A 72,089-nucleotide genomic window follows, 5' to 3' on the forward strand; every position below is an offset into this window, starting at 1 on the left:
TTTCAGTTTGGTTTCTTCATTCATTTTGTTTTGCTTGTTTTTATATGCCACATATGAGTTAAATCATATGGTATTGGTCTTTCTCCATCTGGTTTATTTCACTTAACATAATACCCACAAGGTCCATCCATGTTGTCCCAAATGCCAAGATTTCATCTTTTTATGGCTATTCTTCCATTGTAAGTGTGTGTGTATCTTCTTTATCCATTCATCCATCAGTGGACACTTAGGTTGTCTCCAAATCTTGTCTATTCTAAATAATGCTGTGATGAACACAGGGGTGCATATATCTTTTCAGATTAGTGTTTTTGTATTCCTTGGGTAAACACCCACAAGTGGAATAGCTACATCACATGATAGTTCTATTCTTAATTTTTTGAGGAATCTCCATGTGATTTACCATAGTGGCTGCACTAATTTACATTCCCACCAAAAGTGCACAAGGGTTCCCTTTTCTTCACTTCCTCTCCAGCACTTATTTCTTGTCTTTTTGATAATAGCCATTCTAATGGGTGTGAAGTGATATCTCCCTGTGGTTTTGATTTACATTTCCCTGATAATTAGTGATGTTGAACATTTTTCACATGCTTGTTGGCCACCTATATACCTTCTTTGGAAAAATATCTATTCAGTTTCTCTGCTCATTTTTTAATTGGATTATTAGCTTTTTTGTTGTTGAGTTGCATGAATTCTTTATCTATTTTGGATATTAGATACATGATTGGCAAATATCTTCTCCCATTTGGTAGGTTTGCAATTTGTTGATGTTTCCTTTGTTGTACAGAAGCTTTTTAGTTTGATAATAGTCCCATTTGTTTAGTTACGCTTTTGTCTCCTTGCCTGAGGAGGCATATGCAGAAAGATATTGCTAAAACCAAAGTCAAAGTGAATACTGCCTATGTTTTCTTCTAGGAGTTTTATTGTTTCAGATCTTACATTGGAGTCTCTAATCCATTTTGAGTTGATATCTATGTATGGTATAAGATAGTGGTCTAGTCTCATTCTTTTGCACGTGGCTATCCAGAAAAACTAAATTTCGATGCTCTCCATCCTTTCATCAAATTTTAAACCCATTCAGATTAATCTGCAAAACTTCATCAAGAGGTTTGAAGGTAGAGAACTTTTTACTGTCTAGCTGATTTTTAAGAGTGATTAGGGCAGAGTTATATATCAAATTACTGCAAAAAACGTTCTGGCTAGTTCATGTCAGTCACTTTCCTAAATTTCAAGGTTATTGATTGCTCAACTTATCTTATGACTTTAAATTTGAAAGCCTCAAATTAGCAACAAGTTTTCATAGGATTCAAAGCAGTAGGGGTTTTACAGAATGATTCTGTTAAATTAATCTTTTCCTCATTTGAAACACAGATGATTAAGATACATATGAATTTATTCAGAAAAGTCATACATTTTTTCAATGGAAAAAGTCTTCCCTTCTGTGCTCCCTAGGGCTATTTGTGTGCAAAATTTAACAAATATTGGTTCAACTCTTTTTTTTTTCTCTGATTCAAAACTTCAGCATGAGTGAGGATTAGTTGGATGGCTAACGAGACAGTAATGTCCTCAAACATCTTTTAACCCACTTGTACATTCTACATGAAGCAGCAGCTCAGTAACTGTTGAATGAACGGGTGGACAGATCCCACTTACCCAGAAGACTGAATTCTTCTTTAAGAATCTGAGGTTTAATTTTGTGGTCAAATGTTTAGAAATGGAAATAGAACTCAAAGTTCCACTTGACTTATGACGTGACTTCTGTCCTCAGCAGATGGTTAAAAAGGTTAGTTCTACCAGTGGCTTCAGAAAACATACAAAAGGTGTTAGCAGAACCATGATATTTATGGTATAATTGTTTCAAGAACTGAGCGAACAGGTATTACTTATAAGGGCAATCAGGTGCCAGTTTCAATGATAAGGCCTGAACTGCAGGGGTTTCACACTCAGCCCTGCTACTTGTTAATTCTGGCTTAACTCATTATGCTTCCTGATGCTGCCACACAGCTCCTTATTTTGAGGTAATAGGTGATTTGACTATGCTTTTTTATTTGTTTGTTTTTCTAACGTTACACAGAAAGCTAGAGTCAAAAATTTGTGTGTAGTCTGAGAATGATACTTTGGATATATTGCTATTTATGATAAGCCCAGACTTACATGTTTACCTCGAACTGGAAAAAAATTGCTAACTAGAATTTCCCCCATAAAAGTAATTACTGACAATGTCTTCCTCCTTAACCACATGGACCTATATCAAGGCTGCTTATCTGTGCAAGATACCAAAGTTATTACCACAGGACTATGCTATCAGAAGCAGATTTTCTGCCAGTGGGCTGGGCCAGCTTTTGCAAACTACAGGAAACCTGGGTTCATAAAATAACCTAAGGGACACTCCTGATCTAAACTCAAACAGAATGGGGTTAATACATAAATCCTTGCAGGAAGTTTGGACACTGAAATGATCTGTCACTGAGGATGGCGATTCAGCTTAACAAATGAGGCAATGAGACTGATGGAATACGCCCTTTCCAAGGAAGAAGTTACAACGATTTCCGTTGATACTATCAGTATTTCCCCAGTCCTGTTTCCAGGAGGTTATATATAGTATCACAGAAGAACCCTGAGAACAGATAATCAAGCCTTTATAAAGAATCAGAGAAATATATGAAATGTCTCTTAACAAGGAGAATTGAACTTTTTTTACTTATAATAACCATTATTATCATTATAGAATTATTATATTGTTCTTAATATTTTATTATTAAATAAATAATTATTATCTGCAGGGAAGGCAGATTGGCATCACATAAGTGTTACGTCACTGAAAACTAATCAATACACACACACAAAAATGTGCTAAGGCTACACTAGGGAGTCTCACTTCTGATCTCAAGGTTATGGCAGTTTATCCCAATTTCTCAACAAAACTCTTTAACAAACTTATTGTATCTTATCCCTCACTATATCGGAACTGTTTTAAAAGGGATCTTGTTAGTCATTTTCCTTAAAAAAAAAAAGAGAAATCCAAGTCATGCCTTTTCTATGAAATCTTTGGAGGTTGCTATGACAATGTTATTTGTAGCTCAGCCCACAATTCATATTCTTCAGCTTTTACCCAAAGTAACCTGGTTCTGCTTGCTAGGTATCATCTTCTAAGACTCCAAGACATATTGCCAAGGTTTTCTCCAGAGACTGGGATTGGAAAAGTGACGGCATTATTAAATGCTGAACTTTACAAAAATCATTTCTATTTTGAGCACCCTAACATAGTTACCTTCATTTTGCATAATCCTTTTTTTTAAAAACAAAGATGTACATTTTTACATGGTTGCAATTACAGCAAACACAGGGTTTTGTGTTATTCCTTCACTATTTCCAATAATGAAAGCATTTTTCATATATTACATTTGGGGGATTATTTTAATGTTAAAGAATACATGATATTTAATGGATACAATCTATTTAATTTAATCAGATTCCTATTACTAGCTATTTGTCTTCATTTTTTTCCTTATTACAGATAGATTCACAAATAACATTATTATGAATATTTTTTTCCTCTACAGAATTGTTTCTTTGAATGAGACAGCGGTTATGGTTTGTTTGGCTTGTATCGACAGTATTTATAAAAGTGTAAATCTGAATGCGTTTAGGTGAGGCAAGTACAGTAACCTGTATTCCCATTGCCTTCCCCCAGGCCAACATGGCACATTTAGATTACTTGCTTGACCCTGAAAGCATTTGAATTTTTGACTCCTGGATTACTGGGTCAAAGGCGTAAGTATCTTTATGACTTTCAATAACAATGATCATTTAACTCTTCTAAACCAGTTATACATGTATTTCAATGTCACCAACTTTCATTTATTTGAGTACTTTCCAAACGTTAGGTGCCATATAGGCATTGGGGACACAATAAGCAAGTAAGACAATGAACAGGGAGTTACAATGCAGTGTGAATTAATAGAACTTAGAATCGGGTACTAAGGGAACCCATAAGAGGGGCAGAAACAAGTCTTCTCCAAATCGGGTCATTACATGGGGAAGTGGTGGCAAGTAGAAGAACGGAGGAAGGAGAGAACTCCAGGCAAAGAGAGCACCACATGCAATGGCCTGGAAAACATAAGGCAAGCATATTTTAAGTATTATGAGAATGTAGAGGGTGAGGTTAGTGTTGAAAGACATGAATATATATGAAAAGGCATATATATATATATGATTTTATAATGTAGTCATCATTAGGTATCATTTAATAATTTTTTGTCAAATTTATTAACTATATAAACATGTTATACACGTAAAGTAGTTTTAATATGCATCACATCTAAGAAAATCCAATTCCTGACATAATCAGCAGAATGAAAAGTGACACAGAGATTAGAAAACTCCCCAGCACTTGAGAGAAGAGAGGTTTGTGCAGTTTGATGGCAGCACAGGCCCATGTGTAGGAGAAGGGGAGGTGATGGAGCAGCAGGGATAGGTTAGAACAGTTGGAGTGCCTGGCCAAGGAGTTCACTTTGTATTAACTCAATGGTCAATGAAATTACGTAGCAATTTTAGAGGAAACAAAATTATAATTAAAACTGTAGAGGAAACACTAATTCCTTTCACTAAAGCAAATTCAGAACATCCTGGTGTCAGCACTGGAAAACAATCTCCACGTAATTGAAGCAGGAAAACCACATCCATTTAGGGGTTCTCTCATTTTCATTATGACTGCTACCACCATAGCAGCCTCTAGGCTTCCATTCTAACACTTTTGTCCAGGAACGGAGCAATCAAAAACATCTCGCTTTGTTTCACTTTAGTACAAATGATATAGAAAAGACATCAAAAGAATTTATTAAGTGATAAGAGAGAATAACTGGGAAACAGAGTGTGTATGAAATATATAAACAGTCTAGTTTACAAAGAACTACTTTATTCTTTATAGAACATCGTTAGCCCATAGTCCATGTTATTCTACATTGGACACCAAGTATCTCTTAAACCTATGAAATAATATGTAAGACATTATGTGCATTTATATAGTCTTTGTATAAAGGATGTCATGGAAGAGGACCTCTACCAATAGATAGAAAAGAAATCCTTGCAATTGTCTGTTATGCAAGCCAAAAGCGGATGGGGTAATTTGCCAGAAATAATACTATAAGGGATATAAGTAATTTGGTCCAAGTACACCACTCTCTGGGTTGCATTATTCAAGAGTAAATTTTAGAATGTCTGGAAGCAGAGGTCTTACCCAGTGTTCGAGACATATGAGGTCTCAAGAATTTCTCTGAAATCACACTGAACATCTTGTGTACATGTATGTGTGTGTGTATATCTCCTGGGAAGTCCTTAAAAGGCTCCTAAGCTCTTTTATGGCACTTCTTCATTTCACTTCTGTGCTGGGCCTCCGCATTTATGAAAGCAGAAGTTTCAGCCTCGGAGACTTTGGGCACAAGTCAGCAGGTGGTGACAGCTTTCTCTTCCAACACTGCATCTTTTAAGCATTCTTAAGAAAGCAAGCAGCCATCAGTTATGAACATCATTCAGGTGACGTTCTGTATGTATGAACTGCATTTGAGATTAAAAGACAGGGAAGAGATGGGAAGTGAGTAGACATGAGACTATTATAGGGCTCAGGAGAAAAGTGGCAGAATCTAATTACGATGGGATGAGTGGGAATACAGAAATGAGGATGGGCAGAGGATGCACATCTTGGTATTTGGTATACGCCGCAGGGTTTTTTTCACCAAGTTGTCATTCTGTGTTTGGAAAACAAAATTGGGGGAAAATGAAATCAAAGAGTAAGTCAGTGCTTGGCATATAATAGGAATGTAATAAATTTTGGAAAGACTCACACGACCATGGTGAAACTTTTAGTATTAAACATATATTTAGTATTAAACATATCTTCATTTGCAGAACAGACAGTAGTTGGACTTTTATATTAGTAATGCTTACAATACTTCAACTTCTGGTCATCTTATACAAGTTCATTAGACCACTGATCGTTGTTGCAGTAGAGTTCTGAAAGTTTAATTTTGAGACGTGAATGAGAAATGAGGTCATGGCATAGATGAAGAGAGGCAATGAAACTATTAAATTGGTAAGCTTGGGCCTCCCTGGTGGCACAGTGGTTGAGAGTCCACCTGCCGATGCAGGGGATATGGGTTCGTGCCCGGGTCCGGGAGGATCCCACATGCTGTGGAGTGGCTGGGCCCGTGAGCCATGGCTGCTGGGCCTGTGCGTCCGGAGCCTGTGCTCCACAGCGGGAGAGGCCACACAGTGAGAGGCCCAAGTACCGCAAAAAAATAAATAAATAAATAAAAATAAAATAAAATTGGTAAGCTTGGTCTATGAGAACCTATATGAGCAAAGAATCTGAAAAAGAATAGATATATGTATATGTATAACTGAATCACTTTGCTGTACACCTAAAACTAACACACTGTAAATCAACTATACTTCAATAAAATTAATTTTTTAAAAATTAATTAATTAAAATTAAAAAATGGGTAGCTTGGTGAAGTGTAGTTGACCTTGTTCAGGAAAGTAGAAGTGGGCACTGGTTCTGGAGGATACAGGAGTGGTTTGCATAGAGAGAGGGCCAACTTTACTTCCTAACAGTAAGTTAAAATTAGGGGAATGCAGAGATCACAGAATAATAATCAGAAAGTGGCATAAATGTAAGAAGCAGTCTGGCTCTTCTTATACTAGAGAAAGAGAAAGCTAAATTTGTGGTGGAGATGGTAGGGGAATCATTTGAAACAATCCAGATTTCAATTGAAGTGAAGAGGTCAGAAAATATTAAGGATAAATAAAGCTTAGTTTATTCATTAGGAACATGGAAATTAGGAACATGGAAGTTAGAGTTAGTAAAAACCAGTCTCAAAACAATAATTCTCTAATTTGATAATTCTGAACTAATCAGAAAAAAATATGAACTATAGTGCACATTAAGTCAATGTTGAGGAAAATGATGTATTTGAGTACAATTCAGTTGTTATTTTACAATGCTTTAACAAAAGTACACATTAAATACATCGAATTTTATATAGACTGTAAGTATACTTTTTAGCATAGAAAATTACAAAATTATCTAATCACTTAAAAGAAAATAGCATTATCCTTCTCACAAAGTTCTGAAATTAAAGAAAAAAATTATGAAGATATCAACTATTCACTGAAGTTTCTGAAATAATCAGAAAGCTTGAATCAAAGAGAGACTACATTTAAGGAGGATGTGTTATTGTTTAATTCAGTGGTTAAAGAAATAGAAAAATTAAATGGGAGCACTTTTCTGTTAAACTTTCCCCTCTGGCGGCTGGTATAAATAAGGGAGCTAGTATGGACCCTCCATTTCCCTTGAAGAGGTGTTAACTTCTTCCTGTTTAGAGGGTTTAACTTCATGGTTAAGAGCATGGCCTCTGGGCTTAAATCTTTTGTGCCTGAATCCTAGACATGTCACTTGTTAAGTTTGCAACTTTTGGCAAGTTTCTTACTTTCTCTAAGTCTCAATATTTAACTGTGTAATGTAGATAATATTTGTGAGGGTTAAATGCCACTGACAAACGGTAATTGGTATACATTTGAGCGCTCAATAAATTTGTCTATCAGGAGGAGTTTGGACATAGAGGGAGATGGTAGATAGATTCAGAAGGGAAATGTGAGAATTCGTTTAGAATGAACAGTTTCGAGGAAGATAACAACTGAAAGGGAGGGGGTCCATCCTTCCCATTCAGCTGCTAGAAAAAGAGGTGTGTTTAACAGAACAGAGAAAACAGGCTGAAAACGGGTGGCCCTGTGGGCACTGGAGTAGGGGAAGCATGTTAGAAGTGTTTCACACACAGACCGAAGAAGCTAAATACTACACGTGCAACAGAGCTGCGGATATGTATTTCAGTATGTCTGTGGGTCTATCTGTACAATGTTTCTCTTGAAAAGTCAGCAAGCGCTGTGAAGACAGAGCTCCAATCCTCTCTGACACTTGTTTAGGGGAGGGGCAGCAGCAGAGAAATCTCAGAGTGGAAGACAACCTACAAACACCTGCAGGGACATACATGACTACTTTCCACTCTCCTCCTGGTATCAGAAGGCAAACATGCTAGCACCTCAGTCTTGGACTTCCCAGCCTCCAGAACTGTAGCAATAATTGCTGTTGTTATAATCTACCCAGTTCGTGGAATTTTGTTATAGCAACACGATTGGAGTAAGATCGCATCTTTCTACCCTAGAGGAATAATTCCTAGACTAATTACCTAGTAAAATTTGTGCATTACCTTAACATACACCAAGTGATGCTGGATGAGGTAAAATCCAGAAACAAGGTTGCTGAAGAGTTCTGTCATGATCTACTCTCACATACTATCACATACCTCAGAGACACTACATATTTACTCGTGTTAGGAGCTTCACGTGGCAGTGGTCTTCTTCACGGCAGTGTGAACACCAGCATCACTGCTACTTGCTACTCCTAAAGGAGCTTGAATGCCTCACTCCTTTTCCTTGTTTGAGAGCTATTCCACTTTTCACTTGGCTGACCTTCAAGCTACTTATCATAAGTGCCCATTCTCTTGATTTTCAGGAACACTCATTACTATTATATCCCTCAGGGCAATTTTAGAAGTTTAAAGCAACGAAGAGTAGCTTCTTATGATAAGAAAAAAGAATAAGCTGGATTGTTGTCCATTTATTGATCATTTATGAGTAGCTGTCATATGCCAGGCATTGGGGCATTGTGCTTTTGATGTCAGAAGCAGTCCCTGCTTTCAAGTGGTCTCTGGTAAAGCTGGGAGGAGTTTCAACTGGACAGAATAGTATAACATAATGAGTAGATAAAGTGCCAGGACACGGTGCCAGGGTGGGAAGGAGGACACAGAGAAAGAACAAGTTTATCATGAAATATTTTTGAAGAACAGGACACCTGATTTGTGTTTTGAAGGAAATGTAGAAGTGTGAAAGACAACAAAAACGTTTCAGAAATGAACGTTCTAGGCAGAGGCTACAGCAAGATTTAAAAAGCAAGAGGGCACAAACCACAGAGCTGATCTCCCTATGCTATGTGGCTGCTTCCCACTAGCTATCTATTTCACATTTGGTAGTGAGTGTATATATGTCCTGTGACCACCTAGAGGGGTAGGATAGGGAGGGTGGGAGGGAGACACAAGAGGGAAGAGATACGGTGATATATGTATATGAATAGCTGATTCACTTTGTTATAAAGCAGCAAGTAATGCACCATTGTAAAGCAATTATACTCCAATAAAGATGTTAAAAAAATAAAATTTAAATTTAAAAAAGACACGAGGGCATACAGAGCAATGGTGGTTCTAAAGAACTGCCAATAGGTACGTATGACTGGAGTACAAGATCATTTGAGCAAGTAATGCAAAAGATACCAAAATTTGCAGTGGATAATCTAAGGTAAGGATAGATCACCTTTCTTTTTTTCACTCTAGAAATATTTACTGAGTGACTCTTATGTGCCAATGATTGTTGTAGGTTCTGCAGTGAAAAAACCATGACTCTACCTGCACGGAATTTGCATTCTACCTAGGGAAGAGACAGAAAATAAACCAATACCAAAATATTGATATATTGTTTGGCAGACGGGAACAAACATATGGAGAAAACTATATCAGAGATGGAATGGAGCATGTGTAGGTTAATGTGTGCACCTGCATGGGGATGCACAACAGCTATTTTTTATAGGATGATCAAGGTCTCACTGATGTGGTGACATTTGACCAAAGACTTGAAGGTGGTCATATCCTATCTATTATCATAACCCCTAGTATCATATTCTATTTATATGTGTATGGATTACTTTTCTAGAACATTTCCAGAAGATGAAATCGTAAATGCAAGGGCCTTTGGATGGGAGAACGTTGAGTGTTGAAAGTACAAACTAAGAGGCTGGTGTTCCTGGTGTGGAAAGAGTGAGAAGAGCAGTGGATAAACTGGAGAGCTGGTGGTGGCGAAGGGGGTGCAGAAAAGATAGGGCTTTTTAGAGTCTCTTTAAGTACTTGTTCCCTTGTGGCTCCCCACCTCTTAGACAGAATCCAGGAAATGTCTAGCCCCAGGCAGTGGAGAATAGGCATTTGGTAGTTTTTGCTAAAGAGTTAAGCTTAAAAGCCTAAAATCTTTATGGACAGAGAGAAACTTTGCTAAATTTCTTCTTTACTACATCAGAGTAATAGATGGATAAATCCAAATAATTTTCCACAAAGGGAAAGCACCATCAGGATTTGCGTATTTTTTGTTTTGTCTTGTTTTTTAACAAGAGGGAAGGGAAATTACCGTTACTACTTTGAATCTGAGAAAGACTGGGGTAAAGAGAGGTTAAATGGCTCATTCACTGCAAACCTGGGCTTAAGAGTAGGACAGTCAAGAGTATTCTACATGATGCCCTCGGCCAATCACTTACTCAGAGGGGGGCCAATTCCTTTTTTTAAAAATTTAATTAAATTAATTAATTAATTTATACAGCAAGTTCTTATTAGTTATCTATTTTATACATATTAGTGTATACATGTCAATCCCAATCTCCCCATTCATCCCACCACCACCACCCTTGCCCTGCTTTCCCCCCTGTGGTGTCCATACGTCTCTTCTCTACATCTATGTCTCTATTTCTGCCTTGCAAACCGGTTCATCTGTACCATTTTTCTAGGTTCTATATATATGTGTTAATATACGATATTTGTTTTTCTCTTTCTGACCTATTCACTCTGTATGACAGTCTCTAGGTCCATCCACGTGTCTACAAATGACCCAAGTCCATTCCATTTTATGTATGTACTACGTCTTTTTTATCCATTCATCTGTCAATAGGCATTTAGGTTGCTTCCATGACCTGGCTATTGTAAATAGTGCTGCAATGAACATTGGGGTGCATGTGTCTTTTTGAATTATGGTTTTCTCTGGGTATGTGCCAGTAGTGGGATTGCTGGGTCATACGGTAATTCTATTTTTAGTTTTCTAAGGAACCTCCATACTGTTCTCCATAGTGGTTGTATCAATTTACATTCCCACCAACAGTGCAAGAGGATTCCCTTTTCTCCACACCCTCTCCAGCATTTGTTGCTTGTAGATTTTCTGATGATGCCCATTCTAATCGGTGTGACTTTCAATACACTTCCCTGAGACAGTAGTGATTATCTTCCCAATAGCTTGGGCAGCTTGGTGAAGAAGATCAGAAGCTGACTTCAGCTTTTCATAGCTCTAGATCTTTCTACTTCCTAAATTCCCATTCCTTTTACTTGAGCAGTGGTTCATCAAATATGTAACAGCAGCACAAGTTTCTCCTAGAAACTTGTTAGAAATGCAAATTCCCAGCTGAGGCTCCGGAAATCATTGTTTTGACAAGCCTTCTGATTCTCCCTAAAGCTTGAGACCCATTGCTCTCCTGATCTGAGAGAGAGGGAGAGGGGGAAAGAGAGAGAAAGCCCAGGAAAGAATGCTGGCAAGTAAATTCAGAGAGCTTTTTATAGGGGGTTTTCACTGTGGTAACTCACAAATGGTTGAAAAAAGCCCACAAATTGAAACATGTAGCTACTTTAAGGACTTTTCAGCAGAACTCAATCTCATTCCTGATCTGTTACTTACTAGGTCATTTCCTCATAGGGATGACTAACAGCAATTCAACAGACAATGCTTTTTATATTTAAATAACACTTTCTGTTCCAAGATGTCAAAATGTTTGACAAGTGGTCAAAATGCAGCTCACTAATATTCTCAACCCCATGGTAGTAAATAACCCACATCTACCATCACTGCTGTTTACTGGTGATTGCTTGTCTGGGAAAGTTGAAGCGCCTTTGCTATCTCTGTAGAAAGTCAATCACTAAAGGAGAAAACGTCCTTCATCTTGGTTCCCATAGGAAACCAAATTGATAAATTACTCACTGACTTCTATTATTGTATCTCAAGGATAGTTAACAATGCTCATCAAGGAAAAATCCCAAAGAACACTGTTGCCCTACCTCTGATTAAACCTGATTTGGGAAAATCATCTGGCTCAATCTACATTGAATTACAATATGAATGCTACTTAATTCCCTATTACTTCTGATTACACAGGATCAATGCCACTTGAAGAGTAAGAAGCAAAGGTTCACTACATTGGGGTCTCCTTGACAGCCAAGCCTGTGCCTTAGTCATTTTGACTCCCTAGTGACCAGCCTGGTATGTGGAATAGTATATGCGATCAGTAATTATTTCTTGAATGTATGATGCATGAATGAATCAAGATATTTTTAGAGTTGGAGTCATGGGTCAAGAGGAGAAAACGTGGGCTTCCCTGGTGGCGCAGTGGTTGAGAGTCCGCCTGCCGATGCAGGGGATGCGGGTTCGTGCCCCGGTCTGGGAGGGTCCCGCATGCCGCGGAGCGGCTGGGTCCGTGCGCCATGGCCGCTGAGCCTGCGCGTCCAGGAGCCTGTGCTCCGCAGTGGGAGAGGCCACAGCAGTGAGAAGCCCGCGTAACGCAAAAAAAAAAAAAAAAAAAAAAAAAAAAAAAAAAAAAGAGGAGAAAACGTGGTTTTAAAAAAACTACTACATTCTCAGAAGCCGGTGCTGCAATGAATGCTAATAACAACTTGACAATGTCCTCTGTCATTGCAAATACTGTGATACCAACATCTACTAATCAATCAAAAAAAAACTTTCAGAATTCAAATTTGGATAGGATTTTGAGCTGGGGATTCCTCTCACCCACCTCTTCTTAGGATAAAACTTGGAACTGTAGTGTCAACAAATAATATGCCAGTTTTTCACTTAAAATTGGAAAATTTAATCTAATTTCGGAGGCATGAAATAAAACTGATGGGCAAATATTAGAATTTCCGTCAATGAAAAAGCTTAATTTCTAAAATGCTGAAGGTTAGTTAATCAAAAGACTGAAATTGCCTCATATCATAAGTCAAAGCACCCTCTCTTTACTAAATAAGGAGCTATAAAGTTGCACAATTACTGTCAATAATTTTTTTTACTTGGTTTGAAAAAAAGTTGCTTGTTTTAAATAAAACAAAGTTCAACTGAAGTGACTATAATATCATCAGTCTTGTAAAACTCCTTGTGTTAGAGTTCTTCTATCCCCAAGATGCCAACCATGCATATTAAACTGACTCTTGTTTTTTGTGTATGATTTCTGTACATCTTTCCTATTTGAATTTTCATGTTAAGTACCCTTTCTTAGAGTGTGGATTGTAACCACTCTGTTTAACACTCTATCACCAGTACCTAGAACAGTGCCTGCCACATAAGAAACACTTAATAAAATTTCTAAATTATCTTGATTAAAATCCATACTCATCCTAGCTTTAAGCACATGAAGACAGAAATAGGTTCCAACTGCGTAAGAACACGTGAATAATCCAGAGTAAATGTTAACTATAAGTACAAATTATCTGTTGATTAAAATACAGAACATGTCTGAGATTTGGAATTACTTCCTAATAACCCTGAGTCAGAGCTGTGGTAAAGGCTTACTGGGGGCATGTTACCATTTTCTGAGTACATACTCAGAAAAGGAAGAAGTTGATGAGACAGCATGCAAGATTTTCCAGGCTCAAAATGGAACTTGACTCATCTGCATGGAAACATCCAGCGAAACACAGAAGAGCTCACTCTTCTGCTGGATTAAGCTCACGCTGGTGAAAGGAATGGAACAGAAACAAGAGACTGAGGTCTAGGTTTTGAGGATCTTCACTGCACTTACCTGCTTTCACAGGACCAGGCAACGGACAAGAAGAAATGTGGAACTGTTGCTGTGTACCTCTAAACAAATACAGTCACCCTATGTGATAGAATGTGTCCTAAATCTGACCAATTAGAATAATTCCTCCTTTCTTGGTGGAGTAGCTCTGATAGAAATGGACAGAGCTGGGCTCGGGGTGGGAAGGGGGTGGTTTCCTTCTGTTACAAGCTCTAAACTTTCTTCAATTTTCCTATGATTTAAGCCTAACTAAAAGTTATGGACTTTTGAAAAAGAGTAGGTACTAAAATTAAATAAGCTGAGAGCATTGAGGGTGAAAAAAATGATAATAAATTTAAGAAAATATAGAATTATTACTATGAGAATTACCAGAACTGTGTTTGTTCCAAATACGAGCCTGCTATAGCATTTTAATTATGAATAGAATTAAACAGAAATTCACTTGCTGTCTCCATCTGATAATATTACCAGAGACTTCCCTTAAGGAAATTTAAAATTATTTATTCTATGTAAATCTCTACAAGTCCTTAATTTCAACCTTATTATAAGAAATAACACACAGTATCAACAAACTGGCAGAATTTTGACAATTCTCCTGCCTCCCTCCATTCCGCCTGCTTTTCCTCTTTCCCTCCCTCCCTTTCCCTCCTCTTCCCTCACTCCCTTTCTTTCCACAAAGCAAGTAAATGGGTATATAGCAAATAGTAGGGGTCACACGCTTTCATTACAGGGGTTGGGAATGTGGACTCTCACAAAAACAGACTTGATTTTATATACTGTATCTGTGCCTTACTAGCTGTGTGACCATGAATAATTTAATCATTCTGTGCCTCAGTTTGTCCGGCTGTAAAATAGGTGCAAAGAGTACCTACCTCTTAGGATTGTTGTGAGGGGGGATTCCAACTGGTTTTAAAACAGTATTTAGCACAGAGGAAGCATAATAATTATTATTTTTCACTTCTCTGAATATATAAAACATTTAGTATTGGAATTCATAGTCTCAAAATCTAACACTCACTGATGTGAATATCTGATTAGCTAAATGGAGAAAAACATTGTTATAGTAATTATTTCTTTAGTTTCTCATTTTGTTTTTTTTTAACTGAAAACCAGAATCACAATTTCTTGGTATTATCTGTTATCGATGAACAGTATAAGACTGTAATATTATTTTTGACAAGGCACTGAATATTTGAAATGAAGAAAATTAAGAAATAGTAGTAAATAAAACTTTTCTTGTGCTAATCCCAAGTGAGAGATGAAATTAATGATGATATATATGTGGAAACTCTGGAGAAGTCATATAGAAAGAACCTCAAGTACTTGAGGCACACTTGAAATTCAAATGACACTAAATGACTAATTCTTAAATCAAGAACCCTTCACTAAAATTAAAAACACAAATGCTTTCTTTTTCTTGATTTCCTGTAGGAAGTGAAAGAGTACTCGGTAGGTGTCAGACTATTTTAAAAAGCAGGTTATAGAGATGATATTTCAGGAGCGTAAAAATACTAAGGCGGATCTCATAAATGATTGGTATATTATTTAATTCAGGTTAGCATCAGAATTGTCAATGTTTGTTTATTAAGCAATGCAATCCTTTAGGTAGGAAGCAAGGTTCTTTGGAGAAGTTGATAGACACAAGATACACAAACTGGAATATGGTGAAAAAACAGACAGTATAGATTTTTTTAACTTAAACCTAGGAATTATTTAACATGGCCATTTCTTTGGGTTGAAGAAAGAAATTCATATAGATTTTCCTGGTTCAGGCTCCAGTGAGGTCTATAGGCAAGTTTGTAACTAGAGCAAAATTCAGACCTATTTCCATTTTTGTGCTTACCTCTTAAATATGTCCAGTTCCTACAGCTTAGAGGAAAGCACTAGATTGGCCATGGAATGAAACAGGTTAGAATTCCGGCCCTGCCACTTAATAACTGTGTACTGCTTAAATGGGCAATTTGCTAAACTTCATGAATTTCAATTCCCACCCTCCAACCCCCACCCTGGGCAAAATGAGTATAATCCTTTTTCTACCAACTCTAGAGAGTCAGGATGGTCTGAGGAGAAAATGTATATAAAAATGCTTTGAAAATTATTTAATGCTTTAAAAATATTATTTATCATTATTATTTCAAGATGAGGGAAAACTCCCCCTCCGCTAATATATTCAGTTTTTTATGGCCAGCTAGACCTTCCAGAAAGCTACATAAAAACTGAACATTTTAACAACACTCGGCAATATTTAGATGTTAAAAAAAAATTATCCAAACTGGCACATTTCTTCTTAAACAGTTCTAAAAGTAATACATACATATTGCAATGAATTTGGAAATACAGAATGAGAACGGGAGGAAGTAAAGGTCACCCTGACTCTCTTATTTCTTGAGTTAACCATTGATAAATCATTTTTAAATTTTCTTTGGGTCTTTTTTCTCTATATGTGTGATATTCAAAACCAAGTTGTGAATATGCTGTATTTATTATTTAACATTCTTATTTCTCACTTGACATTTTACAAAAAACAATTTTAATTTGTTAGTTTCTGTATTGTTTCCGATTCTAAGCATCATAAAATACTTAATAGTGAAGGTTACCTATGAGCTATTATGTAAAAAAAAGTTCAGCATATATAACCTAAATAAATATATTAGAAATTCATATGCTTTAAAGCAGTGATCCCCAACTGTTTTGGAGTTAGGGACCGGTTTCGTGGAAGACAATTTTTCCACCAACAGGGTGGGCGGGGGAGGATAGTTGGTTCAGGCTGTAATGCCAGCGATGGCGAGCCATGGGGAGCAGCAGATGGAACTTCGCTCGCTCGCCCGCCGCCCACCTCCTGCTGTGCGGCCCGGTTCCTAACACAGCCGGGGGTTGGGGACCCCTGCTTTAAAGGATATCCCTATGTTTTTATGTGATTGACCATTTCCAAAGTTTCATAGATAATTCCAATATTTATATTTAATTAAAGACCATGAAACTTTTTTTAGTATTTTTAAATAAAAGATAGTTAAAGATTACTTCATTTTAAAAGCTGATAACAAACCTCTAGAACACTTCCTTCTACTTAAGTGAGGTGTTAGATTAAAAAAAGCACTATAGGGCTTCCCTGGTGGCGCAATGGTTGGGAGTCCGCCTGCCGATGCAGGGGACACGGGTTCGTGCCCCAGTCCGGGAGGATCCCACGTGCTGCTGAGCGGCTGGGCCCATGAGCCATGGCCGCTGAGCCTGCGCGTCTGGAGCCTGTGCTCCGCAACGGGAGAGGCCACAACAGTGAGAGGCCCGCGTACCGCAAAAAAAAAAAAAAAAAGCACTATAGAAATATAGATTATACTTGACTTTAAATAAAAATCTGACTAAATACAATAGAATTGTTATCTCCCCTTTATTCTGTTAATAATTTCTAATAGGAATATTATGGAGAATGATTGAAGCTTAATACTCATATGTCAATTACCAAGATCACATTTGTGTGGTACAATGAATTTGCAAAGGTAGACTATCAAATATATTTTATTGTCAAAGGTGGTCTGCCAACCGGCAAGGCATTTCATAAGTTATGCTCTAAAATATATCATTTACTGATACCCAAGAGACATCTCCGTATGTCATTAATAGTGCAGAAACTCGAAGCCAGGGATATTTTTGTCTTTATAATTAATTTGAGACAGCAGCTAATAAAAACCAGAATAATAACACTAATAACTTTCAAATTAATTTTGACCCTAAGCTATAGCAATTTCAACAGAAGTTAGTATATTTACATACCAAATTAAAATTCTTAAACTAGTATTACAATTGATGCAATGTTTTTATGAAATACTACCTGTATAATATTTCATTAAAATAATAAAATGAGAACAATATAGAACTGTCATAAATGTTTGTGTCCTAGAAAGGATTTAGAGGGAATTTCTGGTAGTATAAATTAATACATGATTAATCATATTACTTTTATTTATAAAGCATCCAAACATACACATCTGTAATCTTATATGTCTTTACCATCAAGAGAAATATATTCCAGAATTAATTTTAAAAACACTGCTTTTACTGTGCTTATGTTTTCTAGTTGAGAAGTCTGGACTTTAAGCATTTTTAAATTATAGAACTAATCAGAAAGCAGGAGGAAACCAACAATGCAACTGATGGCATTTGTTAATATAAACCTTTGTGTAAAAATGTTATGAAACTAAGAATGGAAAAAGAATAGAATTATTAATCAACAAATGGCTATTTAAAAAAATCTAGTTAATAGTATACTACCTGGGTTATTCTCTTACTTGAAAAAATTACAGTACATTAGGTTGTCCTAATTTGGAACTATGTAACTGCCACTCTCATGTTTCTAGTTTTACTAGAAGAGTGCATTTTTTTTGGTATAAGTGTAAGAAAAAAAAAAAAACTGGAAAGTTCCATAGTGCAGTTTCCTTCCTCCCTTTCCTCAACAGAAAAAATAAGAAATACTGTACCTAACCAACAGATCTGATGATTCCAAAAGGGACAAGTCTCTATTCTGAAACACTATTCAAGTCAGAACATTCCAAATTAGGATTTGTGAGACACTGGAAAATTATGGCATGAAAAATAGAAGAATATTTCTAATGCACTATAAAATGTATTCCTCAAAGCAAAAGAGCTAATGGAAGGCCAGAGCACTTAATGGATAAAATATAATCAAATGAAACAGAAGCATGTTCCAAGCTGAAAGGCAACAATATCACTATTCTCACATAATTGGATAGTAGTTATAACCCAGTAAGATCAGGTTTAAAAACATTTAAATATGTATAAATACACATATGTATAAATAACATATATAGCGCCTGAAGTAAATACATATTCGTATTCATATATTGAAGGATCACTTTGAAATTTTAAAAATATTTTTTAACTATTGAAAAATAAATAGCTAGTGAAAAAATAAGTTTTCTTTGCAAAACTTGACTCTGGAAACAAAGGTTCTTCAAATGTTTCTCCAAGAACTTGTCTGTTTATTTTAAATATAATCAAATTAAAAAATAAAAATAAAAAATAAATAATTATAATCAGATATTTGAAATAGAAGGCAATGTTCATGAAAACAGACATATATACATGCATATATATGCATATATATATTTATACACATAATTGGCTAAATATAATTAATATATATAATACACATAAAATACAGATCTTCCTTAACTTACTATGGCATTGCATCCTGATAAACCCATCATCAATTGAAAATATCATAAACTGTAAAAGCTTATACTACACCCAATCTACTAACCGTCATAGTTTAGCCTAGTCTACCTTAAATGTGCTCAGAACACTCACATTAGCCTAAAGTTGGGCAAAATCATCTAACACAAAGCCTATTTTATAATAATCTGTTGAATATCTCATTTGTTTTATTGAATACTGTACTGAAGGTGAAAACCAGAACGGTTGTTAAGTGTGTCAGTTGCGATCGAGTCGCTGAGTGGGAGGAGTGGCTTGCTGCTGCTGCCCAGCATCACAAGAGAACATCATGCTGCATATCAGTAGTCTGGGAAAAGTATAGTTTCTACTCTAAATTCAAAGTATACTTTGAAAAAATTCAAACTTTGGTTTCTACTAAACGAGTATCACTTTTGCACCATGGTAAAGTTGAAAAATTGGTAAGTCGAACCACTGTAATTCGGGGAATGTCTGTATATAAATTTTTGTATAATATATGTGTATACGTGTATGCACATGTATATTTAAAATAGGAATTTAGACTGTTTGCTACATCTCATCTTAGAAGCAGACTATGCCCAAAATCTATGCCTCAAGCTTTTGGTGAATAGCTAATGAATTTAGTATTCAAACAGGGATTAAAAATATTGATTTGGAAATTCAGGACAAACTTACTACTAAAAATGTTTTACACTTTTTACTTAAAAGAACATAGTTAGGTACACATGATTAGACTCTACCAACTGAAATAAATTATTGCCGATTTGGCTAGAGTTGTTGATCACCACAAAATTCTCTCTTGTGGACAACTATGGCTTACATATTAAATGGAAGGCTTTAGGCAGTTTTTGTACTTGTTTCCTTAGGCCTAAATGGTCCACATAATGATAAAAAGTCAAATAAGAAAAAAATGTAAAAGTATGTGCTTTTTAAGCCCAACAAAATTGTTATCATTCTAAAGCTCGTCTGTGTACCAACAGTGCAGTTTTTATAGGCAGGTGTTTCTGGTACTAAAGTTTTCACGTTAATTGAGGCTCTATTTTTGATTTCAGTTTAAAGGTGTTGCTAGTGATTGAATCTACAGCAGTGCACATTTATGAATAAAGACTCTGAATATTAAAATTCTTACATGTACTCTCTAAATTCATTGAGATTCAGTAAAATAGAAAGATATCATATACCAAGAAGATTCCTTTGTATATGATGTACAATGGAGTAACAGATTAATTTTCCTTTCTGGACAACTTAATGATACTGATTAACATTAAAAAACTTCAACAGTTACATATTTAAAAAAAAAGACTGGGGTACACGGCAGATAATTAGTAGTATTACCTTTAAAGGCTTTCGTTAGAGGAAGTGAATGTTAACAACTCTTTACAAATTAAAGTTGCCCTCTCCCAGGAACTTCAACACTATCAGAAAAAAAATAAAATTGTCAACTATTGCTTTTAAGAAAGGGAACAATTCCCATTTTCTATAACATTACTTCTGGAATCAACACCCTTATTCAACAACCTTGATATCATTTCTGATAATGAGTCAGTGAAAAGAGTGATTAGACAAATGGTACAATTCAGAAAGAAAATAAGATGCAGAAAGAAATTCAGAAAGAAAATAAGATGCCACGTGAGTTCTCCCAGGTCATCCAATCAACTCCTTGCAGAGTTAAAAATAGAAGCTAAGACTAATTCCCACAGCTACTGCCAGATCAGAGCCTGACAACTTCGCATTGTGGAAGCTTCAACCTCTCCTGCTACTGGGATTACCTGCATTGAGACATCTTCCTATGAGGTTCAGTCATTTCAAGGTTTGCTTTAAAATGGAGAGGGGTGGGAAAAGGTGCATAATTTTAGGGAAAATCTGTGGTAATGAGATCTCATTGTAAACTGCTCACGAGAATTAGAAAGATAAAAACTGGAAATGTTTACTAACCCTTACTATGTCTCAAACACTGCAATAAGTTCCCTTTTATGTTATCTTCTTTAATCTTCGCAACAACCCTGTGATTTTCCTGTTTTAAATATCCAGGAACAATTCACAGTGGTTAAGTAACTTACCCTAAGTCATAGAGATACAAAACAGTGGAGGTAGGATTCAAATTAGGTGAGGTTCAAAGTTCAAATTCACTTCCTGAAAAACATGATTAGAACATAAATGGTAGCCAAAACGCCCCAAAATAAATTAAAAAATTAAAAGAAAGAGAGAAAGGAGGGGAGGAGGGCCTAGTGATCTGCATTCCTTAAAAATAATGTTTAGAACGTTTTGATTGATCTTAAAAATGACCAAAAGCTAGCTGCCTGAGAGCTCTAAGAATAAAAGTATTAACAAACTAAACAAAAAACATTGATTTTTATACTCACTCACTTTGAGATCAACCCAATTGATTTCCTTTCGTAACACTGTACTGCTATTTTATTTCATTTTCTATTATACTTATTAAGAGATAATTTAAAGACAAGTATTTTGCCTAACAGGTTAATGATTTTTTTTTTCTTCTAAACGATGACCAAGATGCCAATCCTCCTCCCCTTATACAATGGACTAATTAGTGTCAGATCATTTTAGTGTCATATTTAATTTTTGTGGTGAAATAGTGATTTCACAAACCCTGTGAAGATGTTACACATCCACTATAGCATGCATGCAGGTGGAAAAAATTTTCAACTGATGTAGATTTTGCTTTCTCTATGATTGTATTCTTCACAATCAATAAGATAGAAAAAGACATAGAGATAAGAGAACTGTTGACTAATATTTTCTTAACAAAATCTGTATCTTGGGCTTCCCTGGTGGCACAGTGGTTGAGAATCTGCCTGCCAATGCAGGAGACACGGGTTCGAACCCTGGTCTGGGAAGATCCCACATGCCGCAAAGCAACTAAGCCCATGCGCCACAACTACTGACCCTGTGCTCTACAGCCCACGAGCCACAACTACTGAGCCCGTGCACTGCAACTAATGAAGCCAGTGTGCCCTAGAGCCCATGCTCTGCAACAAGAGAAGCCACTGCAATGAGAAGCCCGCGCGCCACAACGAAGAGTAGTCCCCGCTCCCCACAACTAGACAAAGCCCATGCACAGCAACGAAGAACCAACACCGCCAGTAATAAATAAATAAATAACTTAATAAATAAATAAAATCTGTATCTTGCATTTTCAATTTTCTAAAAGTTCAAATCCATTGTGGTTGAAAAAAGAAGAGTAATATCATATGTTTTCTTGTCCTGGGTAAATGGACTGTGCTTGGTTGAGTGTCTTTTTTTTTTTATTGCCAAAATTTCTTTTTTATTATTTTTATATGTACTGGTACTTATTTGAATTCTACTCACTGTTTTTTATTTTTTTCATCTTTATTGGAATACAATTGCTTTACAATGGTGTGTTAGTTTCTGCTTTATAACAAAATGAATCAGTTATACATATACATATGTTCCCATATATCTTCCCTCTTGCGTTCCCTCCCTCCCACCCTCCTTTTCCCACCCCTCTAGGTGGTCACAAAGCACCAAGCTGATCTCCCTGTGCTATGCGGCTGCTTCCCACTAGCTATCTATTTTACGTTTGCTAGTGTATATATGTCCATGCCACTCTCTCACTTTGTCACAGCTTACCCTTCCCCCTCCCCATATCCTCAAGTCCATTCTCTAGTAGGTCTGTGTCTTTATTCCCATCTGACCCCTAAGTTCTTCATGACATTTTTTTTCTTAGATTCCATATATATGTGTTAGCATATGGTATTTGTCTTGCTCTTTCTGACTTACTGGTTGAGTGTCTTGAACTGCTCAAACTTTAAGGTCCATCACCTCTAATTTCCACCTTACCAAAACCTCACACAAGAAACAGGAGAAAGGGTAGTGCCATCCATAATTCATTCCCACCACACCTACAAAAATAATCACAAGGAACTTGTGCAGAATACCAATTCTTTTGTATTAGGAAGGAAGTTTTCAAAATTAAATGGTATTGGTTCATTTCGTTGTTTAATAAATATCTTGCAAATGCCTATAATAAAGCCAAATACCAAACTGACCATTTAAGTTGCAGAAATTTTTACGTTCTTGATATTTTACTATTTTAAAGTAACAGTTTACATTTGAGTGCTTACCATAATATATAATACCAATAAGCTCCCTAGAAATCTAAACATTTATAAAATACACCAAATTCTACTGTCTCATGCCTTGCTTTGCAATCCTGGACTGTTTTCTACTATGGAGATGATGTAAGAAATATAAGCGAGATATCTCTTCTAAGGGATCACCAGCCATGTCTCAACTAACTTTTATCAGTGGACACTCTCAGTACATACATATTTATTTATTATAAAACTCTTCGTACTGATCATTAGGTAATTCTGGTAAATGTGGGTGAGTAATAATAGTTAAGGATGTCAGCCCCGTTTCATCTCAGCTTGATCCACTGCAGGAAAGCACAGATTAGATGGAAGCAGTTTCCCCGAGAACAACTCACTTCCCTGAGATGAGAGATAGATAAACTTGGATGAACAATGATTTGTCACAATTTATTTTTGAGGGTAGTGGTTTAAAAAAAGTGCTAATGTAATGTTTTCAGAATGAATTCTTTTAAAAATGCATTAATTCTCCAGTGAATATAGCTTATAATGAAAAACCTATACATATAATTTTACTTTTCTAAATTTTTACATATGACCATATATAACAAATCTTGAAATCTTAAAATCTTCATTATCTTTAAAATTTGATGGCCTTTAAATCTGAATTTGGATTTGGTGAGTCTGACGGATTATTCTTAGTGACTCTATTGGGTACCACCAATTCAGATTCAACATTATTTCTGCAAGTGTCAGAAGCATGAAGTTTTGTGATTGGATAGAGGGTATTAGCATCCTGGTTGTTTTTCACTACACTGAGATGACCAGAGAACCTGAGTGTGAAAGATCATGGAGAGGAGTGTAAGAAATGGCACTAAAGGTATCACTGACTTCTCTCTAGTTACTCAGATTCTGCAGTATACAACAGAAGGAACAAAGCAGGTTGTGTTGCTGCTACTGTTGCAATGACCAAGGATCCTCAGTCTCATAGCCATTGCAGTCCAATGTTTAAGATGTGAGCTTATTGTTGCTTATTCAGGCAAAAGTCAGAATGCTTATTTGTTTTATGTCTGTTTTTTAATGAGGGTTTGATTAGACAGCAATAAAGACAAAAGTAAATAGGAGAAATGTTTATTAATAGGTCCCTCCATCCCTATCAACCAAAGAAAAGGCATACCTTAAAATATTGTTGTGAAATGTCTAGGGTGTGTCTGTCTGTGTTCTTGCAACCCTTCACCTTTAAGTAGCTTTTCAAAAATATGTTATAAACGTGTTGCTTCATCCTTGCCCTTTTAGCCTGTTAATGTCTAATTTAAGTAAAGCAGGATGCAATCCCCAGCAAGTTATCTGTTTCTCCTTTCTTGGACCATGCAAATCAAAACAGTCTTCTTCTAAGGAGGGTAGTGAAAAGTTTTGCCAATTGTGTTCCTACTTCAGCTATTCCAACATTCTTTAGTTTAGCTTAAATGAGACATTCTCATCTTTGGGCTTTAATTATTCAGTTTAAAAATAAATTTTAAAAGATACTCTAAAGAGAAACTAAGAAAAAAAATAAAAGATTTACCATAATGCAGGTACATAAGTATGAACTAAAAATAGTTTTAGATTAAAAAATAATCTTTATTTATTTTATAAATTAATCTAATTAAAATTTCAGATTAGGCTGGATAGAAATGATCCATTGCTGAAGCTTCAAAAAAAAACTAGCTATAAATGTTACTAGTTTTCTACACTGTTGTTACAAGACTTGACTGACATCCGTGATGTACTCTGTAATATTTTTGAAATGATGAAATGTGTGATCCAGAGACTTGAAATATTTCAATACTTGTGTATAGGAATTTTCTTCCATGAACTAGAAATGAAAAAAGTGAGAATGTTTCCTTGCTCAAATCACATTAAGTGGATTCCATTATATTACTTGCATTCATTTTTAAGACAGTCATAAATGGTTACATAAAATACAGGAATACTATCTGTTGAAGAAGTTGATGGTTCTTATAGTCAATGTATGTATTCAACTTATAAATGTTTCTGCATGATCTCTGACCCAACAATACCATTCCATGCCACTCCAAGAATTCTTCCATCAAAAGTAAAAGCTCCAGCACATAAAGACATGAACCTCTATGTCCATTACCACATTTCTTGAAATCATAAAACTGTTTGGAACTTAATAAATGTTTATCAATGGGTTTTGATTGAATGAAATTATGGCTCACTCATAGTACACATTACTGGGTATCTACTAAAGGTAATATGGTAGTGATATATGCTAGATATCATTAATATAATAGAAACACAAGTGTTTTGCAACTAAAAATCACTATACATTGTATGGCTTTAAAAAAGAATGAAATGCTATAACATGGATGCACTTTGAAAACATTATGTTAAGTGAAAGAAGTCAGACACAAAAGGACAACTATTGTATGATTCCACTTATATGAGGTAGTTAGAATAGGCAAATTATAAACCCAGAAAATAGAATAGAGTTAACCAGAGGCTAAGGGGAGGGGAGAAATAAGGGGTTATTGTTTAGTGAGTACAGTTTCTGTTTGGGATAATAAGAAAGGTCTTAAAATGGATAATGGTCATGGTTGCTCAACATTGTGAATGTACTTAATACCAATAAATGATACACTTAAAAATGGTTAAAATGGTCAATTTTACATTATGGGACATTTTACCAAAATAAAAAATAAAAATATACTATGAAATAAAGTAAAGATTTACCTCATACTAGGCGTACTATGAAGTTTGCATAAAATTGCACTTATTTTAGGAGCTTATATGGTTATTATCATACTTGGGGACATGTAAAGAAAGCAACAGCTTAAGTAGTCCTCTTCAGTTCTTTCTCTCCATCTTTCCAACCTGGTTTTTTCTAGATTAATGGTTTTGTCACGCCTCTCTTTGAATACTAGCATCATCAGGAATGCTAGCTAGTACTGGTTTCCTTAAGTATCAGCTAAAAATTTTAATGTATTTTTATGCTGGTAATTGTTTTAGAACCTGGGAGGAATGTCATTGTTTTCTTCACTTGGCAAAAGCAAATATATTACTGTAGACAGCATTACTAGAAAGAAATAGTAACTTTGAAGTAGACATATGTCCATCCTAAGAAAACTGAATATATTTCAAAGTAGACCACACCACTCAACTGCTGGCAATGTTCTTCCACATACTTGGCAGTAGAGTACTCTAAGTCTGAGAACTGTTTCTTTTTTGTAAAAATGGTTTTGATTGGAAAACCCTGAATAAATCATTTGGAATGTGTAATGTTTAGAGCTCCTTCTGGGATTCCTTTTCCATGAATCAAGGTTCTTTGATTCACTATCCTCCCTGGCACTTGCTTCCTAGTCATCTCAGCAGCCTTTGTGCCAGTGCTAATGAAGAGCTCCCATTTTAGGTCCTAAAGCAGGGAGAACAATAAAAGGAGAACCTCATTTCAAGTACCAGAAATGTCTGGGCTATAAAGGACAAACATATTGTCAAAGTAAGCCCAGAGTGGGGTGACAGCACCAAGGTCATTCCTGGCTCCGCACGCCCCCAGGAGGAACAACTAACAATTATTTGGAAACAGGACACTAGTTGAGAGAATCCTAGAACATGGAGGTGAGGCTGAAGCACCCCCGTGCACCACAGAGACCAAGACAGACTGCATTAGAAGGGGGAGAGAAGGAGCTACACGTTGACCACACTGCCCCTCCCCCAGGCCAGTGGAGCACCATGGGTGAGGTCTCCCCTGAACCTCTGGTTCCTCCAGTAGGAGAAGAGAACTGCGGGACAGCAAGCACCACCACTAGCATTGGGGTTGCTTTGTGGGAGCCACTGCTCTAATCTGCTCCACTGGGATTGCAGGGGAATCTGCAGGGCTTGACCACTAAAAGGTGGGCTGTGATGAAGGGGGAAGGGGCATGCAACAGCCAGCACATGGATTGTGACAGATGGAATTCATACCTGCAGTGCCCAGGTAGGGATCACAACAGGCATCTTTGCTTATCTACAGAGCCAGGTTGGCGGGGCACTACAACCAGGGCACTCAGCAGGGTACAGATCCACCTGATACGCATCTGGCCCTTGAACCTGGTTTGCCCACACCCAGGGAAAGAGCAGAGTCACAGCCCACCCACTGTGGACAGTGTCTTCTGGCCATCTGACCACAAGGGCTGGCAGTGAATCCTGGAAGCTATTTGGCCCAGTCGTGCTCCAGTCAAGAGGCAGGCGGCCAGAGCTCATCACTGGCTCTGGTACAAAGCAGAGCCAGTACCACGTGTGGAGGGATCCTGTACCATGCACAGGCAGGGAGACTAATTCATATCCAAGGCTGAGAGGAGCTCCCAGCTCCTCCCAACTGGGGAGCCTGTTTGAGAAATTAAGAGTAGCCTGGAGTGGCCCCTCCTCATCCCACCCAGGCAAAGGAACTGGGACTAGCCCCATCCCATCTGCTGTGGAGAGTGCCTTCCTGGCCCATCTGACTAGAAGGATTGGTGACAACTCCTAGAAACTGTGCGGCCCAGCAGTGCTCAAGCCTAGAGAAGGGTAGGCAGAGTTGAGAGTCTGCAGAGCCAAGCCAGTGGCCTTGTTCAGCCACAGAACGTGGAGTGTGGATCCGCTTGAGTTGAGACAACAAAGAGCTTTACTGGCTTTAGAGCTGCTTCTCCTGCTGCACCCAGGCAGGAAATCTAATTCATAGCCCCACTCATCACTGAATACAGCCTTCAGCATGTCCAACTGGGGAACCTAACCAGAGAACATGGGAAGCTGTACAGCCCACTAAACAGCCCTAGATACAGTGGCACTTGAACAGACAGCACAGCCTGTGGCCTCCCCCATCTGCAGGCCAAAACCAGTGTCCTCACCTGGCCAGGGAATTAAGTGCACACTCTGGCCTGATTTGGGTTCCCAAACAATGAACTAGACAGGCTCTGGGTCCTGTCCAGAGCCAGGTCCTATACAAGCTCTGATTCTCTGCCAGGAAACTAATTCATAGCCCCATGTACTACTACTACTGAATATAATACCCAGTAAAGCCTGGAGGAAGAGCCCAATTATTCAGATATGCAGATACCAATGTAAGGAATCAAGGATCACAAAAATTAGGCAAATATGACACCACCAAAGGAAAGTAATAAAACTCCAATAACTGACCTTAAAAAAATGAAGATCTGGGCTTCCCTGGTGGCGCAGTAGTTGAGAGTCTGCTGCTGATGCAGGGGACGTGGGTTCGTACCCCGGTCCGGGAGGATCCCACATGCCGCAGAGCGGGCTGGGCCCGTGAGCCATGGCCGCTGAGCCTGCACGTCCGGAGCCTGTGCTCCGCAACGGGAGAGGCCACAACAGTGAGAGGCCCACACACTGCAAAAAAAAAAAAAAAGAATATCTATGAACTGTCAAAGAATTCAGAATAATCCTCCTAAGGAAGTTTAGTGAACTACAAGAAAGCACAGACAGCTAAGTGAAATTAGGAAAACAATGCATGAACAAGACAAGAAGTTTGACAAGGAAATAGCAACATCAAAAAAACAGGAGCACTAGATTTTAAAAATACAATAACTGAACTGAAGAATTCAATAGAAAGTTTCAAAGGTAGATTCGACCATGCAGAAGAAAGAATCAGCAAACTGGAGGATAGAACTTTAGAAATTACCCAGTGAAAGGAACAAAAAGGAAAAGAATAAAAAGAGTGAAGAAAGCCTATGGAAATTATGGGACACAATAAAGTAAACAATGTTCATGTTATGGGAATTCCAGAAGAAGAAAAGAGAGAGAGAAAGGGGAAAAAAGTATATTTAAAGCAATAATGGATGAAACCTTCCCAAACCTAGGATGAGAAATGGACATCCATATCCATGAAGCCCAAAGAAGCCCAAACAGGTTGAACTCAAATAGGGCTACTCTGAGACACATTGCAATTAAATCACCAAAAGTCAAAAACAAAGAAAGAATTTTAAGACCAGCAAGAGAAAAGAGAGAAGTTACATACAAGGGAACCCTGGGATAATTGGATATTCACATGTAAAAGAATGAAATTGGACCAATATCTTATACCACTCACAAAACTAACTTGAATTGGATTAAAGACTCAAATGTAAGACCTGAAACTATGCAACTGCCAGAAGAAAACATAGGAATAAAGCTCATTACATGGGTTTGGTAATGACTTTTTGGATATGACACTGAAAACACAAACGACAAAATAAAAAATAAACAAATGGAACTACATCAAACTAAAAAGCTTCTGCACAGCAAACAAAAACAAAAACAAAAACAAATCAACAAACTGATTGAAAAGACAACCTATAGAATGGGAAAAACATATTTGTAAACCATATATCTGATAATGGTTAATATCCAAAATAAATTAAAAATTCATACAAATCAATAGCAAAAAAAAAAAATTACCCAATTAAAAAAATGAGCAAAGGACCCGAATAGACATTCCTCCAAAGAAGACACACGAAAAGCCAACAGGTACATGAAAAGATGCTCAATACCACTAGTCATTAGGGAAATGCACATTAAAACCATACTGAGATATTACCTCACACCTGTTAGAACAGTCATCCTCAAAAAGTCAAGAGATAACAAATGCTCGTGAGGATGTGGAGAAAAGGGAATGCTTGTGCTGTTGGTGGGATTGTAAATTGGTAAAGCCAGTATGGAAAACAGTATGGAGGATCCTCAAAAATTAAGACAAGAACTACATTTATCTAGCAACTCCACTTCTGGGAATATATCCAAAGAAAATGAAAACACTAACTCAAAAAGATATCTGCACCCTCATGTTCATAGCAGCATTATTTATAATAGCCAAGACATGGAAACAACCTAAATGCCCATTGATGGACAAATGGGTAAGCAGGTTGTTTTATATATTTCTAGATATATACATATTATATGTATACACACACACACACACACACACTGAAATATTATTCATCTATAAGAAAGCAAAGAAATGCTACCATTTGAGACAACAGAAATGGACCTTGAAGGCTTTATGCTAAGTTAAATAAGTCAGAGAAAGAAAGACAAACACTATATGATCTCACTTATATGTGGAACCTAAAAAAAAAAAGAAAACAATCATAGAAAAAGAGATCAGACCTGTGGTTACAGGAGACAGAGGGTCAGGGGAGGGGAAACTGGAGGAAGATGGTCAAAGGTACAAGCTTCAAATTGTAAGATAAATACATACTATGGACATAATGTACAACATGATGACTATAGCTAACACTGACGTGTGATATATAGAAAAATCGTTAAGAATAAATTCTAAGCATTCTCTTCACAAAAAAAGTATTATTTGATCTCATTTATATAAATCTGTATGTTTGTGTGAGAGAGAACAGAATACAAAAATGCAAAAAGAAAAGTTGTAAAGTACAAAGCTGCTTAGCTTTATATCTCAATCTATAACAGATAACAATTTGTTTAATTTTAATAGGTACAAAAATAAATATTAAGCATAGAATAAGCAAAAAGAAAAACTGAGCCCAGCGTAGATGTCCTTAAAGCATTTGCAAAGGAGGGCTTTATCAGGTCCGCAAACACCCGCAATGACAGGCAAAATTCTATGTGTGTGTGTTGTGTATGTACTTGGGGAGTGGATGCATAGCCTTTATTGAATTATTAAAGGGGATGTAAAGACCCAAAAGTTTAAAAAGCACTGGAAAGCCTGATCACAAAACCATTTTAAACTCCTCTGATTATGTTTTATAGTTTTCCTTCACTCGTTAGCACTTCAAAGAACAGCATGTTAATATAGAAAGGATCTCTGCCATTTAGGTGAGGTCTCTGAGTCTCACTGTAAAATTAGCATATAGTACAAGGACGAAGTTATATACCATAGATGAAAGTACCTAGCAGAGTGCTTTAAGACCAGTACTTACTTATGCAAGACATCTTCCCCTGCTTACTTGTTTTCAGTAGAATGAAAGCATACTGAAAGCTGGTACAGTGTCTTCTTTGAAGTTTTCTTTTGTAATGCTTACTATGTTTTTTGATACGGATGAGCCAATATCCACTTAAGGGCATGTAAGCTCACAATAACTTTTGTTGAATATAACTGTTTGAATGTACTTTCACTGTATTATTATATAGGGATTTTAAACTAAAATGTACTTGCACACATTATTTACAGCCTAACTTGGATATCAGAGTAGGTGGATATACATCCCTGGAAAATAATAGCTAATTTCTTCACTAACATCAAACTGCTGAACATCTACTTTGCATATACATAGCTAGGCACTCTATTATGAGTTGCAGGTAATAAAAAGTTGTTAGTCAAAGACTCTGCTCTCTAGGGTTATTTTACAACAGCAAATAATGTTCAAACTAAGGGATAGACCAAAATAGAAAGTGCCATAGGAATTTAGACAAGGGAGAAACACATCTGAAATGAGAAGGAAGGTGGGTATGGGGAAGGGTTCATGGGAAGAGGCAGTGTATGCTGTGAGCAAGGTTTCAACGTGTAGCAGGGTGAGTGAAAGGAACAAATGAAGACATATAGTCGTGATATCATGAGGCACAAACTAGAAATAAACAGCACTTGTTCTAGGCTGGTCATGAGGTAATTTAAGGGGATTACTGAGAAACTAGATAAAGAGATATCTCTTTATATATTACTTATTAATAATACTTTTGAACACAAGTATTTAATTAAAAAAAAAGAACAATATAGGGATAGGAGATTAGGAGGTACAAACTATTATTATAAAATGAGCTATAAGGATATATTGCATAGCACAGAAAATATAGCCAATATTTTATATAACTATAAATGGAGTATAACCTTTAAAAATTGTGAGTCACTATATTTTACACCTCTAACTTATATAATATTACACATCAACTCTACTTCAGTTAAAAATGCTATTTTAGTGACTAAAACACTAAGCAGTAAAATTTTTTAAAAAGAAATTAGAAGAGAACTTAAAAATAAAGACATAAAGAGCAGGTTGAAACAGCACAGAAATCTGGCAATTAAGAGGCCATTGAGGGCCTCCCTGGTGGCGCAGTGGTTGAGAGTCCGCCTGCCGATGCAGGGGATACGGGTTCGTGCCCCGGTCTGGGAGGATCCCATATGCCGCGGAGCGGCTGGGCCCGTGAGCCATGGCTGCTGAGCCTGCGCATCCGGAGCCTGTGCTCCGCAACGGGAGAGGCCACAACAGTGAGAGGCCCGCATACCACAAAAAAAAAAAAAAAAAAAAAAAGAGGCCATTGATAACTTTCAAAATAGCACTTTTTCTACCCATTCTCAGTGGAGGCAAAGCCTTATTAATCCGACTATTTCTTTTTCTGTTTTTCAAAATCTCAGGATAAGTCTATTTCAATTGTAACTAATGGCAGTAATGCAGCACCAGAAAATGCCTTTTGTAAGGAGAGACAAATTTGAATCCTAAATCGGTACTCAAGTCTTAAATTACTGATAACACTGACCACCCACCAGACTAAATGTTTTTTTTTTTTTATGTGATTGGAAAGCAACAGATTGATTTCAATTCTATCTTGTCAAATCTACAAAAAAGTTCCCACAGTTCATTTAGCAACTAATAGCGTACATCCTTCTATTTGGTATTACTCCTCCTCCTTAACACCGGGCAATTAATTTTGCCTTTCTCTGGGAAACGTTTATAACAAAGGAAATAGAGTTATAAATCAGTTTCGGATAGGAAATCATACAACTATTTCTACCTAGGGCTTTGAATTTAGAAACTTTCCTCAGAAATTGTTTAAATATAACGAAGTCCAAACTCAGAAATAACTTAAATTTAATTATCTTAGTTGCACTAAAATAACAAATTCTATTTTCTATCTTGTTTTCTTTCTTCCCCAGAAGGCTTCTCCAACCCTAATCCATAACTTAATGCATTCATCTCACCTATAAAATCACTGGCAGGTATGATGCCAGCTTTGGCGGCTCCAGTCCCCTAATCCTGACCCATTTCTTGCCGAAGAATTCAGTTTCTTCAGAAACCAAGTAACAGACATTTCAATTTCTAACCATCATTAGCATACTTTCATGTACTAATACTCAACATAAAAACACCTTTTAAAATTACAGAAATTTTTACTGTACTTAAGATCAACTGCACTAACCTGTATTTCATAAACCTTGGGCTACTTTCTTAAAAATGAATTATTATTTTAATATGTTTTTCACTTATTATTCAGAATAATTATTCATATAATTAAATATTTTACAATTAGGTAAGAAAGGTGGAAAATAGTTTTGCTATTCTTGTTCTTTGTTCTCTCTTCTACTTGGTGTGCCTGAGTCAAAATTTTAGAATATTGAAAATTTAATATTTCAAACCCAAACCAAATTTAAAGATAATAATAATAACCAGCCAAAACAATTTCGGTCCAGAGCTTTGCATGGTCCGGGGAACAGTTCTCTGAGTGGGCCATTTGGAGTGGGATTTGCCCACCCGCCTCCACTCCTTCTGCCTCATATACTGAAGATAGAGACAAAGAAACCAACTCAAATCTTTCCAAAGTGTATTTATAAATAGAGAATTTGTAATCAGAAAAACAATAACGATATATAATAGAAGTAACATGATTTTTCAGAACCAGTATCTTGTTCTAAAGCAATATTTTAAAAAGAAGGTAAGGGGCTTCCCTGGTGGCGCAGTGGTTGAGAGTCCGCCTGCCGATGCAGGGGACACGGGTTCGTGTCCCAGTCCCGGGAAACCCCACATGCCGCGGAGCGACTGGGCCCGTGAGCCATGGCCGCTGAGCCTGCGCGTCCGGAGCCTGTGTTCCGCAATGGGAGAGGCCACAACAGTGAGAGGCCCGCATACCGCAAAAAAAAAAAAGCATAAGAAGGTTAGCTATAAACCCTGGCCCTCTTTTTTATTGATCTCCTATTTTAATTTGTTAAAATAAAATCCATGGCCTTTTGAGTCAAACTGTCTCTTTAATTTCAGATTTAAAGATAACAAATCTCTTTTTAAATGGAATATTGGCACACAGACACCACACAGTCTGGCTTATTACAACTGTTCTCTGTTGGTGAAGTGGCACATTTGCAATCCCCACCATAGCAATCTTCACCATTTCACAGAATGTCATTCAATTGTACGTCCCTAGCTGAGCAACAAGAATGGGCACTTGAGCTCAAGAGCAAAGCGTTTGTGGGGAAATCCTAGGTCAGAACCCCTAAAAGGGGAGACTAACTTGAGGATGCCCAAATAACCTGAGGTTTACCTTGGCCACCTCCCCTGGCTTTCTGACTGCCTGTGGGAAAATCTCTGGAAACTCTTTTGAGGTTATTGGGGGAATCCTAGGACAAACACACTGCTTGCTTTTGCAGGAGGACTTGCTCCATACCCTACCCAGCTAGGTGTCTCACAACCTAGCTGGACTAAAAAAGCTGCAAGAAAAACGGGATAGACTGACATTTGCATTTCTACTTCCACCTATTCTTATGCACATGGAGCAAAATATGTAGGTATAGCCCTCTTTCTCACACCCCAATAGATTCTGCTGTCCTTGAAACCCACCTGGTAGCTGTAGTGACTACAATGAAGGGAGTTATCGGAAACCATATTGGTACTGGGCTTAAAGGATTTTTCATGCCATGCATTTTGGGGAAGGACACAGATAACAGTCCAAACGTGGTATAAGGCAATGCCCTTTCTGGGTCCTTGAAAAATCAGTCACGGAACAGAGGTGGTGGACAGGAGCTGACAAGAGCTGGTTTGTTAATGAGCACAGCATCCCCCGGGGGGGGGGAATCAATGAAATGATTGACAAGAGAAGATGGTAAATGAAGGGAGAAGTGGGGACAAGTGCTGCTCAACCCAAGCTGAACTCCAGGAGGTAAGTTTCTCCTCTAATTTGAGATTCTTTCTAAAGGTTCAGTATTGAAGTGGGTGTTTGACGTTGAAATGTGCAGACCCATTCTGATAACTGGAAAGGGAGGAGACTGAGGAACCCAAAAGGAGAGGGAAGATTTCCGATTACTTCTCCAGGCTGCTGACAAGAACTTGCTGCTCGCAAACCAGAAATTAACCAAGCGAAGGTTGAAGGTAGCAACGTAAAAGTGCAACTCAAATTATTTTACATTCTGAATCCTCTTCAATATCTAAGCGAGTGTGGCACAGCAATGGTTGATTATCTTAAGATTACAGAGGCTGACCGCCTTCTTTGTTTGCCCAGTAACACCGCTCCTCCAATAATCTCAAGCACTTGGCTGATTAACATTTCAATTCCAGCTGTTGCTCCTTTTCCCATTGCAGAAGGCGGCAGGGATATTCCCCTTCTTCCCTCTGTATTACAAACCCCGTTACTAACCAAGCAGAAAGCACCGCGCAGTGTGGCCGAGGCTAATAACAGCCGGGCTGCTTACCTTCTCCGGAGGGATCGAATCAGCGCATGTCCCCGGCGCCGGCTGCCCCGGGGCCGCAGTGCCGCCGCGCCGGGTCTGTGTGTGTGGTCAGCTCGGCCGGCCCCCACCCCACCTGCCAGCTGCAGCAGCTGCTCCCGGCGCCGATCCCCGGCCGCAGGAAGTCATCCCCCGCCCCCGGCCGGATCGCCACATTCCGCGCCAGCCGCGGGGGGAGAGGGGCCTCTCCCGGCTCCGGGGACCGGCTCCTGGAAACTGCGCTCCACGATCGCTACCCTTCCCGGTTGTAGGGTTATTTTCTAGGAATGCTTTTACAGAAGAAGCGTCGCCGGCTGGTGGACCGAGAGAGAAGAGCCAGAGTGACTTTCTCTGCAGAGCGCCGTTCCTCGGAGCGCTCCCCCGTCACTCCCGCGGCATGGACGGCTCCATTCCGCTGTGTGGGTTTTCCACCCCCTTCATCTTCCTTATCTGTATTGTTCATTTCGCTGAATTTGAGAGTGGGATTCGCTCTTAAGATATCATTCAAACACTCCGAAAATATTTTAAATTGGCGACTAGTTTTTCTAACCCCCTGTAGCGAGCTCCACTTCCCCCCCACACACACACAGTTACTCGCACGTACACACCCAGCCAAACCACTCACAATTAGGAAAGCTGGGACCTCTCGGCCTCTTGCTTACGTAATGGAACAGGAAACTCCCGAAGGAGTGGGGAAGTAGGACCGGACAGCGAAAGCACTCGAGGAAAGAGAGAGGGGTCGCCCCAAGATTCTGTTGCTGTCTAGTGGTGTCCTTAGTGGACAGATGTTCCCCCTCTAACCCCCTGGCCTCGCCCCAAGTGGAATGGCTGGTCTGGTGACAGCTGTAACATTTGAAAACAAAGAAGCTGAAGCCACATTAACAGATGGCTGCATCTCTTTCTTTCCCGAAGGATTGATCAGAATTGGCTTTAAGAATAATATTAGCACATACGTATATAATAAGCCCTTTCCTTCTCTCTTTAAATTGGCACCAGCTATTAACAAGTTTCTCTCTCTCTCTCATCTTCCTCCCTCCCTCCTTCCCTCCCTCCCTCTCTTAAGCTGACCAGATCATCAGTTTCCGGATTTAAGGGGGAAAAAAGGCCAAGGATGTGCTCTCTTTACAGCTGAACCAGGGTTTATTTTCCCCGTTTTGAGCCATTCCCAAGTAGAGAGGCTCTTTGACACTAGGGTTCTCTGTGAGTGAACTTCTCACATTCAGCTTGCTTTTGGAATTGCCCATCACTAGGTCCAGGCCAGTTTTATCCTTGGATTTGTCCAGCAACCTAAACAGTATAATTGCACAAGGCCAAGGCAGTACTTTGACTCTAGGAAGCCTTCCCAACTCTCTGTTTAGCAGTTCCAAAATTAGGAGGTAGTGTAGCAAACAGTTTCAACAAGGCTCAGTAAGAATTCTTGACCCTAGAATGCGGGCTTTTTAAAAGCTGGAACAACCTAATTCATCTCTCTGTGTTTCACTTTAAAATTAGACCTCACCAAAGAGCAGGGGATTCTTAATAGGTATCAAAGTGTATGTGGAATCTGGATGGGAATATTACATCTTTAATTTCACTAACCTCTAACTGCAATTTAGTATTTAGCATGTCCTTTAAATCTAAATGCAGACAAGAAACCACCATAATATTAGGAGTACCTGTGACTATATCCCCAGCAGATATCACAGACAATTTCCTAAGGCAGTTTTATAGATATCTCAAAGTATCACTACTCTGATGTCACAATCAAATCATCATTACCTTTTTTGTTTTATCTAATAGACTATATCTATTTTAGAATGGTTTTAGATATACAGAAAAATTAAGGGGATAATACAGAGTTCTTATATATCTCATTCCCAATTTCCTCTATTATTGACACCGTACACTAGTGTGGTACCTTTTTTACAATTAATGAGCCAATATTAATACAATAATATTAACCAGAGTCTGTACTTTATTCAGATTCCCTTGGCTTTTGCCTAGTGTCCTTAATTCCATTTCAGGCTTCCATCCAGGACACCACATTACATTTAGTTATCAAGCCCCCTTAGGCTCCTCTGGGCTGTGGTAGTTTCTCAGGCTTTTCTTGTTTTTGATAACCTTGACAGTTTTTTATTTATTTATTTATTTATTTATTTATTTTTGGCTGTGTTGGGTGTGCGTTGCTGCGCGCGGGCTTTCTCTAGTTGCGGAGAGCAGAGGTTACTCTTCGTTGCAGTGCTTCGGCCTCTCATTGAAGTGGCCTCTCTCGTTGTGGAGCACGGGCTGTAGGCGCGTGGGCCTCTGTAGTTGCAGCACATGGGCTCAGTAGTTGTGGCTCACGGGCTTAGTTGCTCCCTGGCATGTGGGATCTTCCCAGGCCAGGGCTCGAACCCGTGTCCCCTGCATTGGCAGGTGGACTCTCAACCACTGCGCCACCAGGGAAACCCCAACGTTGACAGTTTTGAGGAGCGGTGATCAAGTGTTTTGTAGCATACCTCACTAATGTAAACCGTCCAATGCTTTTCTCATGGTAAGACTGGGATTATGGTTTATTGGGAGGACAACCAGATAGAGTGCCTTTTTTATAACATCTTATCAAGGGTACATGCTATCAACGTGATTTGGCTGTTGATGTTGACCTTGATAACCTGGCTGGGGTCGTGTCTCAGATTTCTCCACTGTAAAGTTACTCCTCCACCCTTTCCACATTACACTTGTTGGAAGGAAGTCACTATGTGAAGCACAAACCCAAAGAGTGGAGAGTTATGATCCACCTCCTTGAGGACAGAGTATGTACATAAAGTATTTGGAATTCTTCCACACAGAGTTGTCTATTTTCCCCTAAATATTAATTTATTCAATTATTGATATTTATTTATATCAGTATAGACTCGTGGATATCTATTTTATCCTTTGGGTTATAATCCGATACTACTTTATTTTGTTGTTTGAATTGTTCCAGCTTTGGCCATTGGGAGCTTTTGCTTTTGGCGCCTGTGCTCCTTTGACATACTCCCTTTAGGGTGTGTGAGTTTGTGTGTGTCTGTGTATCTGTGTGTATATGTGTTTAGCATGCATGTCTGTGTGTGTGTTTAACACTTCCTGACTTTCTGGTACCACAAGGTGCTCCAGGCTCATTTTGTGTATTTCCTGCCCCAGTCCTAGAATCAGTCATTTCTCTGAGGAGCCCTGATTCCTTTTACTGGAGAGTAGTAATAGAAACCAAGATCTGGGCTCTAGATGTGCTGTTGCTAATGTGGTATTATTTGATTAGGCTCTCTTAACTGAGAGAACAAAGAAATATATATGTATAGTAACCCATGTATATACACATATCAGTAAATATTTCTATATATAACTATCTATATCTATATTGAGCTGAGTGTATACTGATGTCTGCAACTATAATCCATTAATGCTGAGATTAGTTTAGCTTTCTCCTCTTGTTTATCTGTAAATTCATACTTCAATATTGAGAAATGTGGCTACCACCATCCACCATCTATTTATTTAATTGTTCAATTTCAGTACACATGTATCAGAATTGTTAACCCATCACCCCAACATCACTATTTTTAAGTAGAGTAGTTAGTAGAGTCTCTGTTATATCTTGTTATTTAATGAGTTTAAATACCCATTCGTTTCTATATCACAAATTTGGTTTTTAAAATATTCTAATGACTGCATTTAAAACATAGTATCTAGTTTCTTTTGAGATTCTATGTATTATATTTTATGAATTTAAAAGTGTTATTTTAAGACTATTTAAATGGGCTACTCCATATTGTCAAAGGGATCCACAGTAAAAAGAAGGTTAGGATCTCAACCTCACAAAGATTATTGTCAGTTTATAAGGAGATGATGTGAAATTGTCTGGTGCAAATGTTGGGAGCTCATGCTTGATAAGTGTTAGCTTTGTCCACTTGGGCAGGCTTCTTTCTCCTTTAAAGTTCTAAATACCTTGGAAGAGAGAACATGCTAAACCTTATGGTTAATAATTTATAATGTAGTGGAAGGATTTGCTAGGTATCAGTGTTGGAGGTAAAGGTCCATATAAGGTTGACAGAGGATGAGGAGAAGACAAGGATGACCCTGAAGGTCAGGGGTTTTGTAGTTGAACAGACCGGGGATTGGATCCTTCCATTCACATCCTGACTTTGTCTCATTTTTGAAATAAGGAGAACAATGGCTATTACATATGCTTGTCCTTAAGAGTGAAAGTAGATGTTTCATCTTTTCTTTCAATTTGTTTGAGACAGTGGGGATTAAGTGTGGCGATTTGGGACAGTTACATAACATATTGGATTGTCCTTCCTTGTATAGTTTTCACTCTGTGAAGCCAGACTCACTGGAGGTATAGATAGTTTCTCATGATAATTCAGGCTCCTTCATCCATGAAAGTACTCTTGCCAGGTGCTTTTTACTCATAGAAGACAATCAATGTTGATGGTGCTTGGGATAAAACAAAAATTAAAGCTATTAAATGGCAGGAATTAACTGCTTCAGATGCTATACCATGGCGAGAGACATAGGGGAAAGAGAAAGAAAAAAAATGAAATGAGAAATGTCTTACGTCAACATGTACGGTTTGAATCTATCTGCTTGGAACTTGACATACACCAGTATGCCAGATAATTTAATTTAATGAATAGTGGCTAGGGTGAGGTGAAATAGATCAGTTTTTTAATCTATGACTTTTCATTGAAGTCATAAAAACAATTTTTAAAAAACAATCTTTTAAAAACAATCTTTTTTTAAAAAAACAATCTTTGGATCATTACTTTGAGGTCTGCAGTAATTCCTTTCTGATATTCTGGAATTACAGATCAAATGGCCTCATGATATCATGCGTCTCCACAAAGGACAATATGAAAACCTGAGCCAGAGGCCCTGGGTGCCTGAAGCTGTCAGCATTAGAACCACTCCTTTGGTTTAAGGAGTCCTCCCAGAAAGGACTCATTTAAATGCAAATATACTATCAAGAGTGGTAACCATGTATCCAGTATCTGATTAGCAGCCATTAACAATTTAGCAGAGATTAACTTCTCAGATTTATTATGGAGAGGAGTTGTCAGGGTGATTTGGCCCAGGCATCTGTCATCCACTGTCTGCCAGGTCTCCTGCCCTCTTCACTACATAAGGATCTGCCTAAAGCTGGGAATTTAGTTTACTAGGAAAGAATTGGGCACTCACTGCATGACAATCAATATTCTTTTACATAATTTTGACTTATGAGAAAGGGTAGGAGGAGAATTTCTATAATAATAGTACCTTTGTGTGTGTGTGTGGGGGGGGGGGGTAGCTGCTCAGCTTAGGTTGATTAATCATACTCTACAGAAATCTTAAAATTTTATGATAAACATCTACCCTTTTAATGAGGCCAGAAATTATATCATGTAAAATATGCACAAATGTAGTCTAGGGATGGCAAAGCTATAGTAATAGAAATAGAATTGCATTCAAGTAATTATAGCTGGACTAAAAATTCCCTGCATTAATATGAAAGCACGGATACAAGAGTACAAGAAAATGATCATTCATATGAAGATTGATATTTCATATTGAATATCTGTAACAGAAATAGGAAAATGGAAGAAGGGAAATGACTACAAACAGAACAGTAACTGTTTCTTTAGACATCGCTAAGAATTCACCTTGTTTTTACTGGTAAGGAGTTCACATAGAATACCAGACCTATATAATACAGGTAGTATTCTATAATTGGAAGCCTAGATTTAATTGAGAAATGTATGTGTACTTAAGTGAGATGCTTGGTAAATGGCATGTGATACATTCAACAGTGTGGTGTAAGTAATTCTCAAATAAACCCTTTTAAAAATAAATCATCATGTAGAAGTCATGAAATAAAACAATGTACTTAGGCATTGCGCTTTAAATTTTTTAACCTTAAGTTTTTAAAGAATCTAAGAAAAGCAAAAAATCCCTTCCGGAGAAAGGTATACTTTGAATAAAACTTTTGCATTGTAATAAATAGATTTTTAAAGAGTATTTATAAAGAATTATGTCTCTATAATTATTCATTTTTTAATAAAAATGAATATTCAACTTTTCAAATCAAATTTAAGCTTATAAGAAGAGGAAATAGAAATTTGATTAAAAAGTAAGTTTCAATGAACTGTGTTTGGTCATCAGGCAAGTTGATGTTCATCCATTCAGCAGATATTGATGGAGTGTCTAATATGTGCTGCTGTTCTAGGCACTAGAGCAGTAGGCTCTAAGAGTGAACAAGTAAATCTCTTCTTTATGGATCTTATGTTCCAGTGGAAGGAGACCACCATAAATACATAAATATAGCATGTTAGTTAGTGGAAGGACCATGAAGGAGCAGCGTAATGATGCAAGGTTTAGGGCAAGTACATAGGGTGGTCAGGGAACATTTGAGCAGAGATTTGAAAGAAGTATGGGAGCAAACCGTATGAATACACTGAAAGAGAGGCTTGGTGTATGCAGGTGGGTGGGCTTATACTTTATGTGTTCCAAAGACTAGGAGGTTAGTTGGTTTGTAGTGAAATGATCAAAGGGGAAATTGTTAGAAGATAAGGTTAGAAAGCTAGGTTAGCGAAAAATCACTTAGGGTCTTTTAGGCGATGGTCAAGAGAGAACTTTAGAGGATTAAGAATTTGTTTTTGGACATACCAAATTTGTGATGGCATGTGTGGACATGTGAAGTAGATAACTGGATATACTAGTCTGAATTTCAGCAGCAAGAGATTATCATGGCTGTCGATGAAAATCGTTAAATCATCATGGTATTTAAAGTCTCTAGATTTAAAGATGAAATCACTTTATAAGTAGGTGTAGGCAGAGAATACATGATGTTGAAGGACTGAGCCAGGAGACACTCCATCCTCTAGAGGATTCGGCAAAGGATATAAGAAGTGAGCAGGGAGATAAGACGAATAGTCGCATGAGCCAAGTGGTAGGTGTTCGAAGGAAGAGGGAGTTATTATTAATCCTACTGGTAGATTAAGATGAGAACTGATCATTTAATATAGGACGTGGCAACATATACTAGATATCACTAATAACCTTAAGAAGAACAGTTTCTGTGTAGTGGGGAGGACAAAACTAGGTAAGTGGGAGATAAGGAAATGAACCATGAGGTAGAGCTATATTGTTTGAGTCGTTTTGCTCTAAAGAGGAGCAGAACAATGGGGAAATGATGAGAAGTGGATGTGGGAAGAAAGGAAGAATTTTTCCCTTTAAGATGAGCGGTATTAGATCTCTGCATGCTAGTGAAAGCATCTGGTAGAGAGCAAATAATGGAAGATACAGGGAAGAGGAGACACAGTAGAAAAGAAATCCCTGGTTCGGCCAGGAGGGAGGTATCCAGTGCAGAGTAGAGGGTTCGGCCTTAGAACAGAGGACAAGCATTTCTTCTGCCAAAGGACGAAGGAAGGCAGAACACGTGGTTTCAGATAGATCCAGGTAGGACGGTCGACTTGGTGTTTGGAGTTCACGGATATTCGATTTTGATCCCTCCTGTATTCTCAGTGAATTAGGAAGCAGCTGAGAATTTAGAGGAAGACATGTTATAGACGTAAAGAAAGAGGAGTTATGAAATTGTTCTCTAGGACAGAAGAAAAGAGAATTGATTAAGCAATCAGTTTTCTAGTAAGTACTAAGAGCTCACATGGGGAAAAATGATTATGAATTTAACTGAGGCAAATTACAAACGTTGCTCGTTTTTTTCTCCAGCCACGTTTAGTTGTTTGGCCCAGATGCTGAATTGGCATAAGTTCTACTTCACTAGGGCTGGCATTTTGCACTGCCAATATGACTAAGAGTGAGGGCCAAGGGACTTCACAGTGTCTCTGCAAAAGAGTGATTCTAATGACAGACCATGGGCTCTAATCAGGGTAAGCAGAGAACTGAGGAATTACGCCTTGAGTGCTACACTTGATTTTAACTGCAGGTTGGAACACAAAACTGAAAATCTTGACTGATAATGGTATGGTAAGGGCAAACACAGCTAGAACCTCCACATTTCACTCTGTTACACAGGAATTCTCCATGTTTCTTTCAGCTGAATTCCTGTCTCTAATTTCTTGATCCTTAATTCAGTGACATTATCTGAGGTGAGGTATGCATTTTTGATAAAGTCTTTCAGAAATGCATTTTACAAGACTACTTTTAATTTTAAAGTTGTTAGACTAGAAATAAGTTTAACAGAGCTTGCAATGTTTTCAAGTGCTTTTCTTTTCTCTAAAGAGACATTTGTTTGACTATTACACCGAGCACCATCCTTCAGGTGTTCTTCCTCTGGCATTGAAAATAGGAGTAAAATGTAAAAATTAAACAAACATATTATCTTCAAACAGATATGGATCACTGTTTTCTTTCTAATGTGGGCCAAATCTTGCTATTGACACCATGTCCATTTTTTTCCCAGTGTAGTTTATTACTAGTTTTCCCTTCATTGTGTGTATGAGACATGTTTGCCCCCTCATGGATGAATCTGGAACTGTCACCATGAACTTTTTCTTGTTTTTATAGGGAAAAGTAGACTGGAAGTATAGATATTGTGGTCAATGGGAATTATTTTTGAAGGAAATGTTGAGGCTGACCAAAAGAGGTTGAAATCACTAGATGTTTAACCTTCAATTAGTTTCAGAACTTGGGATTATGTTAAGAACCACACTTTAAGTGAATCTGGAAGAAGATGATAGACAAAAAAGTTTAAATTTTGACATCCTTTTAAAGTATGAGAACACAGAATAGTGAAGAAAGCTAGTCTCACTCTTATTTAAATATTAAAATGCTCAATGTTTGTAAATTAACTCAGAAGGATGAGATGGCTTTTCTTAAATTAGTTTAAGATTATATAAATATAAATGAAGGAAAACCTGCCATTGATTAATCTTCACTTGCTACATATAGAATTATACAAGTTATGAGAAAGTCCATTCTTAGGACTGTGTGAACAACAATGAATCTGACTTTCCTTTAAGTGTTCTCCCTAACATTCTAGAAAAAGTAACTTCAATGTGCTGATTTAGACATTTATGACTTATTTGCTTGTCACTGTTTTCGTTTCTAGAAATAAGACCCAGTTTCTTTCCTCAAAAGAGTTGCAAGTTGATATAGAGCCAAAAATTGCAATAAAGTGTAATCAATTCCACTGCAGAAGTTTGTACTTGATATAAATTACTAGAAGTGCAAGCAATGTATTTTAAGTTCATTCTAGAGGAGTAGTTCAGAATGGCTTCATAGAGGAGAAGACCTGAGCTATCTTGGGAGATGTTTAAACAGATGAGGAGTGGAGCCGGAGTTGGGAAGGCAAAGGCAGTGTAGCCTTAGAATGCAAATGTTCACAGACATGATCTTGTGGCTTATTCACCATTCTTACCGACCTAATAAGGACACCTGCTGGTAGCTTCATCATCATCATCATCACCATCATGTTAATAAAGAATGGATATTTTTGTCAGGTAGTCAAACAAGCTCTTTACATGTAGCACATAGATGTTTTCTACGATCCACCTTATGAGTTCAATCATTGTAATTATTCTCATTTTTCACATACAAAAATGAAGACTTAGAGAGATTAAGTAATTTGTTCAAATCTTGGTGTGTGCCATTTCAACTCCATGCTCTGTACCTCTGTGCTTAACAGGCTAGGATGATTTGCCCATATTAAGGGCTCAGATATTGGTTGATAAGTATAATAATCTCATAAAAGGTAAAGTGAAGTAATCTGCTGTGATGTTTATGATGCAGTTTGGTGAATGCACTTAAGTGCCAATAGATGAATAATAAAAGTTAGAAACACACAAAACATAGAGAATAAAAATTCATATATATATGTCTGTTGGGAACAAAAAATCCTCTTGAATGTCTAACTTCTTAGTAAATATCAGGATATCACATACACATCATTAGGCAGCATCAATGGAGTATCCTCTGTACCCTGCAAGAGGGCACTGCTACAGATGCACAAAAAGAAAATTCATATTTCCTGCACATTATAAATAAGGACATACTATGATCACTCTTTAAGAATGAAGTAGGGCCTCCCTGGTGGCGCAGTGGTTGAGAGTCCGCCTGCCGATGCAGGGGATACGGGTTCGTGCCCCGGTCTGGGAGGATCCCATATACCGCGGAGCGGCTGGGCCCGTGAGCCATGGCTGCTGAGCCTGTGCATCCGGAGCCAGTGCTCCGCAACGGGAGAGGCCACAACAGTGAGAGGCCCGCGTACCACAAAAAAAAAAAAAAAAAAAAAAAAAAAAAAAAAAAAAAAAAAAAAAAGAATGAAGTAATTTGAATTTTTAACCTTTCCTTATCAATTGGTGTATATGAATCATGTTAGGTGAAGAATTATTGGTTGATTGGACATTTTATGTTTTAATTCTTTTCGGGAAACAGTAAACAAATCCCTTTAGGATCAAAATATCACATTCAGCAAATGAATTATTATACTGCCGAAAGTGATGAATTCAGTAAAGTGTCTGGAATCTAAAATATTGTTATATAAGAAGTAATTGAAGGAACTGGGAATAGATGACATGAAGCAAGACCAGGAGAGAAGTAGGTGGTCGCTCTAACTATTTTAGGAGTTGTCCTATGAAAAAGCGTTTAGACTGTCCCACACTGAAGATTTTAGACCAAGTAGACAGGTTTAGGTTGATAAAAGGATGAATATTTTGACAAGTAGAACCTTTCAACTATAAAATGGACTGACTGCATTTTAAACTCAAGAACTCCCTGTTACTGAAGTGCTTTAATAGAGGTTGAAGTTAAGCAGTTGGAAAAGTAAGAGCCTTTACAGTGAGAAAATTCTATGATTCTATGGTTTTCAACTCATAAATTTGTGTAGTTCATCCATTTTATTCATTGTATACACTTAAGTATATTGTTCCTTGAAATGGCCATTCAAAGTTGTTTCCTGTGCCACACACTATGAATGCTAGGGTTGGTCCTGTGTAAATCTTACCCCCATTGAATTAGTATTAACCCTAAACAAGCAGCTTTCTTCCATAAGGAAACAAGAAAAGAGGTTCAGAAATGTCCAAACTAAGTTTTTATAAAACGGTGTTATCGAATCTTATTTATCAAAAAACTTCAAACAGGGGCTTCCCTGGTGGCGCAGTGGTTGAAAGTCCACCTGCCGATGCAGGGGACATGGGTTCGTGCCCTGGTCCGGGAAGATCCCACATGCCGTGTAGCGGCTAGGCCCATGAGCCATGGCCGCTGAGCCTGCACGTCCGGAGCTTGTGCTCCACAAGGGAAGAGGCCACAACAGTGAGAGGCCCGCGTACAGCAAAAAAAAAAAAAAAAGGGAAGATGCAGACCTGTATGCTTCAGGATTTTCTCACCAAAACCCCACACAATTTCTTTACTATTCCAGCCAAGTATGGCCTAGCCTTACCCTCATCCCTGTTTTTCTTGGTTTAATAATAAAGAAAGAGATGGAGATAAAGAAGAGATATTAGCTAGAAAGATATAAAATAGTGGGGAAAATAATATAAATGAAGTCATGTACCACCACCATTTACTAGAAGTGAACTTTCAGCACCAATATTAATATTTTTTCCTGTTATATCTGTAAATGATAATAACTAATATGTGCATAACAATTTTCAATTTAATCAAATCTCATTTTTATAACTAACTACTTCGCAACAAGTAACACGCTAAGGCAACATCAATAGATGAAAAAAGGTAGTCCCTGGCCCCAAGGAATGTTGCCCAGGAGAACACCGATATATGTAAAAAATACAATCACAATACAGTGTAGCGAGTGCAACAACCAGGAATGCAGAAGTGCAAGGGTAGCAAAAAGGAGCGTGTGATCACAACACTAAAAAGAAGACTGCACAAAAGACATAATGTGTAAACTGAGGTTTGAAAAATGAAGTGGGTTGCCCAGGTACCCCATAGGGAGAAAGGAATTCTTGGAGGAGGGAAAAGCATAAATGAAGACAGTGAATTGTTCATATAATCCAGAAGTGAAGTAGGCAATGGCAGGAGAAATGATTGGACACAGGCGTCATGAATACTTGCAGGTCTGCATTCTAGCAAGTCCATTCTAAAGGACACTTTGAGGATCAACTCGGGGTGGGGGTGGGCCGCGGTGGGGACAGAACTAGTCATTCCTGCAAGAAACACTGGAACCAGTTTCTACCAACCCACCAAAATAACGACTTCAAAGGCAACATGGTATCACAGAAAGGGCTTGTTTTTTTGTTTGTTTGTTTTTAGTTCATTAGGCCTCACTTAAAATTCTGATTCCACAATGCGCTTGCTTTGGGATCTTGAACAACACTCATAACCTCTGCAAGTCTCAGTGTAGTAACTTTATGTGATTACCTTCATCTGTAATATCTCTGCGATGCAATTTTAATGGAAACTCAAGTTCAGGTCAAAGACAAGTTTCTCTGTAACTTCTCCTCCGAATTGATTCAAAAGCCGTCTCTCCCGTCCTCATTTGGCTTCTCTTATGGAATCTCATAAAAACTTCTATGACCTCTTTCGGGTTTTTTTGGTTGTTGTTGTTTGTTTGTTTGTTTTTTAATTTAAGTATAGTTGATTTACAATGTTGTGTTACTTTCAGGTGTACAGCACAGTGATTCCTTTTTCACATTCTTTTCCCTTATAAGTTATTACAAAATATTGAGTAGAGTTCCCTGTGCCATAGAGGAGATCCTTGTTGTATCTATTCTATGCCTATGTGAACGACCACAGCACTTGTTGTCTGTATCAGTTTTATGTCTCTGGTTGCTTTGTGACTGAAAATGAAAAATTTCTATTTGTTCATGTCCTGGCCCTTCCTTAAAAATGTGTTCATTTATGTATTTCATATTTATTGACTACATCTTAGACACCGTGTTAACTGCTGGTTCTAGATGTCAGTAAAATATAGACCTTCCTGCTCAAAAGGTCACAGTATTTGTGGGAAAACAAAAAAATGAACAACCTATGTCTCAAAGAGCTTTGTACTTCCCAAAGAGAACACACCTAGTAGGTACAATAAATACATGTATCATACATAAATGTATAAATAGTTAATGGGATTAAAAACTAGAGATAACTGCTTTTCGATTCTGAGGAAATGATGATTATATTTCACCAGGAGCTCAATACCACTCTCAGAACGAGGGCTTAACCCCCGTCCTGACTCACTGCATCGCTTTTCTGTATAAAAACACACAAGTCTGTACATACGCTCTAGAAAAAGGCTTATCTGGCATGAATTTCAGATAGCAAGAAGAAAACTTCAAGAGGTTCAGAGAAGCATCCGGAAGCTCACATGATTATCTGGCACTAATACAACTTGCTTGACAGGAAAATAGAGCTGTAAATCTCACAAAATTAGATGATCTTTGAAGAATTTCAAAACCTCCTGCTATTAATTGGAAATCCTAGAAGAACCGCTTCTTTTAAAGCATACTGATAATATGCTTTACAGCTTAATATTCAGAAACCTATGTTTTGGCTAAGTGAGCTTCAGGAAAGAAGGAAACTTGTGGTTCAGTTCCATCTACTCTGGAACCTCTGGTCAAGACATCTACTTCTGTGCTCAGCCATCTTATCATCTGTAGAATGGAGGCAACTCTAAGAAAACATAGTTACAGAGATGTTGCACAGTTTCATGTGTCATTGTCTTCATTTGTTTCAGAAAACCAATAACATCTAAGCTACTACTGCAAAGAGTGCAATGTTACTTGGGGTCATCTAGTACAGCTCTGTCAAAGGAAAGAAAAGGAAAGGGGCCTAGAATAACTATAATTTTCCCAAGAGGACACTATTATTTTAGGGTAAATCTGAGTCAAGAACCCTGATCTCTTTGATGCCATTCCATTGTTCTTTCATTGGGTTGTGAACAACCCAGAGAAAGAAAGAGAAATAAAACTCCTATGTGCTGTGTCACTGGTACAGGATGTGACAAGATTGGAGTTGGAGAACTATATATTAACAGGTATTTGGGAAATTCTTCAAACTAATTAAGATATATACCAGGTACATAAAAAACAGTATGTTTTCTCAAGATGATTCTGTAGAATGAACAGAACTGGTAACTGAAGGTGTCTGTGTGCTGCAGTTCCAAACAGGATGGGTGAATGCTTGTTTTCTGGCACCTTGAAGGCTCCACCCCAACATACACGTTAAAATAAAATTAACATTTCAACTGGGTCATATTTAATTCTGCATGTTCTTGTAAGTCAGCAAAATATTTCATATATCATTTAAGTTGTCACTCAGGTTTTTTTTTGTTTGTTTTTTTGTGGTACGCGGGCCTCTCAGTGTTGTGGCCTCTCCCACTGCGGAGCACAGGCTCCGGACACGCAGGCTTAGCGGCCATGGCTCACTGGCCTAGCCGCTGCGTGGCATGTGGGATCTTCCCGGACCGGGGTACGAACCCGTGTCCCCTGAATCGGCAGGCAGACTCTCAACCACTGCGCCACCAGGGAAGCCCCATATCTGATTTTTGTATTAGGACTCGTCTAATTTTTTATATACATTGGAAAATAACTCATGTCTTTCTAAGGTGTATATCTTTGATTATAGTTTCTATTTTCATAAAGCTTCTTGTATTCTCTACTCAAAACAGGTATAAATAATGGCTGCATATAACTAATCAATAATCAGCCATTTTGTCCAGATTTTCAAATGTGTTGGTATAAAGCTACCATAGTATTCTTTTATAATTAAAAAAATTCTCTGTTTTATAGCTAGTCCCATCTCTATCATATTTGCCAAATATTGCTTATTTTATTGATCTTTGTAAAGAACAAGCTTTTGGTTTTGTCAAGTTTACTGCTTTTCTTCTCTATTTTTGACTTTCCTCTTGATTAATTTTGTCCTTCCACTCTTTGGGATTTACCTTGTTCTTTTTCTATGTCTACTGTCCATTTCCTGTAGCTTCAAGAGCCATTTTCAACAACTCAATGAGCTCTGCTGGCTGTGTCATGGCCACTTCATCATATGCCATTAAAACTTAATCTCATACACTGGGTGAAGACTCAGCAGTCTTATTTTGCTTTCAAAATTGTTCTATGGCCTTGGATCCTTCTTCTTCTCCTAAATTAGCACTATCATCAGGGAAAATTCTAGTGGGCCTAGAATTCTAGGCTTGCCTTTCCTGCAGTTTCATAATCAAAGAAAAAACATTTCCACCCTTTTTTTGATGTTGATCGAAAATTTAGCAACACTTCTTTGCACTGTATTCAAATCCCAAAATATAAGCAAGCCTTCATGCACACAGGCTCACTGAAGTGTCATAATTTTAAACTAGGTATGACCTTGAACAATGACCTTTCCAGATACTCCACACTCTTCCTAGGTGTTCAGACTTTTTCATTCCTACAACATCTTTTACACATGGTCGATTTGTGTCCTAAGTTCCTCCTCACTCCCACTTCTCAGTATATATCCAAAGGAAACATCATCATGATTTGAAGAGATATCTGTACTCCCATGTTCATTGTAGCATTATGCACAAGAGCCAAGGTATGGAAACAACCTAAGTGTCCATAGTAGATTAATGGATAAAGGAAACATGGTATATATATACAATAGAATATTATTCAACCTTAAAAAAGAAGAAAGTCCTATCATTTAAGTCAAAATGGATAAAACTGGAGGACACATGCTAAGTGAAATAAGACAAAGACAAATAGTGCATGATGTCACTTATATGTGGACTCTAAAAAAATAATGAAATAAATCAACTCTTCCCTCCCTGGACATTTTCCTCAGCAGAATCTAGCAGCCTCTACTGTGAGTCTTATCTTTTTTTTATTGTTTGTACCAGATCACAACCCCAGGGAACCTATGTATTTACCGATGTGTATCTACATTATAGTTTACCATTGTTCTTTTTCTTTGTAATTCATTCCTTCCACTTCTGGCATCAGAACCTCATTTTTACTTTGAAAAGTCCTCGTGATTCAGGTAGGCTGTGTGTCTCCTCCCTAGGCTGTGTGACTTGCGGCTGGCTAGACACAGTGTTTCACATATACTCTATATGTCTTAAGTACTTACTTCTCTGTTTTCCACCATTTTCCCTCCAAATTTTTGTGTAGTTATTTTTTAATTGACATTTGTATTCCTTTCTTTTGTTTGACTAAGGTACTGTTCAACCAATCTTCTGAGTGCTTAATTTCAACTTTTTTAATTCTAGAAGTTTCTTTTGGTTGCATTTCAGATAATTTTTGCTTAAACTGTACATGTTGTCCTTTTTTAATACATTAATCATAATTTTAAATAATAGTTTCATTTTGATATAATTTACTTTCCATATTATTTAAAGTGTACAATTTAATGTGTTATGCATCTACCACCACAATCAATTTTAGAACTTTCATCCACCCCCAAAAAGAAAAAGAATCTATTATAGGTCACTCACTCCCCCATTTCTCCAAACCCTAGGCAGCCACTAATATACTTTGTCTCTACAGATTTGTCTAGACTGGACATTGCATACAAATGGAATCATACAATTACTTAGCATGTTTTCAAGGTTCATCCATGTTGTAGCATGCATCAGTACTTGATTTCTTTTTATGGCTGAATAATATTCCATGGTGTGGATATTACTATGTTTCATTTATCCATTCATAGTAAATGGCCATTTGGTTATTTACACTTTGGGGCTCTTATGAATAATAATGCTGCTGTGGTTGGATTTATGTGCAAGTTTTGTATGCAGGTCTAGATTTGTTTTTTAAATTAACAGACTATTTAGGAGAAGTTTCTGGTTTACAGAAAAATTAAGCAGAAAGGACAGAGTTCTCATACCTCCTTACCTCTCTAGCCAGTTTCCCCTATTACTAACATCTTACATTAGCGTAAGACATTTGTTATACTTAATGAACCAATATTGATACATTATTACTAACTAATGTCCATGGTTTACTTTAGACTTCACTCTTTGTTTTGTACATTCTATGATTTTTGACAAATGTGCAATAACCTGTATCCACCATTACAAAACCATACACAGGAATTTCTTTGCCTTTAAAATTCCATGCTTCACCCATCCTTTTCTCCCTCCCCACAACCTCTGGCAACCACTGATCTTTTGACTGTCTCCACACTTTTGCCTTTTCCTAAATTTCATATAGCTGCAATCATATAATATGCATATAGCCTTTGCAGATTGGCTTTTTTTCACTTAGCAATATGCATTCAAGCTTCTTCCATGTCTTTTCATGGCTTCATAGCCTTTTCTCTTTATTGCTCAATGCTATTCCTTTGTACCGATATACCATAGTTTGTTTATCCATTCACCTATTGAAAAACATCTTGGTTGATTTCAAGTTTTGGCAATTATGAAAGAAACTGTTATAAACATCCATGTGCAGCTTTTTATGCAGACATAACTTTTCAGTTCCTATGGGTAAATACCAAAGAGCATGATTACTAGATCACCGTATGGTAAAAGTATGTTTCTCTTTGTAAGAAACTGCCAAGTATCCTGCTAGCAACAAATGAGAATTTCAGTTGTTCTGCATAGTCAACAACTTTGGTATTTCATTATTTGAATTTTAGCCATTTGAATAGGTGTGTAGTGGTATCTCATTATTGTTCTAATTTAAAATTCCCTGATGACATGGAATGTGTAGCATCTTTTCATATGCTTGTTTGCCATGTGTCTGTTTTGTTTTTTTTTTAACCAACGCCTACTAACTCTTGTCCTCCTGTGTCTATTTATATTGTCTTTTTTCTTTCTTTCTTTTTTTTGAGCTTTTGATCATTTAGTCTTTTTCCTGGTATGTCCAATTATTTTTATATTAAAATTGGGCTTAACTTATTTTAGGAAACTGTAAAGATGCCTCCATATTCTGGATGTTGTTACCGTTCTCTTGAAAAGATTTCCTTTTGCCCATGGCAGACAGTTACCATAGGGACTGGAAACCTTAGTCCATTCTCAGTTTGAGCTCATTCAAAGCTGTTTTTCAGTCTGGGTGAAGGGTGCTCTATTTATGTCTTGTCCTTCCTTTATGGGTGTTGCCCTTTGGGATTACCATGTGAAAGTCTGGATTCTCCCTATTCCCAACTACCCTTGTATTTGTTAGGCTTTAAATGTAATGGTTCCCCCAGCCCTCTGAGACTAAGGATACGTGTAGCTTGTCATTCCATTCATTGTTGCTTTTAGCTTGAGCTCTTGCCGTTTGGCTTCTGTGGTTACAGTCTTTTGAACTCCTTGGCTTTTCAGCTCCTAGGCTGTATGAGTTGAATCAGCAAATGCCCCAAGGAGAAAAGCTGCACCAAATGTCAAGCTTGCCTCTGTGTTTCCCTTCTCTCCAGAACTTGGCCCACATGTCTTGGTGTCTCTCTAACATTCAGATGCTGGCGAACAGATGTTTTCTTACTGTATCCAGGTTTTCTAAAATTTCTTTAGACTTCACCTGATCTTATGTTATTATTGAAGTATCATCTCAATTATCCCTAGGAAGAAAATGTACAATTTTATGTTTTTTTAATTTTCTATATTACCTCAGTTTCTGTAGAGACCTTTTACCTGATTGTTCAGTCTAGTTCCTGTGTTACCAGTGAGATGGAGATAGGTGGAGTCTAAGAATATTGGGGGGAAAATCACTGATGAATGATATGGCTCGTTCTTTTTGTTTATCCTCTCCTTATTTACCCTGGCAGCCTACATTTGCCCTTCTTGATTTGACCCAGTTGCCCAAATAAGCAACCCACTCTGGCAAAGACCTGACTTTACTCTCATAAATGTCTGCATGTTAGGATAAGTTAGATGATGAACACCATGCCAAAGTTCTTTCTGTGACCAGTCAGAATGGCCATGATCAAAAAATCTACAAACAATAAATGCTGGAGAGGGTGTGGAGAAAAGGGAACCCTCTTGCACGGTTGGTGGGAATGTACACTGATACAGCAACTATTGAGTACAGTATGGAGGTTCCCTAAAAAACTAAAAATAGAACTACCGTATGACCCAGCAATACCACTACTGGGCATATACCCTAATAAAACCATAATTCAAAAAGAGACATGTACCACCATGTTCATTGTGGCAGTATTTACAATCACCAGGACATGGAAACAACCTAAGTGTCCATCGACAGATGAATGATAAAGAAGATGTGGCACATATATACAGTAGAATATTACTCAGCCATAAAAAGAAATGCAATTGAGTTATTTGCAGTGAGGTGGATGGACCTAGAGACTGTCATACAGAATGAAGTAAGTCAGAAAGAGAAAAACAAATACCGTATGCTAACACAGATATATGGAATCTGAAAAAAAAAATTCTTCTGAAGAACCTAGGGGCAGGACAGGAATAAAGATGCAGACGTAGAGAATCGACTTGAGGACACGGGGAGGGGGAAGGGTAAGCTGGGATGAAGTGACAGAGTGGCTTGGACATATATACACTCCCAAATGTAAAATACAAACTAGTGGGAAGCAGCCACATAGCACAGGGAGATCAGCTCGGTGCTTTGTGACCACCTAGAGGGGTGGGGTAGGGAGGGTGGGAGGGAGACACAAGAGGGAGGAGATATGGGCATATATGTATATGTATAGCTGATTCACTTTGTTATAAAGCAGAAACTAACACAGCACTGTAAAGCAATTATACTCCAATAAAGATGTTAAAAAAAACAAAAAGTTAGAGAGTAAAAAATTCAAAAGAATTAGCCACACTCCTCCAACAGATTCTCTAACATTTAGCAGAACAGAATTCACACTGAATCTGGTTTATGAGTAGAAGACAAGTCAACTTGAAAGTGGATCAGAGATGACAACATTTCTTTTCCATGTGCCTGCTTTGGAGCCATATTTATGCTGACCACTCAAAACCTTCCTCTTGAGTATTCTGTGATATATTAGAACCAGGAATAAGGGGTGTTAGTGCTGGAAGGGTCAGCCAGTGGTCTGAGATTTAATTCACATATCCTTTCTGCACCAGACTCTTTAAGATCATTGAGTTAGCCTAAGAATTTTGAAGTTGTAGAATTCAAGACAGTACATTACAATAGGCCAACATTACTATTCTCCTGCTCTGACATTCTCCACTGATGGACAGCTGAAGGAGAAGGAAGGGCAGTCACCAGTAAGTGAGAGTAAATGAAACTGGAATATTATAATTCAGTATCATTTGAGTGACTGAATTGGCTGGCACAGTGTTCTCCAGTTAAGGGTGAGGGAAGATTAATTCTGCACATGACACCACTACTGTATTTATACAAGTCTACTGGGACAGTTGTTTGCCTTGAATTGTTTTTTTCATTCATTTCAGTCAGAGAGTTGTGTTGACTGATTTTCCTTTTTGATGTATGAAATAACTGTTTGACTGAATTTACCATTTAATTTACACTAATGCACTATAAAAATGATACATTAGTCAAATTGGATAAGCAGGTATGAAAATGTTGACCCCAGAACTAGACAGAAATATAATATTGCCTTCTACAGAAATTAAGTCATATGCCCTGGATTTTGGGGAAATGTTCCAATTTTAACTATTTTTCCACGTTTCAAAAATGTAGGGCCACTGATCCCATAGTAAAAATAAGAAGATCTGTGAAGTCCAGAAAAACATAGTTTTGTGTGACTCTGACAATCACATAACACAAGAGAAAAAACTATTATGATAAATTTTACTGAGTTTCATACTTATCAAGAGGTGTTTCTAGGTTAAACTTTTGAGTCTTATTCTAAAAGTTCTTTAGGAGCAAACACTTCAAATATATTCATAGAAAACACTCTTTATTTATAATTCCATTCTTCCAATATTTATAGTTACTATGACAGACCATTTCTCCACGACCCATCCCATGATTCTCTGCTCCTATCAAACATTTGGAAATTGGTGGCATGAGAAGGAAAGTGAAGCAGTTTTTGAGATTATTGAATAATTCTGATTTTATAAAGACTGCTTTCTTCCATAGTTGACAAACTTATGATGGTACCGACGGTTGGATACTACTCTTAGAGATGAAAAAGGTCTTAAGGAATCTTCCGTATTCCATTCACCAATCTGTGTTCTTGTTGAAAGCAAAGTTAATTCCTTTCAAAATTAACATATTAGCTTAATAATAATTTTTAATCTTAAAATAATCTATCTGTGAGAATGGGAAGTTTGGGTAGGAAAAAGTGACAGAAGATGGGACAAAAAGAATTCATAGAAAGACAAAACAGAATTGTTAAAATGGTGGGTATGAACTTCTGTTTCCAACTATATCAGTTTACCTTAGGCCAGATAAATCATAAGCAACATTGGACTGTGAGCGTTAGAAAGCTACTGAGGTAGCCGTTACCTAGAAAAGTAAAATAGAGAAAGAAACTCACTGAAGTGAGAACAATATTCTGCACATGCTTTTTCTAGCCGGTCATTTAGAAACTACTGATGAAGAGCAAAAGTCTGAGAAACCAAATGTGGCTCCTAAGAGATAGAAAAGCCAGTAGATCTTAGGACAATGTCATAGGACTAAGGAAACCAGAGTTGGAATTGAGAAATAACAAGGCAGCTAGAATTTTAAGGACCAAAATCACAAAGAGAGCAAAGATTCAGAGAACGGAGCTGGATTCAGCAACAGTGTTCCCTTGCAGTATTTTCCATGCATAATAGGTAGACAAGGCAAGATGCTAAGAAGTCAAACAAAAGCTAACTGAAGTCAAAGCAAAGACTTAGTTGGCTCATAATGCTGAAGAGACAAAATTGGGGATCAGAACCTATGAAAGATCTGTGGCCCAATGGAAAGCTAATGATATGAATTAGGACATTGAAAGTCTCTACATATGTGTGTGTGTGTATGTGTGTTTGTGTGTGTGTGTGTGTGTCTCTGTGTTAGGAAGGTTGATGCAACATCTACACTGAACCTTATAAAGAAGGAAAGTGCGTATGAATTTGGTCCAGTGACTGCGGTGATCTACCCCTCTGCTCCCTACCTAAGAATAGGAAATTCTCTCCTCAAGAAAATACAGTTAACCCTTGAACAAGGTAGGGGTTAGAGACGCTGACTCCCTGTACAGTCAAAAATCCACATATAACTTGATGGTCGGCCCTTCTTATCTGTGGTTCCGAATGTGAGGATTCAGCCAACCACAGATCATGTAGTACTGTATTACTTATTGAAAAAAAATCCATGTATAAGTGGATCTGTGAAGTTCAAATCCAGGTTGTTCAAAGGGCAACTGTAATGTCATTCAGATTCTCTACAACTTGTCATATCCCAAGTCTGGTATTCACTGAAGAACCACCAAGACTACCAAGAAAAGGAGAAGTAGAATAAAAAACAAAACAGAATCAGAATCATAGATGACCTAAACATTAAAGTTCATACATATTTTGGTAAATATTATCAAGTTCAAGAAAATAGATGACAAGGTGGAGAACTTAACTTGACAACTAGAAACTATAAACTGATTGAAGCTGACCTGATGGAATTAAAAATTATATGAAATTTAAAACTCGGTAGTGGATTGGACACAGGTAAAGAGAGGTAAGTGAACTGAAGATAGAATAGTAACAATATTAAGACTAAAGCATGGGAAACGAAAAGAATAAAAAGTACACAAAAGCGCATTTGAGACATATAGGCCACAGTAAACATTTTTATCATATGTGTAAACTGGAGTCCAAAGAAAAAAGGAGAGAGAGATTGGGATGAGAACAATATTTCAGAAATATTAACAGCTGAGAGTTCTCTAAAACTAAAAAGAATATATGGAGCCATAAATTCAGTAAGCACTAAAACATGCAACAAGAACAAATACAAAGAAAACCACACCTAAGATCACCACAGTACAATTCATGAATAGTAAAGAAAATCATGACATCTTAAAAGAAGCCTGAGGAAAAAGAGAGAGATTACTTTCAAAGGAATAATAGGATTAAGATTACAGCTTTCTTCTCAATGAAACTGACTGGATACTAGAAAATAATGGAATAACATTTTTAAGTGCTAAAGAAAAGAACTGCCCATTGGGAATTCTAGAGGCAGAGAAAATGTTGTTTGGAAGGAAAGATGAAATAAGGAAATTTGCAGACAAACAAAATTTAGAAAATATGTTCTCCTCAGAACTGACTGAATTAAATTATAAAGGGATACCCGTAGGCAGAAGGAAGGTTATCACAGACGAAAATAAGGACTTTATAAAGAATTATGTATAACAGAAAGGATAAAAAAGTGGATAAACCTAAATAAAATCTAACTGCACAAAAGAGTAATAAAAGTATATCAAAAATTAGAATGCATTCAAACAAATGGAAGAGGAAAAAGTAGTCAAAGAAATGTAAGATCTCAGCATTGCTTGAGAAACAGTAAAAGAGCTAATAAGTCATGGTACATGTGTAACTGCTACTTATGTAAAAATAACAAGCTAATACAAGGGAAAATGGAATTTGAAGAAATCTAAAAGGAAGAAAGAAGAGCAGAAGGAACATAAGAAGGTGAGACAAATAGTAAACGAGGAGTAAACGGTCTATAAGAAAATACATTAACTGTAAATACTCAAATTGAAGGACAAGGATTATTGAAACAAAAAACCTAATTCTATGCCACCTACAAGAGACAAGAGTCAGATTGAAAATTAAAGGATTCAAAAATGATGTCGTAACAACAATAAGTAAAATTGAAGAAGATTTTTTAATGTTCACATAGATTTGAAAGCAAAAAGTATCACTGGTGATAAGGCAGGATAATAAAACCCACTGTTACTTTACAAGCAATATATTATAAATCTACACTTCAATGCAATAGATGAAAGGAAATTCCAAAAAACTAAGTAGAAATAGAAAAATCTAAATTACCTAGATCAGTAACATAGAACCACAGCAACAAATCAGCAGATTAGAGAAGATCTGAATAACATCATTAATAACTTTGGCCTAAGTTTACATAAAACACTGCACCAACAATGATGGAATATATACATTATGCAGAAATTTTTAGGTGCACATGGCACATTTATAAAATTGACTATATTCCGGTTATAAAACAAGACTCCGAATAAGCAAGAAATTTAAAAATATATAACCAATATTTTACCAAATAGTTGGATATTAAAAACATACTTCTGATCATTATGTAGGTCAAAGATAAAGTCGCAATGGGAATTAGAATTTTATTAATTGAATGATAATGAAAATATGCCATAACAAAACCTACAAAACCTGTAGGTTGCAAATAAAGCTGTGGTCACAGAGAAGTTCATGTATTCAAATTATATTCTCTAAATGTAAAAGGGACAGGAATAAAGCAACTAGAAGATAACCTATCACCCTGAGGTAGGCAGCTCCTGGACTGTACCTGGTGGGGAAGGCAGGGAAGAACTTCAGGAGGCCAGCTGAGAGCACGGTGAACGCCACGTCAGGAGCAGTCTCCAAGAAAGAGCACTTAATGTACAAAGGGATGACTAAAATATATTTAAGAGCTAGCACCTGACTCCTCTTAAGGATGACTTAACGTTGCTGGGGAAAAAATAAGAAGTGCTCGGTGTAGAAGGTGAATAGCTTTATAATTCCCAGGAGAATCTGGGTACCAGGACCACACAATGAAGAACTTGGAGTCCCCGTGGCTAATCCAGCAGAGAGAAAAGGAGAAACAGAGATGCGAGAGAAACTAAAGGGAACTCTTGGTGCAATTTGGTGCTGCTGCAGGCCCAAGTCCAGGTATGTGCTCTCTAGCTCCCCATCTTAAATAAAAGCCACCATGTTCCTCAGTCCTTCAGGTACTTTAGAACCTGAAAATGGGGTCAGGTTTCCTGTCTGCATTGCTACAGTACAAAATAGAGGCAGGATGTTTGAAATAGTTCTCCATCTGGCAGAGGAGGCCTTGAAGCTGTGAGCCACTCACTGCAAACCAGCAGGACATGAAGGATTCTTGAGCAGATCTGAAGCTACTGGGAGGCCTTTCAGGAGTTAAATCCCATAGTAAATACTGTACCTTCAATTCTCCCTGTCTTTCCAGTCGTCCTCCACTCCCATGGGGGCCCAAAGGGGCTAAATGAGCACTCTTTGACTTGTACTTGGTGGTCCCAGAACTTGACTTGGGCTTGGAGACTTCCATGAAAAGTCTGCCTTCCACCTACTGGCTTGGGGTTCTTGGTCTCTCTGCTCCAGGCTAATCCCTTCAACCTGATTTTTCCATTTCTGCCAATAATCCCCCTCTCCAGACCTTCCTATTGCTCTTCTGGGGCGGGAGGAGACTTACTGAGGGCAATGTTTATTTCTAGAGGGAGAGGTGACCACATGACTTCACAGTGGTCATGCCCTTGATTCCTCAGTTTCTGTCTAGATTAGTCGTGGGTGTCTGTGCACCCCAGCCTCACCCCCAGGAGGCTGTAGACCACTGTCCTTATCTCAGCCCTGAGCCACTCTCTATCTTCCTTCCCTCTCTCTCCTTACCCTTCTTTACCCACAGACTCGCAGGCTTTCTGGACCTCTGAGGAAGATAAGCACGTCACAGAACCTCTGCTACAGAACAAAACATACTGAAACAAAGCTAGTGAAACAAAGCTACTGAAACAACAGAACAAGAATACATGAGGATTGTTTCTCCTGACCGTTCAATTACCTAGGGGGCCTTCAGCAAACTTTGATTGATAAATCTAACTTTTCTTTCCTTGGCAATAGTTGATCACACTGTGAGGAAAACAAGTTAGAGAATGGAAAAATACTATTTGGATTTCAAGGAAATAATAAAGATGCAGGGACTATCTTTGACTTTTGCAAGGTGAGAAGAGAGTTTACATTTTGATTATTGATGGCAGGAATCCCTTTTAAAACAGGGCCAGTCTGCATGATGCATTTAAAAATCAACCTTTTCAAATATAGCCATAGCCCCCACAAGTTTTCTTGATTTCTCTGGGGTCAGATAAACCATCACATTTCACAGTGGTGCCCTGTATATGAAAGTGATAAACATAATCTGGAAGCATGGCAGTGGCTAAAAATATGGAGCTGGCAGCCACACGTTGAAAGGATTTTTTGCTTTTAATTCATTGCATAAAATGCTAATGTCCAAATTCAGGCAGGTAGATCTTACCAACCATCAAGAGCTTCAACCCTGCTAACAGCTAAGTATGCACTTTTCAACCCTACTTTGACTGCTCCAGAAACTTACTGGGTTTCTTTAATGCCTCTGTTACTATTTCCTTTGTGTCGTTTTGTTTTTCTTTAAAAACATAGCTGTGTGACCTTGGGGAAGTTACATTATTTCCTTGAGACTTGGTTGCCTTCTCTGTGAATATCTGGGTATAATTTTAGTATTGCTCAATAGAATTTTGGGTGATAATGAAAATATTCTATATCTGTACTATGCAAAGCAGTATTCAATAGCTACATGGAGCTAATAAACATCTTTGAAATATGGCAAATGCAACTGAGGAACTGAATTTTTAATCTTATTTTTAAATTTGTTTACATATAAATAATGCCACATAGTTAGCATCTGTTGACAGTACAGATCTACGTAATATTTTAAGGACACTCTCCACTCAAAAACTCTACCATTCATTAACTCAATCTAAATATTTTTGCCCTCTGACAAACAGAAAATAATTTATGCTTCCCTTGAAATTATCTGTCAAGACCTTTATCAGTTTGGGGACATTATATTCTTAAAATTGACTTTGCTTTATGAAACTTTAATAATGTTGGAGTTCCCTGCCCTTGGTATCACCGTTGTGATGATGGGAAATATTGTGGATGATCAAGGACCATTTCAAGAGATCATGGAGAGAAACCTCCTTCTGGATTTAATTTCATTATGACGATATCAAAATGCTTAATTACTTAAAATAAAACCAATACCGTTTTTATGCTGTTATATTCTACATGCAGCTGGAAAAATGTTAAAAATATTTTTAAAGAACTGCACATCTATTTTTGAAGCTGATTTGGCTGTTCAAGGCTTGCTAGCACTTTATCCATCTCAGTACTATTTCACTTAGTAAACAAATGCAGTTGCCATAATTGCTGCATATGTGTCTGTGTTCCCTTCTAGGTTATATGTTTTTGAAGTTAGAAACTATATTTATATCACAGCCCCTATGTATAGCACAATATCCATTGCTAATTCAGATTGTGTTTTAAGATATGAGACAAAATTTAAGACTCTTATTATAGTCATAAACATCTAGCAAACCAACCAGAAAATAAAAGCTAATTTTCAATTGGTTGGTCAAGAACAAAAAAGAGAGGAATACCTAGTGCAAAACCATATCTCTAATAACTACTGTTGGATTTAGAGCATGCAGATGCTAAACTTATTTTAAAATATCTTCTTATCAAAGATTTGAGGTTGGACCTGAAAAAATTATATCAAAAGTGAAAATAATCATGTGGTCTGACCAGCCTGGATCACACAAAGTAAGTGTATACTATATATAAAGTAGATAAACTACAAGGTCCTACTGTAGAGCACAGGCAACTATATTCAATGCCTTGTAATAACCTATAATGGAAAAGGATCTGAAAAAGAAATATATATATCTGAATCACTTGGCTGTACACCTGAAACACAACATTGCCAATCAACTATACTTCAAGTAAACAAAACAAAACAAAACAAAACGATCTAAGTGGAAAGGGAAGTATAGTTTTATAAATTCACCTCTGATATCCAATGGACCAACTTAAAGACAACAGAAACTACAACTTTCTAGGAGACAGGACATGGCCAGCAAACCAGGCCGTTACCCTCGGCCATACCTGCCAAAAAATATACAGACTAGCCTGCATTCATGAATACATAGGAATTCTTCATTTATCTGGCATTATTAGGCAATGAGGTATTGTATGTTAGGAGAAGTTTTTTTTAAATGACAAATTTAAGAGGAGTTATTTTAACCTTCACTCGGTAATATTTTTCTAAAATTAAGAAATGTATCCACTGGTGTATCTAATGTTTCCGTGATAACTCGGGGTCATCAGTTCAATCAACGTTTGCATGAATAATGCAAATGGAGACAAGACAGGCATGCTCACTGAAACTGAAAATGACATATCACTGGCTGGAATACCTGATGAGAGAGCAAGAAAACAAAAATGAAAACAAACCGTGATCAAGAAACTATCAGTCAAGTTCTGACTTTCTGTACTTAGTTTCAAAAAGAGATACCACAAATCCCAGCGAGAGACTCCAGCAGCATTAGCTGTCTTTCTCCTTTGTTTCCACCCTCCTTTCCTTTTCCTTCTACCCTAGATTGTTCCAGGAAATGTTTATAGCTGCTTCCAGGACAAATTCTAATACTTTCTCTCACACAAACTTCACAATATTTCCATGTGATAAGTAGTGTGGAGGTAAAAGACAATTCATCACAGGGACATCGCCTATGAAAATAAAATTAGAAACTAGCTTCTAAACATGCAGAGAGAAGGGCGTGGTGTCAGGCACTAATTTCCTTGAGAATTCCTCTCCATTTCTAATAGACCTTCTTATTTACCAAGATCCCTTTTTATTGGTGTCCTATTCCAGACTGTTCCACTCTCCCCATCCTCATCCTGTAAAATACATTCACACTCTTTTGTGACCCTACTTATTTGCCCATTAAATAATCAAACATAGAACTGTCGGAATTAAATATAGAGTGAAATTAAAATACTGAAGTCACTTGGAGGGTTTAAGCAGCTCCACCAGAAAATACTGGGCATGGATTTAAAGAGGCTGTGCGGGACTTGCTCTTGTCCAAGTTCTTTCTCAAGAAGTATCTGAAATAAGCCTAAATTCAGAGTGAATCAGATTGGCCTGCTTTCTCAGGTGGACTGGAATTCACTGCTCTTTCCCCTCAACTCCCTGATGTCAGTGGCACTTTCCGGAGATGAGGTGGACTTCTCTGCCTACTGCAGAAGCTCAGTTCCCCCCGGGCGCACTCCCTGTCTGAATCCCACACTTGAGGCCAGATGCCAGCCTTCCCAGAACATTCGTGGTCTCATTTCAGTTTTTGACCTGCTCAGATTGAGTCCCTGTAGACTCTTTCTCAGCTTGAAACCTGATCTTCAACCCCTTTCCCTGACCTCGATGGTTACCTTCCTACTTTAGGCCTCAGGTGCTTTAGCTATAAAATGATATAGTTGCCCTTAATTCTAAAGTCTTCTTCCTGAAGCTCTACAATGTGCTGGCTCCTTGAAAATGTTTCTCTTTGCTGGTTTTTATTTTGTAGAGAATTAAAACCACAGCTACTCTAAAAGACAGAAAATTACACTGGATAAGGAAAGTGTGCTTTTGTAGTTAGATTAACAGGGATGGAAGACGACTTAGTATGTTTTAAGATACTCATGATCCATTCTCGTGAGAGTCAGGGGAAGAAGGGCAAGAGAGTTAATAAAATACCAAACGATCGAGACCAATTAAGTTAACCAAGATGTAGCTGATTAGTTACTACTTGAATAAGCCACACATATCCAGTTCAAGTTTTCCTTTAGTTTTCTAAGAAGGGATCCCAGTGAACTGAGTCCCATGTTCAGGAACTCCACGTTCAATGGCTTAGTCTTTAAAAACTGTTATGTTGCTGGAAGGTGAAATATTGCCTATCAGTCCTAATTGATGTTTAGTTATCACGCACATTTGAAATAAATTTATTACTTTGCCTGATCTCAGCGTAATACATTCCAAAGGGGCAAAGAGCACACGAAAATTTATGGAGTCTCCATCTTCTACACTAAAGTGTGCAATAAATTACACATTATTTGGCCATGAAATTCACAAGCCATAGAAACTACACCATTAGCAATGTATACAGTGGTAAACAGCAGGTAATGATAATGATATAAAACAAAATAGACTGTGTATGTTGGCACTGCTGCCAATAAAGCAATCATTAAATACATTCATATGCATCTACGCTAGGTAAGCTCTTTGAGGGCAATTGCTATGAATTCTACATACCTGTCAGGATATTATATAGAGCCCAGTTTCTATGGCCTTTATTCAGAGACGCTGAGAAAGGGGTAAACTCAGACCTTTTCTCAATATAGAATTTGGTCAACATGCATTCTGAACAGCAAAATTTCACACTGCTTTCAATTTTCCTACACTAATTGCCACCTCAACAAATGCAGGATTAAGTAGAATGGATTATAAGAAGTTAGAAAGGAAAGATGGAAGAAAAGAAGGAAGGTAGAAAAAAGGTGGGTATGGAGTACTTCAACATTTACATAAAGAGTGGACCTAAAACTAACCTGAGGTTACCCTAAACTATTAGCATATGCTATAGAAACTTAAATGAAAAAATTTTAAAAACCCAGCAAGGGAAACTCAAAGATTCTTTGTTTTTTTCACTCTATTGCATATACACGTCCAACTTAAACAATCTATATGCTCATGTCCAATAAGAGAGCATTGTTTTGCAAGGCTATTTGGGTTCTATCAGCATGTAAAGGTCGGACAACTCAACTTTAGCAGAGCCAGCCTTCAGGTGAATAACGGCTTCTTTCAGGTTGTGAGCATCTGAATTTTCCGGAAATATTTCCCAAAAAAATGAAAACTAAAAGAGTCCTAGGACAGCGTCCTTTAGAAGTTTTATAGTATCAAAGTTTTTGGAGGAAGAGTATCTTTGTCGATTATCAACACGATGTTTCCAAGCAGGTCAATTTATGCTGAGAATATTATATAACAGAACCCACTTCACCTCCATTATACTGACAATGGTCTTCCTTACTTCAACCTTGTGCTTCTTAGTAAAGTTGAAAATACTAAGCCAAGAACAGACAGTGACAATGCTAGAGACTCAGATGTACCTATAGGTGCCTTCAGACAACATCGCCACCCAGGCTAAAGTCCTGCTTTAAAACATCCCAACATGAATGACTCTCAAAAACCATATGCTGAGCAAGTGAAGCCAGATCAAAAGGGCACCTACTGTATTATTCAACTTACATGAAATTCTAAACTGGGCAAAATTCATCTCTAATGATAAAAAACAGATCTGTGGTTGCCTTGGTTTGGGAGATGGGGATACTTTTGCAAAAACCTAGGAGGAAACTTTCTAGGGTTTTAGAATTGTTATCGATCTTTATGGGGGTGGTAGTTATACAAATGTATACATTAATTAAAAGTCACTGAACCGTTGACTAAAAATGTCTGCATTTTATTGTATGTAAATGATACCTTAATAAGGTTGATTACAAAATGAACCAAAACCAAAACAAAGCAGAAGAAAAACCTCTCAAGACCTCAAAGGAAATACACTGTTTTCTTCCAGGGTACCAGATTGGAAATGAGGCATTGGTCTGTTCTACCTCAGATTATCCCTAGGATTATCTAGTCTATTTTAAAGCACTACAGTCCCGTATCAGAAAAACTCACCCCATGTTTTATTACTTTGATTTCTTCTCTGCCTCTTCTCCCAACATGGTGAAATCATTTACGGAAGAAAAACCAGCTTTTTCCAACTTTGCATCATCACATATTCTTTCCAAAGCTATTATTTATGGAATAAACGTTGGCTACACTTTGTAAAAATCTAGCTTTTTTTTTTTTGTGTGTGTGTGTGTGTGTTATGCGGGCCTCTCACTGTTGTGGCCTCTCCCGTTGCGGAGCACAGGCTCCGGACGTGCAGGCTCAGCGGCCATGGCTCACGGGCCCAAAAATCTAGCTTTTTGAGCCTTACAAATCTTAACAGTAAACCTATTGCCTCCTTTGGAATTTGGAAAAAAAATATATCTGAAAATGAATAGCTGAGATTTGACATTTTTGTTTTTTGTGATTTTCTCTTCCCCTAAATGAGAAGTGAGTAGGAATGAGAAACACATACATAAAGAAAAAAAATTATCTTGCTGCCTTTGCATGGTTATAATTTATAGGAGGCCCTTTTCAACAATAATCTATTATCAGAATCAATAAACTATAATCTCCATGAAGCCCAGGCCAGGATATTTGTCTCTTTTTCAGCAGATTGCAATACAAACCACATTCATGGATTTGCTTCTTGATGATCTTTGTAATACTGTAACAGCTGACCATTTCCTCATGCCTCTTCACCTTAACTTAAACCTGGTTTTTCACTAATGACCTCACATTTCCTTCTCTATCACTTGGTTGTCGGCCTCTTTTCCAACTCCAACTCCAACTCACATTTCACTCTGGAACCAAAGGAAGACTTCCACCTTCCTGCTTTTTAGTGATACCTCAAGGCCATTACCATATTGTGATCACCCTGAAGAATAGCCAGACAATTGCTATTGCAGAGCCATCTGACAGTTTGTAGCTCTAAAAATTAACTAAGGACCACATTTGTCCAAAATATCCTAGTTTAAGATTTTGGTAATAGAGCAACAGTAATTCCGAAGTCGTTTATGACAATCAGTGTGGGAAGCACCCTCCTTCAGGAAGATCCTTTGCCATACAATACTCTTTCCCCGTCAGGTAATAAGGAAGCACGGCCGTGGAAAGTAACCTCCTGTGGAAAGAAATACTTGGCTTCGAGACAGCTTGAAGTTCATACATTTTTCTTGAATTAGATTCCCCATTAATTACTTTATCCACAAAGAGGTAATTAGCAGAATTCTGTAAGCAATTAAGGAGATGCTACTGCACATTCTTTCAGCTTGTTGACCTTTCTCACTTTATTTCATGTGGCTATCTGAAACATCAGTGATTTACATGTCTTTCTTTTTTTTTTTTAGCAGATTTCTGTGTGTGTGTGTCCCCATGATGAAAACATCATTAAAATAAGATATCATGAATAGACTCTTAAGAATCAGAGTCTACTTAAAGTCCCGGAAAATGTGAAAGCACTAATATTCACGGACAACTCTACATTCTGAAAGTTACTCCAAATTTTATTGATCTCTATTTTGTCTAGGAGTTTTTCAAATTTTCTACCATGATCATTTGTTAGTTTTATAATTACATAATAAAGGCATTACATCATACAATCTTTTGTAATCCATTGCCGTTTTAAAACTATTTGTTTCCTTGTCCTCAGCAGATATGTCATAGATTATTAGTACACAAGCAAAGACTTTCAACATAACACTACTTTATAGTGAGAAGAACTATACTGAGCTATCTCTATCCTAAGACAATGCACTAGGAAAGCACTAGGAATTCTTAAGCACTAGGAATACAGACACGATCAAGGGGCAAGTTCCTTGCCTTCGAGTATACATAATCATTATAGCAAATGCCTAAAGAGCACTTAGTATATAACTCACCACAGCAGTCTTATTATACTCCTTTTTAATAGGTGAGCAGAGGAAGCCACAGGGAAGTCATAGGGTAAAGCCAGAATTTGAACCTAGGTAGACTATAGTACACTCTCCACTGCTTTAACTACTACGTTAAAATGTGTATATATAAAAGTTATATATATATATATATATATATATATATATATATATATATAACTCCAAGTATTTGAAAGTTACAAAACACTTATCTACCAAAACTCAAAAAGGAGCACACAAACTTGCATAGAAAATAAACATGTAAAAGTTCATTAATAAACCACAATATAACCTGCTCCACATAATATACTGAATGCAGTGTCCTGGGCCTCTCCCATCCTTAGGTAGCCGGAAATTACAACAAAATAATACTTTTCACCTTTAGAAGCCACACCATCTCTCATACCAACCAACCAATTACTTCCTTAGAGAGAATAGGAAATTAACCTGAATATCATATATATATATATATATATATATATATATATATATATATATATATATATATAGCATTACTGATGTAGAATCTTTGTTTAAAGACAATAACTTCAATAGCAGAGGGAACTTTACCATTGCAGGCTTCAGATAACCTCTATATTTCTCAGATTTTATGCTAAATCATAAAATGCCATATTGTGTCTGAAGCTATTTTTTTTTCTTTTTTTTGAGTGAAGCTATTTTTTCAATAGTCCATTTTCTTAAACGGACTAGCAAAGCAGTAAATACCGAGGAACATTTTGGTTCCCAAATCCTAACAAACAATAGAGCAGGGGTCAGTAAATTATGGCTAGTGGGCCAAATCTAGTCCTCTACCAGCTTTTATAAATGAAGCTTTATTGGAACACAGCCATGTTCCTCAGTATATGTATTGTTTCGGTCTGTTTTCACATCACAGCAGCAGAGCTAAGTAGTTGCAAAAGAGATTGTATGGCTTGTAAAGCCTAAAATATTGACTGTCTGACACTTTATGGAAAAAGGTCTCCAACGCCTGCAATAGTATATAATGAAAGTGATGCTATGTAACATGTAAGACTAGGTCATAAAAGGTCATGCAGCTTTTGCATGATTCTCATGGAATGCTTGAACCCTGCACACTCATTCTTGGGATACTCTATCTTGAATCCTAACTACCACATTATGAGAAGTCCAAGCCACATGGGCAGCCATCTATAGGCACTCCAGTCAACAGTCCTTGTTGGGCCCAGTCTTCAAGTCATCCCATCTCAAGGGCCAGAAATGGGAATTAAAATTATCTAGATGATTCCAGCCCCAGCCATTTCAATCTTCATGAGCTGAGGTTTCAGACATCAGTCATGGAGTAGAGACAAGCCATCTCCTCTGTGTACTGTTTGAATTGCTGACCCAGAGAATCTGGGCACATAATAAAATTTTTTTTTGTTTCACCACTAAGTTTGGACTTCTTAATTATGTAGCAGTACATAACTGTGTTATCTATTAGATAACACAGTTAGATATCTATTATCTAATAGATAATATAGCACTGTGTGTGTACACAGGAGATCTACATTTCACAGAGCACATACTTTTAGATGTGAATGTTGACTGCTCAATTTCTAAGAAGAACGTACACACACGCATAGGTACAAAATGTTTATGTATATGTAAATATTAGACCTATATAAACTAATCTATATTATCCATAAAATGAGGGGCCCTTGATAATGGCTAACATTTCTTTTTGGAATTTATTGTGTTCCAAGAACTGATAAATTCTTTCATTGTATGAATTTTCTCTTTTAACCCTCATAGCAACTCGCTGAGAGAAGTAATGTTATCTCTATTTTATAGATGAGAAAACTGAGGCAAAAACAGATAACATGTTCAAGAGAACTCAACAAGTAAATTTTAGAGTCAAGATTTGAACCCAAGTTCTCAAGTTTTAGATCACTTACTCATAGTCACCAAGCTATATACTGAGGAAGGGGATGAATGCTGAAGCCATCACCTCATGCTCAAGTAGTTAGACAGAAACTTAGCAGGTATGGTTGAAAGAAGACAGGACTTGGAGTCGTAAGTCCAGAGCCTGAGTGATGAAATGAATTCTCCGCTCATCTAGATACAGGTTTGTTTTTAGAAAATGAAGAAGACCACTGCATATTTTGATTGTTAATTTCTGTACTTAATGATGACCAAAGAGTGGAATTTTACCAGGGAGCTATTTTGCAATGACATAAATTATTGATTCAAAATCAAACTTTTATTATAAATTATTGATTCAAAATCAAACCTTTATTAAGTCTCCCTTGCAACAGAAATCTTTCCCACTCTTCATTTCTTTTTAAACCCTTTCCTGTCTACTCTTGGCCAAAGCTTGAAGACTAACTTAACATTTGGAAATAAAATAATGCAATAGTCATAACACAGCAATTCCAATGCCCACTGAAACAGAAGCTCTAAATAATTTTTCAGATAATTTAGGAAATTAAAAATATTTACATCATAGATGCAAAGACAGAAGTTATTTGTGTAATAAAATAAATGGTGAGACAAAAAGTTTCTGGTCAATTAGATTTGTTTAAATATGAACACTACTCTGAGTTCTACCCCTGTGCTAAAACCCAGTGACAGGTTGCATACAGCTTCTAAAAGGATAGTTCAGTGCATTGGGTCAAATTCATGCCCTAAAATATGGTATTATTAATAGTACTAGAAGACAGAGTGTGACTGTCTTCTTTGGGACATAGATGAAGACCCAAGATAGACAATATCAAGGACAAGTTATGTAGAATAAGGTATTATCTCAGTCCTTGGAACATGTCATCCAGGATAGAATAAGAAGTAGATTTATTATCAAGTACATGAAGACAGAAACAGTAAGCAATGAGTGGTAGCTGGTTAAAATAGACAGGTTTTAGAAGTAGAGGCACAGAGGTAGAAAACACACTTAGGATTACCAGGGGATTGTGGAGGGGAGGCTAAACTGGAAGATTGGGACTGAAATATACACACTACTCTACATAAAATAGATAACTAATAAGAACCTGCTTTTCTTATTAGCACAGGAAACTCCACTCAATACTCTGTAATGGGCTATTTGGAAACGACTCTAAAAAAAAATAAAAGTGGGGCTTCCCTGGTGACGCAGTGGTTGAGAGTCAGCCTGCCGAGGCAGGGGACACGGGTTTGTGCCACAGTCAGGGCAGATTCCACATGCCTCGGAGCGGCTGGGCCTGTGAGCCAAGGCCACTGAGCCTGCGTGTCCGAAGAGTGTGCTGCACAACAGGAGAGGCCACAACAGTGAGAGGCCCACGTGCTGCAAAAAAAAAAAAAAAAGTGGGTATATGTATATGTATAACTGATTCACTTTGTTGTACACCTGAAAGTAACAACACTGTAAATCAACTATACTGCAATAAAAATTTTATAAAAAATAGGTTTTAAGAACCATAGTCAGGGAGCAGTGTGGATTGGAAAGACCTGGCAAGAAATATATCTGCATCCTCAGACAGTGCTCCCCAAGCTGGCTATTGCAAGGGTGAGCATTTGAGAGATCTTTGACCTAAGGAGGACATGAGATTAACAATCTATCCCAATGTGCATGAATTATTCTCCTCAGTGCTATCAGAAAACCGATGGCATCCTAGAGCAAGGGTCAGCAGATCTTTTCTGTAAAGGGTC

The 72,089-nt window shown here is 37.4% G+C and overlaps 1 long non-coding RNA gene across 2 annotated transcripts; it reads right to left on the minus strand.

Annotated features, from left to right (window-relative positions):
• Positions 1-5,582: 5,582 nt before the first annotated feature.
• Positions 5,583-35,470, minus strand: LOC307070026. Of its 2 annotated transcripts, none has more exons than XR_013811517.1 (3): positions 35,342-35,470; positions 28,129-28,335; positions 5,583-5,744 (listed from the first exon to the last, which is right to left on the minus strand). It is a non-coding gene; the product is annotated as an uncharacterized lncRNA (long non-coding RNA). The 2 variants fall into 2 exon arrangements; XR_013811518.1 differs by lacking the exon at positions 5,583-5,744 and adding an exon at positions 5,992-6,009.
• Positions 35,471-72,089: the final 36,619 nt, after the last annotated feature.

This window comes from Hyperoodon ampullatus (genome assembly GCF_949752795.1).
Source record: "Hyperoodon ampullatus genome assembly, contig: scaffold_107, whole genome shotgun sequence".
Lineage (NCBI taxonomy): Eukaryota > Metazoa > Chordata > Mammalia > Artiodactyla > Ziphiidae > Hyperoodon > Hyperoodon ampullatus.